General features: G+C 38.3%; 2 protein-coding genes across 2 annotated transcripts; both read left to right on the forward strand.

Moving 5' to 3' along the window:
• The first annotated feature begins 13695 nt into the window (after nucleotides 1-13695).
• On the forward strand, nucleotides 13696-18197 carry LOC110918354 (transcription factor TGA4). Its single transcript, XM_022162697.2, has 9 exons — nucleotides 13696-13849; nucleotides 14390-14567; nucleotides 16473-16544; nucleotides 16634-16693; nucleotides 16811-16888; nucleotides 16973-17033; nucleotides 17117-17388; nucleotides 17468-17695; nucleotides 17857-18197. The coding sequence occupies exons 2-9, from the start codon at nucleotides 14406-14408 to the stop codon at nucleotides 18010-18012; spliced, it is 1089 nt and encodes a 362-aa protein (XP_022018389.1). The 5' UTR covers nucleotides 13696-13849; nucleotides 14390-14405; the 3' UTR covers nucleotides 18013-18197.
• A 1596-nt stretch (nucleotides 18198-19793) lies between these two features.
• Nucleotides 19794-22381, forward strand: LOC110918343 (ATP synthase delta chain, chloroplastic). Its single transcript, XM_022162692.2, has one exon. It carries the CDS (start codon nucleotides 19987-19989, stop codon nucleotides 20740-20742), a length of 756 nt encoding a protein of 251 aa, XP_022018384.1. The 5' UTR covers nucleotides 19794-19986; the 3' UTR covers nucleotides 20743-22381.
• Nucleotides 22382-72089: the final 49708 nt, after the last annotated feature.

Here is a 72089-nt window from a genome sequence, read left to right on the forward strand (position 1 = left end):
CAAAGTTTGTGACATCATCACTTATTGGAACAGAATTGATCGGTTTCGGACATGGAATATTCAAATACTCTGAAGAAGTCACAAAACCTTTCAATTTCGTTTCAAGCTCGTTGATTTTCTTTCGAGCTTGTTCTCCTTCTTTTTCAAGTTGAATAATCTTTTGAAGATGAGAATTTATCATTTTTTGCTTTTCGATGTTGTTTTTGCTAAACACATCTCTCCCATCTTCAAGAATTTTTATTTGATTTTGAAATTCTTTTTCCATTTTTAATTTTTCATTTTCAAAAACTTTTTCTTTTTCTTTCAAAATTTTGTTTTCCAATGTCAAACTGTCCAAATCACTTAACAGTTTGACATTGTCTGATTCAAATTTGTCACATTTTGAGCACTTATCGGTCATCTTTACATCCTCAGCTTTCTTCTCAACCTTGATAGCTGAAATGTCTTTAACCTACTCTTCTTCCTGAACAATTTCCTTAGATTTGAATTTTGCTTCATCAGTTTCTGCATTACTAATCATTTGGAGTTCAAGTTCTCGCTCTTCAATCTTCTCGATAAACAAGCTCAAATTCAAGTTTAAATATATCTTCTTCAAATCTAACAAATACGTTCTCCACATATCACCCGGTAAAACATTTGCCAACTTGTCAACCCACTCCTCATTAGTCTTGGTTATTTTCAATCTCCCCATTTCCAAAACTAGATGGCAATATCGGTCAATCAATTCTTTTATAGACTCTCCCTTGATACCCGTAAAACGCTCAAATTTCTTCTGTGCATTATATGCTGGATTCTGAATACGATACGACTCACAATCCATGTTTAGTTATTCAAAGAATTTTCAACAATAGATTTTCGAATCACAAACTGAAATCAATTCAACCACTGTGTCAATCCACTGAATCAGATAGATATCCGATTTAGTGACAACAAATCGGTAACAATGGATCGCGTGAAGAATTCGTTCGTGCGTGTAACCGATGCTTGACAAATACCTCGGATCACTTGTTTTAATTTTTGATTGGGCCGTCACGTTATAGTGGGGCGGTGTATGATGATTGGGCCTCAAAAAGAAATGGCAGATAATTTCTTTTTCAAAAATGTACAACTTGTTTCACTTGAATTAATGGCCGACAATTGTGATGTTCAACTTTTTCTCATTGGGCCGCCTAACTTTATTTGAATTAATGATCTACTTTGATTGGGCCTCAAAATTCAGCACATGGATTGATCACTAGAGGCCGACAACTATCAATAGTGCACATGGCCTTCATCATGTTCAACTCAAATATCAACTTATTAATAGTGGCCAACAAGAATTTTTATTGAATCAAATGATTGGGTCGATAATGAATCACATGAATCTGATCATAGAGCCATTGATATGATTGGGCCATTGATTTTTAAATCACATGCAGTTGAAATCACTTCACCTATTTAATTCACGTGGCCGACAAACTTTATTTGACAGTTGAAGCGAAGCTATATGACCAAATAAGCGAACCTTACTGGATGTATTTATGAGCGAACCATAAAAGCGATACTACCTGACAAATGAGCGAACCATACTGACTAATAAGCGGACCTCACTGGATATGACATTATGAGCGAACCACACAAGTGAAACTACCTGACAAATGAGCGGAACTATGACATGACACTATAAGCGAACAACACATGTCACCAGAAGCGAACCATACAAGCGAAACTATCAAGGTTCATAAAAGCGAACCTGAATTTTGACGCAAAAACCGAACAGAAAAACTTTGATTACTCCTAAACGGCTAAGAATTTGGATCTGAAATTTGGTAGGATTGTAAATCAAAGATTTTCACACAACATATCAAAAATTCAGCCGATTTGGACCGTAAAATCCCGTTCAATTTGACGTTTTTCAGTAAAAAATGTGAAAAATAGGTAGAAGATGAAGAAATGATGAAATTCAGATCTGATTATGCTGAAATCTGGTACGAATCAATGCGTTTGATCGTGCAATCGAGCTCCTAGCTCTGATACCACTTGGAGGACCGGTTTTGAGACCGTTCGATTGCGTAACGAACGTTCGACGTGCGGAATCCGTGAACGTGCGTGACCGAACACACAATAACGTACTAGAACCGTGATTTTATTGATGAAGATGACGTGTACAAGCAAAAATCACGTGTAGAGAGACTTTCTCTCTCTAGACTTTCTCTCTCTGGACTTGAATGACCAAAATAACAAATGGAGCCAAAAGTCTTAAATGAGAACCCTAATGGTTCTATTTATAGGCCAAGGTTATAATGAGAAGTCTCATTATTTACACAATTGCCACCTTGCCTTTACTAACTAGTAACATCATCAAGTCTAGATTTCTACAGTTTCAACTACGGTTTTGATTGACGGAGGCGATAGACATTTAATGCACTAACAAATCTCATTATTTACAAAATAGCCACCTTGTCTTTCTAACTAGATATAACACTAAAAGCTTAGAATTCTTCGGTTTCTGCTACGGAATAGATTGACGGAGGCGATAGACAGATAATGCACTAACAGTTAGGACGGTTATGAAAAAGCGGAGCGTTACATACTCCCGCTCACTAGGTGCTCACTCTCTCACTTAGGTTTTATGCCTTTAGGCTCTAAGTGTTAACTATTACATTGAGGGTAAAGAACAATATATAGGAGAAGTGAACTTCTGTTGACATCACCATGAAAGCGACCCCTAATAACTCATTAGATGGTGTAATTTGTAACACAACGACCGCGTAAAATAACAAATCATGGCGGAAACGACAGGGAGTCATATCACAGAACTATTGTCTCACAACACATGGTATTTGAAGTTTCGTTTAATTAAATTAATATGTTACATTTTCTTGGAAATAGAAAAAAAAAACACTACAATTGTCTTTCATATTTTTAAGTCACTAAGGCCCGCGTCCAATCCTACGTGAAGCATGCATCATAATCATCAAACAACGGCTCCTGAAACATATGTGAAAAGAGAGTCAACATAAAAAGCTGGCGAGTACATAGGTTTTATGAGTGTGTCAAATTCATGGTTGTGATACATATTGCAATACCTCGTACGACTACTAGAGTCGATAAGTGAAAACCTTGTATCGAAAACGTTTGATATTGAAATATAATAACCAACTAAAACATGTTTGTTTAAGTTTGTGAAAACCTTGTAGCCATGAATCTTGACTACATAATTTCTTTTGTAAAATTGAGTAGTAAATCGATTTAAAAGAAAACTTTGTATGGATTATATCTGTAAGTGAAAATCGTTGCGTGACATCGTTCAAAAACATTTGTCCAAGTGATTTGGATAACCTACGATGTGTAATACGATAGAAGCACTTATATATAGGAAGTACCAGTGGCGTATCCACCATATTTTTATCATATTACACCCGTCTCGTTATCTAAATCACTTAACATAAACCAATCGTCCAATCGTCCGTGTTATAAACCATTTGTCCGTTTTATAAACCATTCGTTTGTGTTATAAACCAATCGTCCGTGTTTTTATTGTGAAAAATTTTTGTCGTTCTTTAATGAATACATTGAAACCTGTGTTGACTCGTCTAGACCACCAAAGGGTCTCTTTAAATCGACTAACAAACCACCAAAGGGTTTGTTAAGATAAACAGTTTCTGTCGTTCCCCAAACTATCCACCAAATCTAGTGGACAGTCTGGTAACGGGATTGTCAGTCCTATGGTACCATAACATACTATTGGTCGGCTCGGCCAAAGCTAATGAATGTCATTCGTGTCATGGATAACGCACCAACAAGTTTGTCACATTATTAAAAATCAAATTGTTTTACATAAACCATCGACTTTGTTTTTTTTTTTTTTTTTTGAAAACACAAAAAGAAGTTTGGCACATATTAGTCACCCAAAACATTTGAAAGCAGAAAATAGGGGAACTATGTACTCACTTAGGATTGCAAAGTGTCCTAGATCAATAACTATGTTAGCGTGTCGAGACTTTAATCGGCGGATCAGATAGAATTAAGTCTTATAAACTAAATGAGTGTCGGAACTCATATGATATAGTTTAACAAACTCAACATTCTGATTTGAAAGTGATCCTAAGTGCTTTTGACCCGTTATGACTCGTTAAAGTAGTTTACACAACTTTAACGGGTCATTTGCGTAAATATATGATCGGATGGTTAAATATGACCTATGATAAGTCTTATATGCCAAAACATGTTTGATTATGTTATAACAACAGTTTATATGTCAAAAATTAGGTTACATATGCTTAAAATGGTTTTATGCGCAAAAAGGGCATTTTGGTCATTTTTAAAGAACATTGAAGCGACTCATCATAACACTAACCAAACGACGTGACCATAAGGTATAAACTCACTAGGTTATTCCCTATACAACTATGGTCACAAATATGTGTTTGGTCGGATCCTAAGATCGACCAAACGGGTCGGATTCGAATGTCAAAGCGGTGACCGCTTGACTTACGACCCTAAATAAGCACTAAACTTGAATTGATAAGTTAGACATGTCAAAACATGTGTAACTAAGTTATAAAAACTGATTTGGTATCAAAACTTGGTGTTTTGGTACCCGAAAATAGTTTCATCGTAAAATGCACATTATGTGCATCTTTGACCGAAATTTTGACTCGTCACTTTGACTAGTAAACGTGGTAATCAGAAGGTGCAATCGCAAGCGATTATAACCTTCGTGATTACCACGTTGCATAGTTCAATTGAACTTTGACTTGACCAATTAAGGTTAGAATCAAAAGCCAAACAGAAAGTCAAATGTTTGACTTTTAGCTCAAAACAAGCTAAAATAAGGAACAAGACTAAGGAAGAACACTTACTTGTGTTCTAAGAAGATAAGAAACTGAGTAGGAGGCCTCTAAAGAGAAGCAAACTCCAATTTTGAGCAGTAGAAGAAGAAGAGATGAACGAGCAAAGAAATTGGTGAGTTTAGCTTGCTATTTATAGTAGTTTGAAGTGATTAAGATCATTCCAAGTGTCCAAGGAGGTGGCAATCATCAGGGATGACTTAGACACATGTCACTTACACGTAGAAACCAAGATAATTCGAGTTCTTGGGCTCCAAGCATACCAAAACAGTTGGCTACCAAAATTGATGCTACTGCGCACTCTCTAAGGACCGTAGAGGGTCCCAGCATGCGGTCCGTATATGGGTGGCAGGGGCAGAAGTTTCCAAAGTTGGCAAGTTTGGCCCCTAGACTTGTTTCGTCGTGTTTTGTCACTTTTAGCACCTTTTAACCTTATTTTTAGGCTCTATAAAGGTGTTAAGGCATATTTAACTTGTATCTTGCCCGAAAATGTCATGGATGTCGGTCCGTTCGGTTGTAGGGTTACGTTTTTCGCTTAATTACGTGAAACGCTATAACGAACACGAAAATGACCGAAATTTCGCAACGATTGATATTTTTGCATTCTTATAAATATAATACAAGATTTTAATGATTAAAAATTTTTTTGGATGTGTGTACATGGTTCGTATTCAAAAATACGAGAATTGGCAGACTTTCGAAGTTTGTCGCAAATAGTCCCTTGACTCGAATAAGCATGTTTTTGCCATACCGAACTCTTCAAAACTTATTTCTAAGTTGTATAAAAGGTATTTAGGGTATGTGTAGCTTATGTCCTTGTTCCAGGGTGTACATCGCGATAAACTAATTATGTTTGTGTAATAGTTTACGAATTACTTCCAGAAAAGCTTTGAGAGTTCGAAATTGTACAAGGACTAAAAATGTGAAATTGTCACATGCATTTATACAATCCTGGAAATAAAACACAAGTTTTCATTGAATACGAAATTGTACAATGATTAAAAAGGCACAAATGTCACAGTCTCCCCTACTTTAGAAAATTTCGTCTAGAAATTTAATTAGAGGAAACTTGTGAAAACAGATGTCGGTATTTCGCCTTCATTTGATCCGCTCGTTCCCAAGTAAATTTTGGGCCACGTTTGAATTACCAGTGAACTTTAACTATCGGTATTTGTTTGTGCTTGAGTTTCTTGACTTCACGGTCTAATATCTCCACAGGCTTCTTAACAAAGTGCATAGTGTCATCAACGTGAATTTCGTCAATGGGGATGTGGAGGTTTGTATAGGCTAAACACTTTTTCAAATTGGACATGTGGAATGTTGGGTGAATATTCCTAAGTTCAGGAGGTAGCTCAAGTCGGTAGGCCACCTTTCTGATCCTCTCAACAATCTTGAATGGTCCAACATATCATGGTGCAAGTTTTCTTTTCTTTCCAAATCTAACCACGCCTTTCCAAGGGGCTACCTTGAGAAGGACAAGATCTCCGACTTGGAATTCCAAGGGCTTGCGTCGGTTGTCCGCATAACTCTTTTGACGGCTTCTAGCTGTCAGAAGGTTATCGCGAATTTTCTTGACTTTGTCTGTTGTTTCCAGAATGAGTTCAGGTCCAGTGAGGTGAGCTTCACCGACCTCATTCCAGCAGACAGGTGAATGGCATTTTCGACCGTATAGAGCTTCGAAAGGCTCCATGTTCATGCTGGCGTGATAACAACATGTTGTAGGAGAATTCAATCAACAGTGGATGTGAATCCCATCTACCACTAAAATCAATCACACAAGCTCTAAGCATATCCTCTGGTGTCTGAATTGTTCTTTTAGATTGTCCATCTGTTTAAGGATGATAAGCTGTGCTCAAATTGAGTTTGGTTCCCATGGCAGATTGCATGGTCTTCCAAAAGTGAGATGAGAATCGAGCATCACGATCTGATCTGGTGTTCAAAGGAACACCATGACGAGATACAATCTCATCAACGTAGGCCTTAGCGAGTTTGTCAGCAGATAGATCCTCATGAATCGGCAAAAAGTGTGCTGACTTTGTTAGACAATCAATGACTACCCAAATGGCATCATGACCTCTTGATGTGTGCGGTAGTTTAGTGATGATATCCATCGCAATGTTCTCCTATTTCCATACCAGTATTTCTGGTTATTCAAGCAAACCAGATGGGCGTTGATGTTCAGCCTTGAATTTAAGACAAGTTAGGCATTTGGACAGATATAAGGTAACGTCCTTTTTCATACCCGGCCCCCAATACTGGGTACGAAGATCCTTGTACATTTTGTCTGCACCAGGATGTATTCAATAACGAGCTTTATGAGCCTCGTCCATCAAAAAGGTGCGACGATTCTCTAGAATTGGAATCCATAATCGGTTCATATAGTAGAGCAATTCGGTGTCTTTTGTTTCGAGTTAAAGCTCGAGATTTTGTGGCAACTCATTTTCCAACAAGCTTTGTGTTACACATGTACGTTGCGCTTGTAAGATACGTGTCTGAATATCAAATTGAACTCGAACACAATGAAGGTTGACACGTTCCTTACGACTAAGTGCATCGGCTATGACATTCTCCTTACCAAGATGGTAGCGAATTTCGCAGTCGTAGTCGTTCAAGAGTTCCACCCAGCGTTGTTGTCTCATGTTTAGTGTCTCTAAATTTGGAGACTTTTGTGGTCCGTGAAAACCATACACTTTGTACCATAGAGGTAGTGTCTCCAAATTTTAAGAGCGAAAACTACAACACCTAACTCAAGATCATGAGTCGTGTAGTTCTTCTCGTGGATTTTCAATTGTCTTGATGCATAGGCTATGACTTTATCTCGTTGCATGAAAACACAACCAAGGCCTAGATTTGATGCGTCACAATAGACTACAAAATCGTCATTACCATCGGGTAAAGATAAAACAGGATCATCACAGAGTTTTTGTTTTAGTGTTTGAAAGGCTTCCTCTTATTTGGGTCCCCACTCAAAATGCTTATTCTTCTGAGTCAAAGCAGTGAGGGGAACCGAGATCTTTGAGAAGTTTGTGATGAATCGATGATAATATCCAGCAAGACCGAGGAATGAGCGAACTTCTGTGTGAGTTGTGGGTGTATTCCAATCCTTAATCGCAGTGATTTTGGAAGGATCCATATGTATACCTTGCTCGTTGACAATATGACCCAAAAACTGAACTTCCTTAAGCCAAAATTCACACTTGGAGAACTTGGCAAAGAGTTGTTCCTTCTTGAGGAGTTCCATTGTCAGACGAAGTTGTTGTTCGGGATCGGCTCAAGACTTTGAATAAATAAGGATGTCGTCGATGAAAACAATGATGAACTTGTCTAAATAAGGTTTACAAACCCTATTAGTTAAGTCCATGAAGACGACTGGAGCATTCGTCAACCCAAAATCCATGATAGTGAACTCGTAGTGGCCATATCGTGTGCGGAATGCAGTCTTGGGAATATCTTCTTCGAGTACACGAAGCTGATGATACCCAGAATGCAGGTCAATCTTCGAGAAGCAAGTTGCACCTTGTAACTGATCGAAGAGATCATCAATGCATGGTAGGGGATATCGATTCTTGATCGTGAGTTTGTTGAGCTCATGATAATCGATACACATCCGAAAAGATACATCCTTCTTTTCACGAATAGAACAGGAGCGCCCCAAGGTGAAAAGCTTGAACGGATGAATCCTTTGTCAGATAACTCCTGAAGTTGTTTCGACAACTCTTGCATCTTAGACGGTGCAAGACGGTAAGGTGATTTAGCAATCGGGTTGGCACCAGGTACAAGATCAATACGAAACTCGACTTGATGTGTTGGGGGCAAACCAGGCAGTTCTTCAGGAAACACGTCAGGATAATCTCGAACAATAGGGATATCTTGAATATTCTTATTCTTGTCTTTCTCCTCTACGACATGTGCCAAGAAGGCTACATAATTCTTTCGTAGGTATTTTTAGGCTTGAGTATGTGTCATGAGTTTAAGGCCACTAGAGGGTTTCTCTCCACGAACCTCTAAGACTTCACCAGACGAAAGAGGTGTACAAACAACCTTGTCGAAACCGATCACCTCAGCATGGTGCTTTGTTAACCAATCCATTCTTATGATGATATCGAAACATCCAAGTTGCATTGGCGTGAGGTCAATGGGAAAAAGGTGGTTATCAAGGTTTAATTGGCAATCACGAATGGCAGAGTCGAGTACAAGGGGTTCACCACTAGTTATTTCCACCATTAAGGGCTTTCCTAGTTTAGTTCTAGGCATCGAAAGCAAAGGTTCATAGGCTAGTGATACAAAGCTTCTATCGGCACCCGAATCAAAAAGAATTGAAGCAGGATGATTGTTAACAAGGAACGTACCGTTAATAACTTCGTTGTTAGCACAAGCCTCGATGGCGTTGATGTTTAATGCGCGTCCACGAGCTGGATTTGCATTTGCGTTCACAAGTTTTGGGCAGTTGTTTCTAAAGTGACCCATCTCGTCATAGTTGTAGCAAGAACCAGGAGGGAATGGGGGTCTAGCAGGTTTCCTTAAGGTAGAACGAGGTTCTGAACAGCTTGGTTTGGAGCAGATTGATAAATATTGGCTACGTGGCCGAGTTTTCTGCACGAAGTGCATTGACGACATGGTAGCTAAGCTTGATGTTGACCATTGCACCGGTTGCACAACGGTGTAGTACACACATAGGGTTTCCTCGCAGGAGGTTGTGCTTGTTGGTTTTGTGCATTATGATTGGGTGGAGCAACATCCGCAAAGTTCTGGGAAGCCTTGCGCTCCCTCGACTTCTTGGAAGGCTCAGCTTTGTTCTCCTTTGTCTTCCCTTGAGTGATCTTGGCTGTTTGTTTCTTATCGCCCTTGCAAAACAGTTTCCCTTTTATGACCTGAGACTTAGTCAGGGTAGCAGCCAATTCGATAACCTTTCGAACGGTGGTAGGGTTGCCACCAGTAACAATGTCCTAAACGGGATCAAAGCCATCAATGTACCTCTCGATTGCTTTATCCAACCTGGTGACCATGGTGGGACACAACATGCTCAATTCTTCGTATCGGTCAGTGTAGGCATGATGCTCTCCACTATCTTGCTTAAGATCGTGGAATTCATTTTCCAGTGCCCATTGTTCATGACAAGGGTAGAATTCCTTCATCATTAGAGCTTGAAGCTCTTCCCATGTTTGAGCCATTGCCACATCGGCACCCCTATCTCTCATTACACCATTCCACCATGTAAGTGCTCTTTTCTGGAATACACTCGATGCAAACTCAACCTTTCGCTAATTCGGGCATGACGAAATGTGCTTTCGAGACTCTCAAACCACTGTAGGACCCCAGTAGCTCCTTCAGACCCAGTAAACTTGAGTGGTTTAGCCGAATTGAATTGTTTATAGTTGCACGAAACGGGTGAATTGTTGTTGCTTTTTGCTTGGTTTAACTGGGTTAGTAGGTTCGGGAGTACAGTAGCAATTTGTTGAGCGATCATGGCTGCCATATAGGCATCTTGAGTTGCATCATGTCGAGGAGGCATTCTAAAAGAGGAGGAAACATGAGAGAAAATGTGTGAGATTGACATTGGATAATCAAAAGAGATGTTAAAAATATCGACGAAATATGAGGATGGTGGTCATTCGTTCGTTACTTAAAACAAACAAACGACACACAGTGACTAATCAAAGTAAATGGGTCTTTATAATGTATCGCAAAGACATGCTTTAGCCTATAAGTGGACACTCACCCCAAGAGTTCCCAAGTAAGAGTGACTAGTTCGATAATGCGGATTTGTACGAATACTCTAGCCTTAGACAGAAAACTCAGGGTACAGGCACCCACCCTTCCAGATTGCACATGTTCACGTTAATAAGACCCAAATTTTGACGAGATTTTGAAAATTTTGAAGGCTTAAAGCCTTAAAACAAATCATCTAAGAATAGATGATTGATTTTCAAAACGGATTTGAAAGTTGTGTACTTGTTTTGGTAGTCACCTAAGGATAGGTGACAATATTGTTTTAAGATCTAAACACATGATAACTTGTTTTAGGGTCCTAAAAGGTTATAGTCTAGGTCCAAGTATTACTAATAACCTAATTCCCTATAACCATGGCTCTGATACCAATCTTTCTGTAACACCCCGACCACGTAAAACAACAAATCGTGGCGGAAACGTCGAGGAGTCATGTCACAGAACTATTGTTCCACAACATGGTATTTGAAGTTTCATTTTATTGAATTAATATGTTACATTGTCTTGGAAATATAAACAAATAAACACTAAAATTGTCTTTCATATTTTAAAGTTACTAAGGCCTGCGTCCAATCCTACGTGAAGCATGCATCATAATCATCAAACAACGGCTCCTGAAACATATGTGAAAAGAGAGTTAGCATAAAAAGCTGGCGAGTACATAGGTTTTGTGAGTGTGTCAAATTCATGGTTGTGATACATATTGCAATACCTCGTACGACTACTAGAGTCGATAAGTGAAAACCTTGTATCAAAAGTGTTTGATATTGCAATATAATTAACCAACTAAAACATGTTGGTTTAAGTTTGTGAAAACCTTGTAGCCATGAATCTTGACTAAAAAATTTCTTTTGTAAAACCGAGTAGTAAATTGATTTAAAAGAAAACTTTTTATGGTTTATATCTTTAAGTGAAAATCGTGACGTGACATCGTTCAAAAACATTTGTCCAAGTGATTTGGATACCGCCACGATGTGTAATACGATAGAAGCACTTATATATAGGAACTACCAGCTGCGTATCCACCATGCTTTTATCATATTACACTTGTCTCGTTATCTAAACCACTTACCACAAACCAATCGTCCAATCGTCTGTGTTATGGTTGTGGATGGTGGTTATGCATAACTAACACCGACAACATTACCGGTTATAGATTCTCATGATTCAGAACGGTGATGGTTATGATGATGTTAAGGATGATAATGTGGTGGAGGGTGGCGGTACGCGGAGGTGGCAAGATGGTGGAGTTGTTTACCGGTGGTTGGTGGTTGTCGGGTGGTGATGAAGTCGGAAGGCGTAGGAGATTGGTGGTGGACCGGTGGTGATCGAATGGAGGTGGTGGTGAAGAGAGGGAGTTGCAGAGAAAGGTAGAGGGAGATGGAGGTTTATTATTTCAAAAAGTGATAAAGAAAATAAAAAAATAAAATAAAGAGTAAATTACAAGTTTTGTCCTTTCTGTTTGTACCAAATTGCAGACGGTGTCCTTTGCCTTTAAATTTGACGAGTTTTGTCCTTAGCGTTTCAAAATGCTGCACGTTACGTCCTTTAGCCCTAACTGAGTCAGATTTGTTTGTTAAATATGGTCATGTGACTTGCACATGAGGGCATTCTTGTCATTTTACTCTCTATGGACTATTGAGTAAATAGTTCATATCAAGGACTAAATGTGTAAAAAGATTAAACCTCTCTCTCTCTCTCTCTCTCTCTCTCTGTGTATGTCCTTCTTCAACTAGCCACCGCCACAACCAACCACACTCACCTGCCACCAATCTCCACCACCGTCAACAATAACAGAAACAAGCACCCTAACAAGTCAAGTGACCCTGTATCTTAGCAAATATAACTTAAAATGACTAAAAGCCAGTTCAGAGCCTAACAGTCTAAGAGAAAGACACTATTTATCCTAATTAAGCTTCATTGGTGGCTTGTAATTTAGAATCTCCTTCATCGCTTCAATTTCAGTTCAAATAACCATGCTAACTAGGTCAAAGCCTTATGAGCAAAATCTGAAGCAAACAATGAAATTAGGGTTCGGTCCAACACATTTTATGGTAAAATTGAAGCAAAAACTCGCATGAAAGAACTCCAACTGGTCCTCCAGGTACTCGAGAGAGGTCCGAATGGAATTCAAACTCTTGGCCTCGTGAATAGCGGAGTCGTCGTCCTCTTCAATGGGGAAGCCTTTGACGTAAACAAAGCCACCTTTGAAGTCAGCATCGGAGAGTTTCTTGTTGGGTCCGAATACTTCGATGGAAGTGCGTAGGGACTTGACGGAATGGATAAAGTGGTGGATAGTGTCACTAAGCTTGTCGTGTAAGTCCCAAATCTTCTCGAGAACGGCCTCCACCTCTTCAATCTCCATGTTCATCTCCCATTTCATGAGTGAACAAGGAAAGAATTTAACAGAGTGATTCGAAGCAAGAAGAGGATTGCTTGCGCTAGGGTTCAGGTGGTCCCGTATGTGTCTCTTCCTTTTCTTTTTACACATTTAGTCCCTTGATATAAGTTATTTACTCAATAGTCCCTGTAGAGTAAAATGACAAGAATACCCTCATGTGCAAGGCACATGACCATATTTAACAAAAAAAATCTGACTGAGTTAAGACTAAAGGACATAACGTGAAGGATTTGAAACGTTAAGAACAAAACTCGTCAAATTTAAAGGCAAAGGACACTGTCTGCAATTTGGTACAAACATAAAGGACAAAACTTGTAACTTACTCTAAAATAAAAATATAGAATGACAATTTTACCCCCTATCTGATTTAACTTTTGTTAACGGGGGTTAACTTTTTGGACTGAAATGGCACGTTTCTAGAACGTCCGGGAGGAAAATGGTGCAATTTTAAAATTTGACCTAAAATAGCGAAAGTAAACAAACCACAAGAACGTAAATCGCACTTAACTCTTTGATATATGTAAAGCTATCGTAATATTATAATTGTAACATGATGTTAATTGGTTTGTATTTTTTTCATTCCACAATCCTTAAACTTTAATTTATCACAATGTAAACACAATTATTTTGATTATAAGTTGAGTGCTTAATTTGTCAATTCATTTAGGTTGTCTGTTTCTTGGCCAATTGGTATTTCTCTTGCTTTTAAACCCATGATGGTCTTCCTTTTTCTCCAAAAATCATATGATTTGATACCTTTTACCCAAACAAGCTTTAATCATATATCTCCACTTTAATGGGTTAAATTTCTTGTTTATAAAACCCTCAAAAAATTGCATCTTTTTGGTTTTTGAACATCTCTCTTAACCATTCAGCTGTTCATGAACAGGTTAGCCTTCTCTCCCCCTCTCTCTCTCTCTCTCTCTCTCTCTCTCTCTCTGTGTGTGTATATATATATATAAGGTTTCTGCTGACTTGTTACAACCTACGTGTGTTTTCTGTATAGTTTTCATAGGGTTTTGAACTGTGTGTTATCTTCTTTGATATATCGTGTGTTTACACTCATGATGTATATTCTTCTCTATGTGGGTGTAAACTGAGTGTGTTTGTGTGTGTATTAGGGTTTTGAGTTCTATATGATCACTATGTTCTTCTTAATGGGCGCTAGACTTTAACTTTTTGACTTTTACAGTCAAGCAAGTAATCATTTAAACTTCAAACTAACAAAATATCGTTTTCCTTCAACGGAGAAAAAATTGCTTTTAATTTATTATGCAGAAAAAAGTTAAACATAAAAGGTTAAAAATAGATTATAATTTGGACTTTGAAGAAAACAAGGTTTGAACTTTAATAGTCAAATGATATAAATGGGATGAAGTGTTTGTTTTCTATGTTTGTTTTGAGACTCATGAATTGACATGCTTAACAGGTTTAAGTGAGTCTAAATGGCATCTACGTCAACACAATTTGTGACTTCTAGAAGGATGGGCATGTACGATCCACTCCACCATATTAACATGTGGGATGACGCTTTCGGATGCGATATTAGCCCCAACACGGGTCCTTCTTCGATCACCCAAGTAACTGATACAAGGCAAACTAACAAGGTAAGATTTATCATTCATGATCCTTCATCTTGCTTCACTTGTAGAATTTTATGTGATAACTTATATTTAAAAAAGACACAAATCAAGATAACAAATGTAAGATATATCAAAAAAGACACAAATCAAGATAACAAAGGTAAGATGTAACAAAAAAGACACAAATCAAGATAACAAAGGTAAGATATATCATTCATGACAAGTGCAGTGGATCCTTCATCTTGCTATATATGTAGTATTTTATATAATAAATATATTTAAAAAAAGACACGTCCATTTGTCCAGAGATCTATTTGTGAATCAACTTGTCATATAGCTCATATACTTTATTTCATTTAGATATATAGTACTAAAGTGTGTGTATATTCATTTACAAATGATCTGCCTTTTTAACACTAAAGTTAAAGTAATAGTTATATGTGTTAGTTATTATACTAAAATTTGTTTCTATATACATAATCCTTAAAAAAATTATATATAATATTATCAGATTTAACGTGAGTGTATATAAAAAATCCCCGCGAAAAAAGGCATGTCCACAGGACCACAACCACATAAGGCCTGTTAAACAGGCGAACATGGGTTCGTATTCTATTGTGGATTGGATCAACTTATATGCTTGTTTATGTATGCATGTGGCCGGTGGCCCAATAACATACAAACAATTTGACAAAAGTTATATATGTATTCTCACCGGTTACAGGCGGTAGGCCGAATATTTCTCAACCAATTAAAAAAATACAATCATAGTTTTGTTAGAAAAAAAAACTAAAATGATGGCAAGACCGTAATTTTGAGCTCGGGGTAAAACTTTAATTTGTCATGACTAATGAGTGAGTGTTAGCCAGCTGTTTGACACGTAAAAAAATCAAGTCAACCAATTAAACAAAACACTTCTATAGTTTTGCTAAAAAAAAACTAAAACGATGGCAATACTGTAATTTTGAACTGGGAGTAAAATTGTAATTTTTGGCTGGGGTAAAATCGTAATTTGTCAAAAGCTAAAGCAATAGCAATACTATAATTTTTAACGGCCAAATTCGTAATTTTTAACTCGGGGTAAAATCGTATCATACTCGGGCCAAAGGGGGAGTGCCAGACAATAGCCTGACACTATCCCCCCACACACCTTTTAAAAAAAACTAAAACGATAGCAATACTGTAACTTTTAACTAGGGGTAAAATGGTAATTTTGGATTAGGGTAAAATTGTAATTTGCTAAAAACTAAAGCGATGACAGTATTGTAATTTTTTACAAGGGGCAAAATCGTAACTTTGAATACGGAACAAATTCGTAATTTTAAACTGGAGGGTAATATCGTAATATATATCCGGACCAATGGGGGAGTGTCAGGCAGCAGTGTGACACTATTCCCCCACATTGGTTTTGTAGTATATATAAATATAAATATAAATATAAATATAAATATAAATATAAATAAATAAATATAAATGTGAAAATTATATTAAAAATAAAAATAAAAAAATTATATTCTAAAAGTTTAAATGAAAATGAGGCGAACCAAGTATTTATATTGGTAATTTTGTTAGAGATTATTAACTTAAATTCTAAAGGATATACTGGAGAGGCAATTTTTGGCTAAAAGATCATTATGAAAATTAAATTCAAAAATAGAAATACGTCCATTTTGGCCCTTAACCGACGCAGTCGAATAACAAACACCTTACACCATGACATAACTATATGTTTCCATGAGCAACTCAAGGGGGCACTCGACATACATATACATATACACACACATATAGAGGACTTATCTACTAATAAAATATTTAAGCATTATTCATTTGGTGTGAGATCTCATACAATATATGTATATATTTCTTGTAACATAGATAGTGTTTTATGCAATATTTACTCTCTAACATATAAATTTTTGGACTTACCAGACGGAATACAATTCTCAAGAATCATTAGGACCTTCAGTGGACAATCAAGAAGCAAAAACCATGTCTGATAAGGTGATACATTCCTTCATTAGATTTTGTTGATCTTATATGCATAAGTGTAATTAACCTACTTTTGTGTATATTCACCTGTCTACATATAGTTGCAAAGAAGATTAGCACAAAACCGAGAAGCTGCGCGTAAGAGTCGTTTGAGAAAAAAGGTACGCCAATAACATTTGTTTAGATCTTCCACCTCAACAAACATACATATGTGAGAGGAGATCCTCTCTACTATCATTTGTGTGCACAAATATATCATTCTACATTTCACATTGTAGGCATATGTTCAACAATTGGAAACAGGTCGTTTGAAGTTGGCACAATTGGAGCAGGAACTTGAGAGAGCAAGACAACAGGTAAACCGCGCAAAGTTTCACTTATGAAACATTTTCAACTGTATCTTAATCAAATTTTGTACGATGGTTGTTGATTGATTGTAGCGTGTGTACAATGGTTTACTTAACACAAGCAATGGTGTATTATCTACTAATGTCAACTCCGGTAAGTTCAATATAATGTTATACATTACCATAAATGTTTATTACGAATAAAAATTGTTGATCTAGACTACTACTTATTTGTAGGTATCGTTGCCTTTGAGATGGCATATGATTTGTGGGTTGCCACACAACGAAAGAAGGACAATGAACTTAAGGAGGTGTTGCAAAGTCAAGTAAGCGAACTTGAGCTTAGGATGTTTGTCGATAGTGGCTTGAACCACTACTATGAACTTTTCCAACTGAAAGTTAACGTTGCGAAAGCCGATGTGTTCTATTTGATGAATGGGATGTGGAGATCACCTATTGAAAGGTTCTTCCAGTGGCTTGGAGGACCAAGGCCATCAGAGCTTCTATATGTAAGTATTGACTATGGAACACTTTAAAAGGGGTATAATGGTCATATAACATAATGTTTTTATTCCTTTTCATGGGTAGATGCTAATGCCACAACTTGAGCCATTAACGGATGCACAACTTGTGAGCGTTTCAACTCTGAAACACTCTTGTCGACAAGCCGAGGATGCACTCAGTATAGGAATGGAAAAGCTTCAACAAACTCTCGCTCAAGGCATCACTATTGACATAACCGGAGTTGGAAGTTATAAGTCACAAATGACCTTGGCAATGGAAAGACTTGAAGGAATAGAAAATTTCTTGAATCAGGTAAATGAATACTTCTAAATGATCTAACGTTACAACTTTCATTTGTAACGAACGTGTGATAACGATGCATCTAGTATATTTTACAAAATTTGGTATAAAGCTACATAGTTTTAGTTACAATATAGCCTTTTTCACCATCTCACATTAAAATAAACTTACAGGCAGATCACCTACGACAACAAGTGTTGCAACAGATGTCTCGAATCTTAACCCCACATCAAGCTGCAAGAGGGTTGCTCGCATTAGGAGAGTACTTTCAACGTCTTCGGGCACTAAATTCACTTTGGTCGGCTCGATTTCGTGAACCCATAAGTTAGAACTAAGTTCACATATGTGAGCCTAAAAGTTACAACCACAACCAAATTCTTCTTGGTCATGTGAATCTATGAGAGATATGTAACACTACTGATCTATAATGTCCAAAGCATAGAAGTTATTATGTTTGCCTAAATATGTAAATATAAATTCGATCTATATGAGAGTGGTTGTCGATCATAGTAAATAATAACCACAACTTTATAACTTCTTTTAGATAATAATAATAATAATAATAATAATAATAATAATAATAATAATAATAATAATAATAATAATAATAATAATAATAATAATAATAATAATAATAATAATAATAATAATAATAATAATAATAATAATAATAATAATAATTCACTTTTACTTGCTAATTTACCACTTTGCTCTTGTGTTATTAAAACTTGATTATCATATTATCACAAGTGTACTGTAAAGTTAAGTTCAAAACCTTTAGGCTATCAATTATGTGTATAAATGCTACCTTAGTAAAATTTTATCAGTTTTAAAACCACGACCATATCATTAGGGCTGTAAACGAACTAAACGTTCAGCGAACCGTTCGTGAACCGTTCGGCGGGAAGTTCGTTTATGTTCGTTCGTTTAATAAACGAACGAACATGAACAAGCAATTTCGTTCGATTAGTTAAATGAACGAACATGAACAGGGGTCTCATTCGTTCGATTGTGTTCGTGAACGTTCGGTAAGGTGTTCGTGAACATTCGTTGATTTGTGTTCGTTTATGTTCGTATGTTTGTGTTTTAATTGAAGATCTTTGTACTTTCTTATATTTTATTTGTACTTTTTATATTATAAAACTTTTACTTATTTTATTACCCTAATAATTAAACTAGGAAACCCACTTTCACCATGTTTATGCATTATTTCCCTTTCATTTCTCATTATTTACATCGCGAATACAATCGACCTCCATTCCACAATAAGAGATTCAAGTTCGAGTGCTACTCTCTGGCCATCTATCTTTATCCTTTGTCGCGTTCGCCAAATTTATCTGTGTTCATTTGTGTTTGTGAACTGTTCGCGAACACGCTCATTTCCTTAATGAACGAACACGAACATAAAATCTCGTTCGGCAAGTGTTCGTGAACCGTTCGTGAACACATTTATTTCCTTAGCGAACGAACACGAACAAGGCCTTGTTCGTATTCGTTCGGTTCGTTTATAGCCCTACATATCATTGTTGCTCAGAAGGATGGGCGATTGGCTAACCCAAACCAACCGAGTTCAAACCTCCCAACCCCTGCCCGTAGATACCACTTAATTTACACCTGATGTAAACTCACACTTACAATTTTTTTTACAGCTAAAGTCACTTGAAAAAATAAATATGTATAGAAAAAACTATTTTAAACTTAAAAAATGTATGTTATCTGAGTGAAAAGCAATTAAACTATTCTAAACATAAAAGTTATTTTATCTTAGTGAAAATTTTAAACTTAAAAAATGTATGTTCATCTCATGTCTTTGTTTATACTTTAACTCATCTTAACTTCACTTAATTGTCATATCAATCTTTCTTCTTATTTTATTTTTACCTCACTTAAAAGGAAATGGTTTAATTCTTTTAACTTTTTTCTTAAAGTTAATTCTTTTAACTTTATCTAACCCTATTTTTTAATGGTTTTTTATTTAAAAAATTAAAAAAATAATTAATTTAGTCTCTTAACATTGGTTAATATGTTAACATAAAATCATTCAATGACCCTTAACACAACAAAGTAATGGTTTGCAATCTTAATTAATATGCCATTTCACGCTTAACACCCTGAATGTTACCATACACCCGTGGCCCCTAGGTCAAAAGTAATTATCTTCTCCTGGTCCTGGTCCTGGTCCTGGTCATAGCCTCATCTTTATCGTCCTTCACGAACATTTTAAACCTCATTTTCATCCGTTGATCACTCTCTTCTTTTCAATCTGCACCGTCCACCACCATAACAAACCCTTGCCGGTAAACATGGCCGCCGCCGTCGTAGCTGCTACCACTACTCTCCAAAAATCTCCAGCCACATTTCACTCTCGTTCTCCTCAAACACACTCCACCAATCCACCAAACCTCTCCTTCTCCGGCCTAAAACTCCCAAACCTAACAATCAAACTCAAAACCAGATCTCGCCGCTCCGGCAGTTGTTCCGGCGCTAAAATGACCGACTCCGCCGCCGGAAGATACGCCACAGCCCTCGCAGACCTCGCAAACTCAAACGGAACCCTAGACGCAACCGCAACCGACCTCGAGAAGCTCAACAAACTCTTCTCCGACGAATCCGTACTAAACTTCTTCATCAGCCCGATCGTAAGCCTCGAGAACAAACGCGAACTGATCGACGATATTACGTCATCAGGAGTCCTGCAACTACACGTGTGCAACTTCCTCAACATCTTGATTGAAAGCAAACGGGTCAATTTGATTAAGGAGATTGTGCAGGAGTTTGAGATTGTTTACAATAGATTAACGGAGACTGAAATGGCGATCGTGACGTCGGTTGTTAAGTTGGAGAAGCAACATTTGGCGCAGATCGCGAAGCAGGTGCAGAGGCTTACTGGTGCCAGGAATGTTAGGATTAAAACGGCGATCGATGAGTCGTTGGTGGCTGGGTTTACGATTAGGTATGGGAATGGTTTGTCCAAGTTGATTGATATGAGTGTGAAGAAGCAGTTGGATGATATTGCTGCTGAGTTTGAGATTGGAGATATTGTGATTCCTGTATCATGATTGATTGTGGTTTTCATTGGAAGGAGGTGTATTTTTTTGTGAGATTAATGGGAATTGAGATGTTACTGGTCTGAAACTTGTTTTTGGTGGTGTTCATTGCATCAGTAAAGGGTTTAAGATGCTTTTACGGTTAGACTACTCGTAGTGGAGCAGTATTTGGGCGTGGATTGCCTCAAAAACTCCCCAAAACGTCCTCGCACCGCCCCGAGGCGTGTTTCTTCAAAACAAGGGTTGGGGCGTGCAAAATTAAACGACGGATGAAGATTTTGTTGGCCAATCACATGTATCCTTCTTTTTATTTGTCCAATACCTTTTTTTATGGTTTTTTTATTTATTTAATTTTTTACACCTCTTTTAACATAATGCACCACAATGCCCAAATCCCACTACACCCATTTTAGAAAAACGCCACATAATGCCTCATTGCTGACTGGACCACCACATGGCAAAAATGCCCAAGGGTGTTTCTTTACCACTACACATGGTCTTACTAATCCGAAACTACGTCTATTAACCACCTATATATGATTCGAACCTCCATCTTTTGAATAGAGGGACACACGTTGCCACCGTGATGAGACGTTCAAGATGCTGAGATGTCTTGTCAGTTGTGAAGAATTGCTCCGCTTCATGTGTTTTGAGTTTTGATTGGCAATTTGGCACTCAAGAGCTTAAATCCTTTAACCGGTTCCTCCAGAACAGAAATTCCCAAAATGATTGATTGTTTGTTGCTTGATTGTCTGCAATGGCCTTTCTGCTGCTTTCTCTGGCATTAAGAAAGACTTGGCAATCATATGTGAAAACAATACAACTTATATAGTTGGGACTATCTCATGGATGGGGATTAACCTCTTGTCTTGTTTTTACGATTATTTGGAATCATATTAGTGGTTGGTGTGGCATCCCCCAAATCTTCGCCTTCTCTTTCAAAGATTTATCGGACATTTACAAGTCTCTAAGGGTAAGTCATTCGTATAAGAAGGTTGTCCATGGTATAATTATCATAGCATATTGGTGCAAGTGGAAAGCTAGAAACGCCAAGTAGTTCACTAACAAGACGATTAAAATGGAGAAGATTGTGGTTTCTTTTGGCTCAAAATAGGTCTAAGACCACCCGTAGTAGCGAGGTTTTTTTGGCGTTTTTCCCTTAAAAAAGGCCCCGTCCACGCCCCGGTTCCGCCCCTTTGGGCTTTTTTTTTTCAAAAAAAAATGCACAAGGGTTTTAAATGAAACGCTGGATTTGTTGCGCTTTTCGAGATTCGACCGTTTTAACAACGGTAATAAGAAAAAATATATATTTTTTTTTTAATTTTTATTCCAAATTTTTACCTATAAAAAACCCCCACTATCCACTCCATTTTTTATAAACTCTACCCTCTTCTCTTCAATACTTCTTTATATTTTATAAAATATTTATATCATGAATCCCTTCCGACCCCCTTTCGGTGTTCTGTCTAGACCTGGCAACCAAACTTCATATCGCCCGAACACTACTCAACCGCAACCGTCCTTCAATTTCCAAGAGATGGACCCAAGTATGATGGCGTACGCGCAAGTATTAAGCATGTCTCCGCAATTTTTTCACGGTCCACACAGCTTTGCATTCATGGGCGGTTCGCATGCGTCTCAAGAAGAAACCGAGCCCGACATTGAAACGGTGCTGGAGACACAACCCGAGCCCATACCCGAGGCATCTCAACGTGGTATTTTTTAGAGGGTTTGTGAGAGTGTATTTGAGAGAGTGGGTTGAATATATTGAATTTTTGTGTATTTATATGTAGTAGTATTTTTTTAAATGCTCTTTTAAGATTATAGCCATTCGTCAATAGTCATATACTATAGGGGCCACAAAAAAACTTCCGGGATTAACCGCTATTGCAATCGCGAGGCCACAATAGCGCCCCCTCAATAGCGCTCAAGTAATGGTGTGGAGGGCACTTTTGAGTGAAAAATTGTTGAGGTGGAGTGGCTTTAGCACCCACACTATGCAACCTTAATATGATTTTATAATGAGACGCCATAGCTGATCCATTAACATCGTACTCTTAATTTTATGTAATTTTTTATCTAAGACCCGAAGTATCGATTTGACATAATCTGAGCATAAACAGCTAAATATAAGAATGTGTCTTAAATAGGATGTCTTTAATTTAAATCTGCATAAAGTAAGTAGTTTATAATATATAAAATTAGGATAAATCAACTAAATATGATATTTTGTTATATAGAAGGTATATAATATATAATTATAAATACGTATAAATAAGATAACTAAATCTATAATATAGAATTAAAAAAATCAATATGTGACACATAAATACATATAAATAAGATAACTAAATCTATATCTATTCTATATAATCAAAAATATCAATATATAACACATATCATCAATTGAAGACATCTACGTTTTTATTTTCTCATCCCTTTTTTCTACTTATTCTATATTAAATAAACAAATAAATAATAAACTAATATTAAGTCTTATTCTACATTGAATTTCGAATAGAATCCCTCTATTTTTTTTTTTTTTTGTGAAATATTATCCTCAAATTTAAATTATTAATTTAAAATATTTTTAAATAAAAAAAATTATTTATCACGAAAACCAACCTTTGTATTAATATATTATTTATTTTTATTTTCATTATTAAAAAATATTAAATCGATTTTATTACATAATTTATAAATCAAATTCTTGGAACTAGTACTAACATTTTATCACTGAAAGGCTGCTGATTTACTTCTTAAATAACGTATCTTCTTTTCTAGAACCACCTCCGCAATCATCCTATCCATCGCGTACGAGTATATCCGTTAGTATTTTTAAAATATAACTTTTATTATTATTTAGTATATAAAATTAGATTTATTCAACACGCGTAATACACGTGGTTTTTTAAATATATAAATATGTAAGTTTAATTTATTATTTACGATACAAAATTACATTTATTCACCCTATGTAATACACAAGTTTAAAGATATAAGTTTTTTTTTATTTTTAGGTATACAAAATTTTATTCAACTCATAAAATACATAAAGATATACTTTTTTTATTATTTAGTATACAAAATAACATTTATTCAACCCATGTTAGGATTTTTAAATATATAACATTTTTTTTGGTATATAAAATTATATTTATTAAACCCATACAATACACAAGATTCTTAAAGATATAACTTTTTATTATCTAATATATATAATTACATTTATTCAACCCTTGTAATAAGCGAAGTTTTTAAATATATATTGTTTTATTATTTAGTATATAAAATTATATTTATTTAACTATATTCTGGTTTCTAATCTTGTATATTTAATAAAGAGTTAAATGCCATTTTAGTCCCTGTGGTTTGGGTCATTTTGTCGGTTTAGTCCAAATGTTTCATTTTTCGCATGTGGGTCCAAAAATGTTACACCCATTTTAGTCCACTGGGTTAACTTCATCCATTTTTTCTGTTGACGAGAGGGGCAATTCGGTCATTTTATATGGCCGAATTGCCCTTCTAGTTAACATAATTACATATAAAATGACCGAATTACCTTCTCGTTAACATAAAAAATGGATGAAGTTAACCCAGTGGACTAAAATGGCAACGGTGAAACCTTTTTGGACCCAAAGACGAAAAATGAAACATTTAGACTAAACTAGAAAAATGGCGCAAATCACAAGTATTAAAATGACATTTAACTCTTTAATAAATACGGGAAATGGATTTTATCACCCCAAGCTAATCGACTTTGGTCGCTGACACTCCCAACTTTCACTTTGGCTCCCACCACTCTCAACTTAACACTTCGTGTGTTATGTCACCCTATCGTTAACTAGGCACTAACCCAGTTAGTGTTTTTTGCTGACGTGGCCAATTTATCCAATGTGGCATGCTGACGTGGCAAGGTGATATGTGAGATAAAAAGTTTAAGCTTCATATTGAATCAACCACTAAACTATAGAGGCCTGTTTTACAAAATCATCAAAATCAAAAGTTGAATAAACCCTAAACCATTCTTAGCCGCCATGTACATCTCTTTCTCTAGATGAAAATCCCCTTTTTCTATTTCCCCTCCACTTCTGCCGCCACCACCCTCACCTCCACTTACGCCGCCGCCGCCCTCACCTCCCCTCACGTAGCCATGAGATGATGCGGATCTTCCTACTCTCCTTTTTTTGCTTCAACCCGATGTAGTTCATTTATACGCAACGCCAATGAGATAGACTTTGATAAATATATAACGGCCATGAGAGGGGAGGACGGGCTTCATCCTGGTCAACTCTACTTTCAGCTACTGGAAAGTTGGTTAAAGCTGTCACACCCCAACCGATGGCGGAATCACTGGGGCGTGGCACTGAGCGAAACAGATTGTTCAAGAGAATCCACAACAACTATTAAGTTACCAAATCCTTAACGTTAATATCCCATACTACTAATAGATAAAGTAAAAATAATTATTACAGATAATCGTCTCAAAAACAAGCAAACTGTTCCGACAACTCATAAATTGTTCATCGGTTTCTAGACCACCTAAACGTGATTTCATCACAGCAAGCAAGCATCCTAAACACCTGTCATATACGTTAAAATAGGTCAATACACATAGTGTAAGGGTGAGCATACAAGTTTAATAGCATATAGTAGTGAAACTGATTTACGCATAACCAGCATGTAACATGTAGAAATGTGAAGCATGTAAACTATCGACAATGAAATATGCACAGACATGACTGCGGGTTGTAGAATGCGCAACACATATCACCACTATGACATGTAGAGAAATACCCTTAACAACCCATGTCCACGACAGGTGCTGAATCCAAACTATAGTACTATCGTTGCTAAGGTGTCAGGCAACAAACACTGTGTAAACATAACATACAAGCATTCATCGAATAACACGTATAACATGCAGAGCGGTTAGCGTATAAAAAGTGTTTGCGTTGTGTGTCGATGTGATTTGATATAGGTAACGTATGTAACACCCAAAAGTGCGTTAAGCAAAAAGGGATCGAGTATACTCACAGTTCGTGTTTAGTAAATAAACACAAGCTTGGATTGAAGGGAGCGCTGGAGAGTTAGCCTGGTCACAGTACGACAGTATAAGCGTTGAACAGTGCGTAAAACAGCGTGCCGGTGTGATGAGTGAGCGAATGGTGGTCCAATCGGATGGCCATCCGGACAAATGGTCCTCCGGACGGAGGATCGTTCGGTCGGATGGTCATTCGACTGAGGAAGGTGTGTTTATAAAATGTTAAACTTTTGAAGTTTTCGTTGTAGTATAAGTAAAGTCATTCGATCGGATGGTCATCCGGACGGATGGTCGTTCGATTGCATGGCTGTTCGATTGAAACTGGTGATCTTTGAAAATTTTACAAAACTTTAAGTGTTTAACTTATAAAATCAAGTCACCTGGTCGAATAGTCGTTCGATCGGATAGTCATCCGATCGGACGGCTATTCGTTTGAGTGACCAGTTTGTTTGAAAACTTGTAGAATCAGTTAAGTTTAGAAAGTTTGCGGTTTGACGGGGACGGTATGACGGCGTGTTAAACAATGGAAATCACATCAAGTCCAACTCGTCCGAACGGATGGGAATCTCCCCGTTCGATCAAAACCAGCTGTTCTTGACGGAATTTCATATTCAACCCGTGGATCGGTCGTCTCTTTGATAGAAATCCATTCTCAGATCGGTTCTCCACTAGAGAATGAGTAGAGAACCTGAATGAGTCCAGATTCTAAAGGTTTTGAGTAAAAAGTGAAAGATTGTTGAAGAAAAGTTTGAAACTGTTGTGAAATGTTTAGATTTAGTTGAAATCAGTGTAAAACGTGTAGAAATCCATCAGATCCGAACCATTCTTGATGAGATGCGGTCACACTTCAATGTTCATAAGAACTCCATGATTACATCACCCTAGAACAGCCCAAATCATGATGATTTCACAGTGGAAATGCAAGATTTGTTGGTGAAATTGATGAGAAAGTGTGTGCTGATTGTGAAAGCACAAGATTTAGGGTGAAAACTTACAAGAATCATGAGGAATCGAGAGAAAAGAGCTTGGGAGTGCACTGGTCGAAGGGAGCTCTCACATCAATGAACAGTTGATATGACAGGTGAGGTATTTATAGGTGAAGAGGTGAAAGGCGGTGTGGAGTTGTGCGTGTCGGACGGCTGTTCAATCGGATGGTCATCCGGTCGGATGTCCATTCGATCGAATGGTCATTCGGTCGGATGGTGCGTGTGGGTTAGTTTTCCAACTTCTGTTTCGTGCGTTGAGCGTCGCGTTGCGTTTAAGCGAGTTGCAAGTAAGCGATGCGATAGTTTTAAACAATAGTTACACAAATAATATAACTAACACATAACAACATAAAAGTAAGTAAACTTGCGTTTTACGGTGGCGATGAGATTGCTTGCGATAGAATTGCGACTGCGTTTGTGAAATAACACCTTAAACAATATAATCATGCACAAGTAAACACATAATAACACACACACATAAAGAAAAATATCAATAACTGTGATTCGAGTTGCGATGCGATAGCGATGGGATAGCGTTAAGTAGATTAGTGTTTAATTGCGTTTATCGCATTGTTACTTCACATATTACAAATCGTAAACGAAAATAGCGTCAACTACAATATCGATTATCGAGGTTGGAGAGTACAAGCAATAATTAAGTCAGAAATGACAGATCGGTACGTTGACATTTCATGACTTTGACTTTGTCTTTGACTTCAAAAGTCGGGTTGTTACATCCTCCCCTACTTTAGGGAGTTTCGTCCTGAAATTAAGGCGCAGGCATAACGAATAGTTATGGATACTTAGCCTTCATATCACTCTCGAGTTCCCAAGTGAACTCGGCGCCGCGTTTGCCTTCCCAACGAACCTTCACTATAGGAATGCGTGAGCGTCAGAGCTTCTTGGTTTCTCGGTCCATGATCTCGACTGGCTTTTCCACGAAGTGCAATGTTTCGTCCACTTGTAGATTCTCAAGATGTACATGTAAATTCTGCTCGGCTAAACACTTTTTGAGGTTCGAGACATGGAAAGTTGGATGTACGTTGCTGAGTTCCTCCGGTAATTCGAGTCTGTAGGCCACCTTGGCAATTCTTTCCAGAATCTTAAAGGGTCCAATGTATCGAGGCGCGAGCTTTCCTTTCTTGCTGAATCGGATCACCCCCTTCCAAGGTGAAACCTTTAGGAGTACGTGATCGCCAGCATCAAATTCAAGGGGCTTGCGGCGTTTATCGGCGTAACTCTTTTGATGACTCCGAGCTTTCAATAGATTGTCTCATATCTGGAGGATCTTGTCAGTCGTTTCTTGCAATAACTCAGGACTGGTAATTTGCGCATCTCCGATCTCGTGCCATACAATAGGCGATCGACATTTTCTTCCATATAGTGCCTCAAATGGTGCCATTTGAATGCTAGAATGATAATTATTGTATGAGAATTTGACTAAAGGTATATGCGAATCCCAATTACCACTAAAATCTATCACACACGAGCGAAGCATGCCTTCAAGGGTGCGAATCGTGCGTTCAGTCTGACTGTCGGTTTTGGGATGGAAAGCGGTACTTAGATTAAAAGTAGTACCTAGAGCAGATTGAAACGTTTCCCAAAGACGCGAGGTAAACCGACCATCGCGGTCAGAGATGATATCACGAGGTGTCCCATGTCGACAAATGACTTTGTCGGTGTAGATTCGTGCTAATGGTTCCACCTTAAAGTCTTCTCGTATCGGCAGAAAATGAGCAGATTTAGTAAGACGACGATCAACGATAACCCAGATGCTATCGTGACCTGATGGCGTGCGTGGAAGTTTCATTATGAAGTCCATAGCTATACTCTCCCATTTCCACATAGGGATCTCGGGTTGTACGAGTAAGCCAGTGGGTCTTTGTTGCTCAGCCTTGACTTTCGAACAAGTCAGGCACTTCGAAACATAGATAGCGATATCTTTCTTCATTCCAGGCCACCAATACCGAAGACGAAGGTCATGGTACATCTTGTCGGCACCGGGATGAATGGAATATTGGGACTTGTGAGCTTCAGTCAACAATATCTCCCGAAGGTTATTGCGACTTGGAATCCAGATACGAACGAGATAGTAATAGATACCGTTCGATTTTGTGATGAGTTGGGTTTCAGCACCATACTTCTTCATTTCCTCTTTCAAGGTGTTTTCAATGAAGCAGGCGTGATGAGCGTCACGAATTAGAGCTTCGAGGTCGTGCTGGGCTTGAGTATTACAAACGCTATGCAAATAGCTTTGTCGGCTGAGAGCATCGGCAACGAAATTTGCTTTGCCAGGGTGGTAACGAATCTCACAGTCGTAATCGTTGAGTAGTTCAACCCATCGGCGTTGGCGCATATTCAGTTCCTTCTGGTTCAAGATATGTTGTAGGCTCTTATGGTCGGTGAAGACCGTACACTTTGTACCATAAAGGTAGTGTCCCCAAATCTTCAATGCAAAAACAACTGCACCAAGCTCGAGATAGTGGGTTGTATAGTTCTTCTCGTGGATTTTGAGCTGACGGGAGCGTACGCGATAAACTTGTCCCGTTGCATAAGAACACAACCGAGACCGAGGTTAGAGGCATCGCAGTAGACTACAAAGTCATCGTTTCCGTCGGGTAAAGCGTGGATAGGAGCATTGCAGAGCATATGCTTTAGAGTCTGAAAGGCTTGCTCTTGTTCAGTTCCCCAAACAAAAGGCTTGTCTTTATACGTCAGAGAGGTAAGCGGAACGACGATTTTAGAGAAATCAGCGATGAATCGACGGTAATAGCCCGCCAATCCGAGGAACGAACGAACTTCAGACGAGGATTTTGGTGTAATCCAACTCTTAATTACTTCAATCTTCGCGGGATCGACGTGTATACCTCGATTATTGGCGATGTGACCGAGGAATTGAACCTCATCTAGCCAAAATTCACACTTGGAGAACTTGGCATAGAGTCGATTCCCTTGGAGTAATTCGAGAACCAAACGTAGATGTTGCGCATGTTCGGCTTTTGATTTCAAATAGATAAGGATATCATCGATAAACACAATGACGAAGCGGTCGAGAAAGGGTTTACACACGCGATTCATCAAATCTATGAAAACTGCGGGTGCGTTGGTTAGACCAAAGGGCATGGCGATGAATTCATAGTGGTCGTATCGGGTTCGGAAAGCGGTTTTAGGGATATCTTCCTCCTGAATTCGTAACTGGTGATAACCTGAGCGTAAATCGATCTTCGAGAAACACGTAGCGCCTTGCAACTGATCGAACAAATCATTGATTTGGGGTAAGGGATAGAGATTCTTGATAGTAAGCTTATTAAGTTCCCTGTAATCGATGCACATCCAGAACGATCCATCCTTCTTTTTGACGAAAAGGACAAGTGCGCCCCAAGGAGATGTGCTAGGGCGAATGAAGCCTTTATCAAGCAATTCCGGGAGATGACTTGAGAGTTCGCGCATTTCAGAAGGAGCGAGGCGATAGCGAGCTTTAGCAACAGGGTTAGCTCCAGGAATGAGGTCGATACGGAAATCAATATCATGACTCGGGGACAAACCAGGTAAATCATCAGGAAAGACAGTAGGAAAATCACGAACCACATGCACCTTTTCCATTGCCTTCTTTTCCTTTTCCTCCACTACTACGATGTGCGCCAAGAAAGCTTTGTATTCCATTCGGAGATACTTGCTCGCTTGTATGCACGACATGAGTTGGAGATCCTTCGAAGATACTTCGCCATACACGCAGAGAAAAGGGGCACATCAAAACCAATTGCCCCAAGAATGCTACGAAGCCCGAGGAGGCGAAGAAAAACAATGCGAGAGTTTTTCAAATGAATGCTAGGGAAGCGGTGAACGACGAGAATGTCATAACAGGTACCTTCCTCATCAATAATAACTATGATAGAGTCTTATTTGATTCTGGTGCTGATAAGTCTTTTGTAGACCATAAGTTATGTAAGTTATTGAATTTGCCTATCAAGACTCTAGACATAAAATATGAGGTAGAGCTTGCCGATGGTACCTTAGAAACAGCTTCCACTCTTCTTGATGGATGTTTTATATCCAATAAGAATCATTCTATCCCGCTATCCCTCTTGTCAATGAAATTGGCTGGGTTTGATGTAGTTTTAGGCATGGATTGGTTGTCGCATAACCAAGCCCAAATTGCCTGTGATAAAAAGCTAGTTATTATCAAAACCCCTACTGGTGAATCAATCACTATTCAAGGGGATACGCAATATGGATTGCCCAGCAACGTGTCTATTCTCAGGGTATCGCATTGTTTGGAGAGCGGATGTGTCATTTACATGGCACAAGTGACTGTGAATGATCTGAAGCCTAAGACTAAAGACATTCCGATCATCTCTGAATATCCTGATGTTGGTGCACTACATCTGTCGACTTCGTCTTGGATCGAGTCTTAGATTGCATTGTATAGATTAGGGCGCGTTTTACGAGAAAATAGGAGAATGTATGTGTCTTAGGTCATGGTTTCGCTCATAGGGTCATAAACAGATGATTTCGCTCATTTGGACAAGTTGATTTCGCTTTTATGGACTCTGTGTCCCTTAGAGCGAAATCTCATCAGTATATATATGTGTGATGAGCGAAATCAGATAGAACTTTTCTTGATTTCCATACCGAGGTGTTGCCGGTGTGAGATTTGGCTGTAATCTGTCAGATATCAATACAAAAAGGTGTTAAAAGTGAGTTGCTAGCTGTTTCTAAATCTGATACTTGTTTTCCGCACCTGTATCTGATCAAAACTCCTCTGAACGACTCGTTCGGTTCGGAACACGATCCTACAAGTGGTATCAGAGCTTCAGGAGGAGGAGTTCTACAGAGATTTGCTGGATTTCATCATAATTTCTTACTTCTACACCTTCTTTCTTCATCAGAACGAGATTTTACGGTCGAAACTTGCTCAATTTTTCACAGATTGTAGGAAATTGATCATAGATAAACCCCTGAAAGTTTCATACCTAAACTCGGACTAAAAATGGACCAAAATGCCTTCCGACTTGATTTCGCTTTTGTGTACACCTAAACCCTAATTTCGCTTTTAAGGCCACCCAACAACCTAATTTCACTTTTAAGGTCACCCAACAACCTAATTTCGCTTTTAAGGTCACCCAACAACCTAATTTCGCTTTTGTGTACACTCAGAATCCCTGATTTCGCTTTTGAGTACACATAAATCTCTGATTTCGCTTTTAAGGACATCCAAGAGTCCTGATTTCACTCCAAGGTCCACTCATAACCCTGATTTCGCTCAAAAGGACAGTTGCGTAAATTTTTAAAATCTGAAAAATGGACGAGGAATTTTATAACGCATTCGCTACTCCGGTTACCCCAATCACTATTGCCCAGAACACAATGCTCGAAAACGAAAAGGGAACAATGCAAAAACCACCCAAACTCTTGAACATTGAAGAATATAAGGGCTGGGAAGGTCGTTTCGAGAACTGGGTACAAGCTAACTACCTAGATGCATGGGAGTGTGTTGAAACGAAATATGTGAGACCGTTAAATGATGATGAAGAGGAAGTTGCGATCAAAGATATGAGTGCCGATGACAAGAAAAAATACAAAAATGAGAAAATGATGCTAAGTTTGCTACAACAAGCTGTGAAGGAAGATATTATGGTTTTGCTGCAACACAACGGGAGTTCATATTCAATTTGGAAAGCATTGCGTTCAAAGTTTGTTGGTAGTCAGGAGATGGTGAAGAATAAGAAGTCACTTCTGAAAAAGGAGTTTGATTTGTTTAGAGGACTAAAGAACGAGAGTACAAAGCAGATCATTGAAAGATATTGCAACTTGTTGGTGAACATGAAGAGGTTAAGCATCAACAAAGACAATGAAGAGTTAATTGAAAAGGTTGCTGATGCGTTACCACATGAAACTTGGGGAACATATCTGATGATGCTCAGGAACAAAAAGGGTTTTAGCACGTTAACTTTGAGCAAATTCATTGAGAAGTTGGAAGCTCAGGAAATGGAGCAAAGAAAGATTGTTCGAATGAAAGATTTCGATGGTGAACAGGATATTGGGTTGTATTACAAAGCAGGGGTGAAGGAGAAATCTACAAATCTATCTCCAAAAATAGAGACTGCTTACAATGCCAAGAATTCTTCTGGAAGTTCATCATCAGGATCAAACAGCAAAACAAGTTTTACATCATTTCCGTCTTTTGATCCAAACATTTCAGCAACAAAAAATGGGAGAAAACTTCAATGCAATATTGTTTTAAATCTTGAAAATGATCAAGATTATTCTGAGGAAGTTGCTAAAAACCACATGTCTTTATTGGGAATGGTTTTAGAATCTTATAGTTGTTTTGTTGCAGGTCGTATCGGGAATCCAATGCTAACCAAGGAAGATTACGACCAGATAGATGCTGAAGAGACGGAACTGATGGACATAAAATGGTGTTTGGCAAGTGTGTTAAGGAGAGCTGAGAAATTCAAGCAGATAACGGGGAGAGATGATCTTCGTGAGGCTAATGTTTCTACTTTAGGTTTTGACAAATCTAAAGTCACCTGTTTTCGTTGCAGGAGAAAGGTCACATTAAGAGGGAGTGCACCAACCGTGAAGCAAGTGGAGCTCAGAATCCTTTCAACAACAACAATGATTACTATCGAAAAGCCATCTACCATCAGGTTGCTTAACAATCATCTCAACAGCATCAACATCAAGCACAAACTTCACATGGAAGAAGCATAATTGAAGATTCTGGAAAGAGAGCATGTGTGGTTAATCAGGATGAAAAGAAGCCATTCAACTGGGATAAATATGTCTCAGCTAATGGAAAAGCTTGTTTGATCGATCAAGATGATGGAAAGCTACCCGAGGGTTTTAGCTGGGAGAATTTCACTTGGGATAACTGTATTCCTGATCAAGCTACAACTTACACAACTTTTGTTACCAGAGTTGAAGAAGATAGTGATGATGACGGTACTGAATATTATGCTAAACAGATGGCAAAACATTTGAAGATGATGGCAGAAAGCGATAGTGAGGTTGAGAAGGTAAAGAAGAAAAAGAAAAAGGTAAAGACACCGGTTAGTAGTGACGATGAAACAGTATCGGTGGTGAGAAGAAAAGTGAAAGAAGTTCCAAAGTTCGAGATTAATGAAGAAGCAATTGCGAAAAAGAGTCCAATAACTTGTGAAAATTGTGAAGCTGTAAAGAAACAGAACAGTTCATTGATCCACAACATGAACAGATTGAAAGAATCATATGATGTGTTGAACAGGGCAATGAGTATGTACAATGACACAAGTGAAGAGCAGGCTACAGCAATGAAAACACTTCAGGGAGCATTCATGGTTAAGCAAAAAGTTGTGAACAATTATATCGAGAAGTGTGCTGCTCTTGAACAAAAACTGGAACTTCAGAGGATTGAAACTGAAAGAGTAAATCGTTTGTTGAAGAGTTACTCATGTTCGTCTTATGTTATTGACAAGATTTATCCGACAGCTGAAAGCTTAAAGGCATTTGAGGACAATGATGTAACTGAAGAAAAGAAAGTCTCAGAAGAAAAGATTGAAGAAAAGACTCCAGTGAAAAAGACTAAAAAGAAGAAAGGCACTGTAGAGACGACATCTGGTAAGAAACAAGGTGTCAGTTACAACAAGTGTGTCCACCCCCTTTGGAAAATGGATATTTGGCTAGAAATCCAAATGATGAAAGAGTCAAAAAGGCAACAAACTTACAATGGGAGTCGGAGTCGTCAGTCAATCTACCAGAAAGTATTGATGTCGTTTATACATCGTCTGACACTGATCAACAGTCTCAATTGATGAAAAAAGTCGTGGATCATGTGTTAGATAACGATGAGATAGAGGAGTCAAAGTCGGAGTCCGCGTCAGAGTCAAAGTCTGAGTCAAGCACTCCGGGTCAAACAGAAAAACAGGATAAAATAGTGTATGATAGAAAATTCCTGTTATCAAAATCTAATTTGGTTGATGAACCGTTTAATGTTGCTTACACTTTGAATGATTCTGACAAATTATATTCTGATGAGGAATTTCCAATAAGAGGTGTCAAAACTGAACTGATAAACAAGGTTTTCAAACTCACAGAAATTAATATTTCTGAAATAAAAGATTTACATCTTATTGAAAAACCTAAAAAATACACCTCAAGAGTACAACAAAGATTAAACAAGAAAAAGGGTTACAGTTCTGGTTCAGGTTTTCAAAAGAAATCTAACCATAATGGTAATTTCAAAAAGAAAGGTCTTGGTTTTACTCCAACAGAAAAATAGAAAAGTGAAAAATATGTTCGTGATTTTAAATCCAAAATGACATTTGTTTCAGGAACGTCAGCAGATGAAGAAGAAAAGAAGATTTCTGGAGGCAGTCAAACAATGAGTTCCTTGCAAAGAAGCAAGATGAAATGAAGAAGATGGCTGAGCAGAAGAAAGATACGAGAACCTGTTTCCAATGCAACACTGTTGGACATATTGCCAGAGATTGTTCTAAGGCAATACAATCAAAGCAGGGAGTATCTCGTAAACTCAAAGAGCAAGTGGTTGAGTTTGAACCACCAATCGATAGAACCAAATTGTTTAAAAATTCTACATTTGAAATTGGTGAATGTTCAAACAAGTTTTACAAGAAGAGAGCTAAATATGACAACCAGAAATGGGTTGTTAAGAAAGCTGCTGAAAGTTCTAGCGATGATTCTGATAGGTCAAAATCAGAGGAGCTATTTTCTGGCGATGAATCTGACTCCACAAAGTCAGATGAACCACAGGTTGTTTCGAAAAGTGAAGCTATTTTAAAAGATGAAAAATCAGTTCCGACTGTGAATGATGAGGATTTTCCATCACTTCGGGCTGAAAATTATAAGAAGAAAATTGGTAAAGTTGAAATTTCTAACCAATTTTATAATGACAAACAGAATTTTGATGCTGAGAAGGTATTTAACCCCAAAGTAAAACATATCTTTGGTAAGATGATTGATCGAAAAGTCAAAGGGGTTAAAGAATTTTATGAGAAGAAGAGAGGAGGTAAGAAACCGAGTGATGGTGACTTGGTGACACCCAAGGCTGGTCAGGCTTGGGTGGATATTTTCTTCAACTAAAAACCTGACTTGCCGGAGTTCCCAGGTTGGTAAGCGTGGAGCATGAATCGGCATTTTTCTTGAGGAATTTACTACGGTAATGTCAATCATACAAACGGTAAAAAGGTTTGTTTGTGTTTTACTTACAAGTGGTAAGAAGTTTTAATTGTGCATACTTGCATAGGGTAAATCAAGGACATTAATTTGTACCTGCATTTTCCTACAAGTGGTTGAAAGACAATATGATGAACCACATCCCCGAACCTATTATTGATATACCTACAAGTGGTAAAATCATCCAAACTTATTTTCCGGAAAAACCATTTTGATTAAAACAAACTTAAGTGTTTTGAAATCTAAATGGGAAAATAGTTTGTTGATAGGGGGAGTTCTAATTGTTTATGCCAAGTGAATGGCGAATTGATGCGATTTGATATAGGTTGTTATGTTTCTGTACAGTTTATTTTCATATTTTTGTTAATGTGTTTGCATTTTAGGGGGAGTAGAAAATTTTCCAGAAAATCCAAAAACATTAAAAAATTTGAAAAAGCCAAAACATGATAAAATCAAAAATGAGTTTTGTTGTGAAAAGAGGAAATGATAGTACATCAGTGGATTGTCACAACATGCTAAAGAAATGTAAAGATAAAATGTGATAAACAATCTCGCTGCGGATGTGTCGGTAGGTTTTTACACATTTAGTAGATTGTGATGAGATATAAACCTAAGCAAGTTTGAATGAAGCTTATTCTGTGAGTTAACAAAACTGCTTGGATATATAGGTAACCCCTGAAATCTTGTTTGAAAGGTCCCTTATTCTGAGATACTAGGTCTTTATGCTCAGTGATATCTGAGGTATTATCCCAGGACTTCTGCTGTATGGAAGTACTGACCTAGTCTCCGGATAATGCTTTCCGCAAATGCTTGAAACAATAACATCGCCCTCAGCAAGCTGATGAAACAATAAAATTGATAGTCGCTGCTGTTGAAATCAAAAGATCCTCTAAAGGGGACACACCGAAAAGTCGAAGCCGTCATCTCTTTGCGTATACGAAAGTATCGACCTGAGCTCTCACGGCCCTCGCACCTAACCCCTGAACAGATATCATTTGTGGTATACTCACCTGTAAGACTGAATATTGGGATCTGGATACGAGAGTATATTCAAGTAGTGGGACACACGGATAAGTTCAAGAGCTTAAAACATTAACATCGTATCTCGGAACAATTGAACTTTGTGTGAAAATTTAAGTGGATCAGTATACTGACAATCTAGGTGAATCGTTTAGAACTTAAAATGAAATGAAGCTTAACGGTGTTAGTGATATGTCTCAAAAACTGATATGATCCTCTTACGCAAACTCACAAAGATATTGTCTGTAAATATTTCTTTACTGTATTTCATTTTGGTTATTTCACAAAATTCCAAAAAGATTTTCGATGTGTTTTAGCATAAATTTTGAAAAATTCAAAAAGATTTTCGACGACTGATATTGAAAAGTTGATTTTCTAAAATTCCAAGTGCTAAACATGATGAACAGATGGTTTGGGAGAGTGTTTTGTTTTGATAAGAAAAACGATATAGTTGCAAGTGGTTCATCAGAAACAAATTGATATACTTGTTTGTGATAGTTACGAATGATGTCTATATGCTTAAATGTTTATCATAAAACTTATGTTTGTGGTAGAGTTTTATGCAGGATAAGTCAACACTTGAGGGGGGTGCATGTTGATGATGATGAATTTAAAAATGTCAACATCCGTGGAAAGAAGATTGAGGATGTTTACAGCATCAGATTTTTAAAAGAAAAGCTCAAAGACTGATCAAGACTGAAGATGCAAAGTCACAACATTGTCAAAGACTCGATGGACGACTCGTCAACATCTGAGGGGGAGTCTGTTGGTGCACTACATCTGTCGATTTCGTCTTGGATCGAGTCTTAGATAGCATTGTATAGATTAGGGCGCGTTTTATGAGAAAATAGGAGAATGTATGTGTCTTAGGTCATGGTTTCGCTCATAAGGTCATAAACAGATGATTTCGCTCATTTGGACAAGTTGATTTCGCTTTTATGGACTTTGTGTCCCTTAGAGCGAAATCTCATCAGTATATATATGTGTAATGAGCGAAATCAGATAGAACTTTTCTTGATTTCCATACCGAGGTGCTGCCGGTGTGAGATTTGGCTATAATCTGTCAGATATCAATACAAAAAGGTGTTAAAAGTGAGTTGCTAGCTGTTTCTAAATCAGATACTTGTTTTCCGCACCTGTATCTGATCAAAACTCCTCTGAACGACTCGTTCGGGGCGGAACACGATCCTACACCTGATGTCTTTCCTGACGAGTTACCTGGATTACCTCCTGAGAGGCAAGTAGAGTTCAGGATAGACATTCTACCAGGATCTGCACCTATTGCTCGAGCTCCTTATCGTCTAGCACCTACGGAAATGAAAGAGCTCATGACTCAACTCGCGACTTACTGGAGAAAGGTTTTATTCAACCCAGCTCTTTGCCTTGGGGAGCTCCAATACTGTTTGTGAAAAAGAAGGACGGATCAATGCGCTTATGCATTGATTACCGTGAATTGAATAAGGTAACGATCAAGAATCGTTATCCTTTGCCCAGGATCGATGATTTATTCGATCAACTCCAAGGGGCGAGCTATTTCTCAAAGATTGATCTGAGATCTGGATATCATCAACTCAAGGTCCGAACTGAAGATGTGCCTAAGACAACATTCAGGACGAGGTATGGACATTTTGAGTTTTTAGTGATGCCTTTCGGGCTCACTAATGCGCCTGCAGCATTCATGGACCTCATGAATAAAGTCTGCAAACCATAAAGTTTGTCATTGTCTTTATAGACGACATACTTATTTACTCTCGTAGCTAAGTTGATCACGAGAAGCACCTTCGGTGTATCTTAGGATTGCTTCGACAGGAGAAATTGTATGCTAAATTCTCCAAGTGCGAGTTCTGGCTTTGTGAAGTCCAATTCCTTGGACATGTTGTTAGTGAGCGTGGCATTCGAGTCGATCCCGCCAAGATAGAAACCATTATGAATTGGGAAGCACCGAAGATGCCTACAGAAATTCGCAGCTTTCTGGGTTTAGCTGGATATTATAGAAGATTCATTGAAAACTTCTCAAGAATAGTTGCACCATTAACTTCTTTGACCCGTAAGAATGTGAAATTTGACTGGGGTCCAAAGCAACAAGAATCCTTTAAGATTCTTAAGCAAAAGTTGAGCAATGCTCCGGTATTATCTTTACCTGAAGGAATAGAAGAGTTTGTCGTATACTGTGATGCTTCACTTACCGGTATGGGATGTGTACTTATGCAGCAAGGCAAGGTGATCGCCTATGCAACACGACAACTAAAAGTGCATGAAAAGAATTACACCACCCACGATTTAGAATTGGGTGCCATTGTATTCGCACTAAAGTTATGGAGACATTATTTGTATGGAACTAAATGTGTGATCTATTCGGATCACAAGAGTCTCCAACACTTATTCAATCAAAAAGAGCTCAATATGAGACAACGCCGCTGGATGGAAACTTTAAATGATTATGACTGCGAAATTCGCTACCATCCAGGTAAAGCGAATGTGGTTGCAGATGCTCTAAGCCGAAAGGAAAGAGTCAAACCAATCAGGATCAATGCCAAGAGCATTGAGCTGAAGAATAGCCTGAATGAAAGGCTATTAGCTGCACAGAAAGATGTTGCTTTGGAAGTTAACCTTCCAAATGAAAAGTTAGGTGTAACTGTTGAACAATTAGCACCTGGTAAGGATGGAATCCTCAGACTGAATAGAAGAATTTGGGTTTTATTCATGGAGGACTGCGAGATGTAATCCTCCAAGAAGCACACAACTCCAAATACTCAGTTCACCCTGGAGGGGACAAAATGTATCAGGATTTGAAGGCTAATTATAGGTGGATAGGTTTGAAGAAATCTATTGCCACACGTGTAGCTAAGTGTCTGACATGTGCTTAGATCAAAGCTGAACATCAAAAGCCATTAGGTCTGCTTCAACAGCGTGAACTACCCACATGGAAGTGGGAGATGGTAACTATGGACTTTGTAACCAAGTTACCTAAAACAAAGCATGGAAATGATACCATATGGGTTATAGTTGATAGACTGACTAAGTCAGCACATTTCTTACCCATCAAGGAGACTCATAGCTCCGACAAGTAAGCCCAGTTGTACGTAGATAAGATTGTATCTCTTCATGGCGTATTGGTGTCTATTATCTCTGATAGAGATACTAGATACACCTCACACTTTTGGAAAAGTGTCCAACAATCTGTGGGCACACATTTGAATTTTAGTACTGCTTACCATCCTCAGACAGATGGACAGAGTGAGCGTACTATTCAAACGTTGGAAGACATGCTTTGTGCATGTGTTATTGATTTAGGAGGTAGTTGGGATGATCACCTACCTTTGATCGAGTTCTCCTATAATAATAGCTACCATACAAGCATTCAGGCTGCGACTTTTGAGGCATTATATGGTAGAAAATGCAGAACGCCTGTTTGTTGGGCAGAAGTAGGAGAAGCTCAGTTATCAGGACCTGATATAGTCCTTGAAACGAAGGACAAGATTGTCCAGATTCACGATCACCTGAAAGCTGCCAGGGATAGGCAGAAAAGTTATGCTGACAAGAGGCGAAAACCTCTAAAGTTTGAGGTTGGCGATAAAGTCTTACTGAAAGTATCACCCTTGAAGGGTGTGATGCGTTTTGGTAAGAAGGGCAAGTTAAGCCCTAGATATATTGGACCACTCGAGATCATCGAATGTGTCGGCAGTGTAGCTTATAAGCTAAACTTTCCTAAGGAGCTCAGTGGAATTCATAATGTGTTCCATATCTGTAATCTCAAGAAGTGTCTAGCTGATGAATCGCTAGCTATGTCTCACAAAGACGTACAGATTGATGAAAGCCTGAGGTTTGTTGAAAGACCTATATCGATCGAGGATCGTCAGGTTAAAAAGCTTCGAAGAAAGTGTTAGTGCATGCCTCTGTCGACTTCTTCTTGTATCAAGTCTTGTACATAGAATGTTAGAACAGGGCATGTAGTTCGAGATTTTAGGTAATTCCGCTTGAATGGGCTAATTCCGTTTGAAATGTGATGTGTGTAATTCCGCGCGGAATTAGATTTCGCTTGGAATCTAATTTCGCTTGGAACTTATTCAAACGGAATTAAGGGCCTATGTAAACCCTTCAAGCGAAATCATTTGCAACTTTCCGGTTTGTGCAACGAAGTGCTGCCGAAGTGTCGTCTCGCTGTAAATTGTCATCAAATCAATAAAATCGTCAGTTAAAGTGATATTCTAGCTGAATTGACCTCAATACGACTGTTTTCGCCTTTCGTATTGAGCATAAACTCTTCTGAACGACTCATTTGGGTCCGTATTCCATACCTACAAGTGGTATCAGAGCTCAGGAGGAAGAGTTCATACCAATTCAGCTGCAAATTCTGATTTCTACACCTTCTTTTTCAAATTAAACAAATTTTTATGGTCAAAATGCTTTGAATTTCACACATCATATGCGCTTTACTATTTTAACAAACCCTTGAAAGTTTCAAAACTAAAATCGGCCTATATCTTGATCACTTTGACAATTTTCACATCGAGATGATGACATCAGCTTAATTCCGCACGAAATTAGGGGTAATCTCGTTTGAAAAAGTTAATTCCGTTTGAGTGTTCATACGGAATTAGCTAATTTCGTTTCTGATTGGTAATTCCGGTTGAGTGATTCCACGCGGAATTAGTATTTCCGTTTGAAAGATCCTATTCCGTTTGGTAATCCCGCACGGAATTATAATTCCGTGTGAAAGTGTGTTACCTCGAACGAAATTAGGGTAATTTCATTTTAGTTAATCTCGTTTGAACTGGTATTCCGTTTAAAATTTGTAATTCCGCACTAAGGAATTCCATTTGAGAGTAATTCTGTTTGAACTAGACAGTTTTGTGAAATTTGAAAAACTGAAAAATGGAAGAGGAATTTTACAACGCCTTTGCTACCCCGATCACAGTTACTCAGTAGACAATGTTGGAAAATGAAACGGGGACTATGGAAAACCCGCCTAAGCTCATGAACATTGAGGAGTATAAAAGTTGCAAAGGACGTTTTGAAAACTGGGTTCAAGCAAATTATTTGGATGCTTGGGAATGTGTTGAAACGAAATATGTTAGACCGACGAATGACGATGAAGAGGAGATTGCAATTAAAGATATGAGTGCTGATGATAAAAAGAAATACAAAAATGAAAAAATGATGTTAAGTCTTCTACAACAAGCTGTGAAAGAAGACATCTTGGTCTTATTGCAACATAATGGAAGTGCTTATTCGATTTGGAAAGCTTTAAGATCAAAGTTTGTTGGTAGTCAAGAGATGATAAAGAACAAAAAATTGCTTCTGAAGAAAGAGTTTGATCTATTTCGAGGTTTGAAAACTGAAAGCACAAAACAGATAATTGAAAGGTACTGTAATTTGTTGGTAAACATGAGAAGGGTGAGCATCAATAAGGACAATGAGGAGTTAATAGAGAAATTAGCAGATGCGTTGCCACATGAAACTTAGGGCACATACCTCATGATGCTAAGGAACAAGAAAGGGTTTAGCAATCTGACATTGAGCAAGTTCATTGAAAAGATTGAGGCTCAAGAGATGGAATAGAGAAAGATATCAAGAATGAAAGATTTTGATGGTGAACAAGATATTGGGCTTTATTACAAAGCTGGGTTGAATGATAAAGCCATCAACATGTCACTAAAAGTTGAAACTGCTTTCAATGCAAAGAGTTCATCTGGAAATTCATCCAAAGGATCAATCAGCAACACAAGTTTTTCATCATATCCTTCATTTGATCCGAACATTTCAGCAACCAAGAATGGCAAGAAACTACAATGCAACATTGTTTTGAATCTTGAAAATGATCAGGAATATTATGAAGAACTTGCCAAAAGCCATATGTCTTTGTTGGGACTATATTAGAGTCTTACGGAAGTTTTGTGGCAGGTTGGATCGGAAATCCAATGTTGACAAAAGAGGATTATGATCAAATAGATGCTGAAGAAATGGAGTTAATGGATATAAAATGGTGTTTGGCGAGTGTGTTGAGACGAGCTAAGAAATTTAAGCAGATCACAGGAAGAGATGATTTACGTGACACTAATGTTTCTACTTTAGGCTTTGATAAATCTAAAGTCACTTGTTTTCGTTGCAGGGAAAAAGGACACTTCAAGAGGGAGTGCACTAATCGCGAAGCAAGTGGAGCTCAAAATCCGTTCAACAACAATGATTACTACCGGAAGGCCATTTATCATCAAGTTACTCAGCAACAACAAGAACCACAAGTGGCACATGGTAGAAAAGTAATAGAGGAATCATCAAAGAGAGCTTGTCTGGTGAATCAAGATGATCAAAAAGCTTCAACAGGCTTCAATTGGGACAAATATGTTTCAGGTGATGGTAAAGCATGTTTGATAGATCAAGATGATGAAAAATTACCAGAAGGGTTTAGCTGGGAGAACTTCAATTGGGATAACTATGATACTAACAAAACTTCAAGTCAAAAAGCTTTTATTGCTCGAATTGAAGAAGACAGTGATGATGATACTGAGTATTATGCAAAAAGAATGGCTATGCATTTGAAAATGATGGCAGAAAGTGATAGTGAAGATGAAAAAGCTAAAAAGAAAAAGAAAAAGGTCAAAACACCGGCCAGCAGTGATGATGAAGATGTTCCGGTGATCAGAAGAAAAGTGAAAGAAGTTTCAGCTTTCAAAATTGATGAAGAAGCTGATGCAAAGAAGAGTCCAGTGATTTGTGAAAACTGTGAAGCAATAAAGAAACAAAACAGTACTTTGATTCAGAATATGAACAGGTTGAAAGAATCTTATGATGTGCTAAACATAGCCATGAATATGTACAATGAAATGAGTGAAGAATAGGCAACAGCAATGAAGACACTTCAAGGAGCGTTCATGATAAAGTAGAAAGTTGTGAACAACTACATCGAGAAGTGTGCTGCTCTAGAACAGAAACTGGATACTCAAAGAATTGAAACAGAAAGAGTAAATTGTTTGTTAAAAAGTTACTCATGTACTTCTTATGACATTGACATGATTTATCCAACTGTTGAAGGCATGAAGGCATTTGAAGATGATGAAGTAACCGAAGAACAGAAGGTTTCTGAAGAAAAGACTCCTGAAAAGAAGAAGGATACTAAAGTAAAGACATCTGGTAAGAAACAAGGTGTCAGTTACAACAAGTGTCCACCCCCGCTTGAAAATGGATATTCTCCGAGAAATCCAAATTCAGAAAGAGTAAAAAAGGCAACAAACTTACAGTGGGAGTCGGAGTCAACAGTTAATCTGCCAGAAAATATAGATGCCACGTTCACATCGTCCGACACTGATCAACAATCTCAATTGATGAAGAAAGTGGTGGATCATGTGTTAGATAATGATGAAACTGAGGAGTCAAAGTGGGAGTCTATATCAGAATCAAAGTCTGAGTCAAGCACTCTGAGTCAAACCGAAAAACAGGGCAAAAGAGTTTATAATAAAGAATTCCTGTTATCAAAATCTAATTTGGATGACAAAACGTTTAAAGTTGCATATACTTTGAATGATTCTGACAAATTATATTCTGATGAGGAATTTCCAATAAGAGGTGTCAAAACTGAGATGATAAAAAAGGTTTTCAAACTAACATAAATTAATATTTCTGAAATAAAAGATGTAAATCTTTCTGATAAACCTAAAAAATACACCTCAAGAGTTCAACAAAGAGAAAACAAGAAAAGGGTTACAGTTCTGGTTCTGGTTATCGAAAGAAACCAAACCATAACGGTAATTTCAAAAAGAAAGGTCTTGGTTTTATTCCACCAGAAAATCATAAAAATGAAAAATATGTTCGAGATTTTAAATCAAAAATGGTATTTGTTTCAGGTACATCTTCTGAAGAAGAAAAAGAAAATTTGTTCAGAAAACAGTCGAACAGAGAATTCCTTGCAAAGAAGCAAGAAGAGATGAAGAAGGAAGCTGTTCAAAAGAAAGAAACGAGAACCTGTTTTCAATGCAACACAGCTGGTCATATTGCCAAAGATTGTTCAAAGGCAATACAATCAAAACAGGGAGTTTCTAAACTGAAAGAAAAAGTGATTGGCATTGAACCACCAATTGAGAGAACTAAACTTTTCAAAAATTCAAAATTTGAAATTGGTGAATGTTCGAACAGGTTTTATAATAGAAGAGCAAATTCTGACAACCAGAAATGGGTTGTTAAGAAATCTGGTGATAGTTCTAGCAATGATTCTGATTCGTCAAAATCAGAGGAGCTATCTTCTGGCGATGAATCTGATTCCACAAAGTCAGATGAGCCACAGATTGAGGACAAAGGTGAAAAATCAGTGCTGACTGTGGATGATGTGAATTTTCCACCACTTCGGGCTGAAAATTTTAAGAAGAAAATTGGTAAAGTTGAAATTTCAAACCAATTTTATTCTGATAAGAAGGTTTTTGATGTTGAAAAGGCCTTTAACCCCAAAGTGAAACACATATTTGGAAAAATGATCGATAGAAAAGTCAAAGGGGTTAAAGAGTTCTATGAGAAGAAGATGGTAGGTAAGAAACCGAGTGTTGGTAGCTCGGTATCACCCAAGGCTGGTCAGGCTTGGGTGGATATATTCTTTGACTAAAAACCTGACTTGCCGGAGCTCCCAGGTTGGTAAGAGTGGAGCAGGAATCGGCATCATTTTTTATATCAGGTTTGATTGTGCATACATATAAGTGGTATTTGGTTTGATCTTCAAGTGGTAAATCAGGGACATTAAGTTGTACTTGATTTTCTACAAATGGTATGTTTGGTTTGAGAACGTACAAGTGGTTGAAAACAATGTGATGAAATGAACCCCATCCTACAAGTGGTAAAATCAACGAAACTAATTTTCCGGAAAAACCATTTTGATTAAAACAAACTTAAGTGTTTTGAAATCATAATGGGAAAATAGTTTGTTGAGAGGGGGAGTTCTGATTGTTTATGCCAAGTGGATGGCAAATTGAAGCAATTCACAATAGTTGTCATTTTATTTGTATAGCTTGTTTTCAAGTTTCTTCAAAGTTTTTGAATTTTAGGGGGAGTAAGAAAAATTCAGAAAATCCAAAAACATTAGAAAATTGAAAAAGCCAAAAACATGTTAAAACAAAAACGAGTTTTGTTGTAAAAAGAGGAAATGATAGTACATCAGTGGACTATCACAACATGCTAAAGAATTGGAAAGTCAAAATGTGATAAACAATCTCACTGCGGATGTGCCAGTAGGTTTTTGCACATTTAGTAGATTGTGTTCGAGATATAAACCTAAATTTCAAACTTGCTTATCTAGTGGGTAACATTTCTTGGATATATGGGTAACCCCCGAAATCTTGTTTGAAGGATCCATCTTTCTGAGATACTAGGTCTTTATACTCAGTGATATCTTGGCTATTATCCCGGGACTTCTGAGTTTGCAGAAGCAATGACCTAGTCCCCGTATAATACTTTGCATACGCTTGAAATATAGCGCTGCCCTCAGTATAAAAAAATGATGAAACATTGAAAAATGCTAATCATGTGATGTTGAAGAAAAGATTCTCTAAAGGGAACACAACAAAAGACGAACCGTCATCTCTCTGCTGAACAGAAGTTCTGACCTGAGCTCTCACGGTTTCGCATTTAACCCTTTAACAGATATCATCTAGGTATACTCACCTGTAAGACTGAATATTGGGATCTGGATACGGGAGTATATTCAAATAGTGGGACACGCGAGTTTAAGTTCATTAAAACTCTAATCTCGTATCTCGGATAAATTGAACTTTGTGTAGAAATTTAAGTGGATCAGTATACTGACAATCTAGGTGAATTGTTTAGAACGTAAAATGTTTAAAGCTTAACGGTGTTAGTGATTTGTCTCAAAAACTGATATGATCCTCTTACACAAACTCACAAAAATATTGTCTGTAAATATTTTTTTTTTACTGCATTTCATTTATTTCAAAAATCCCAAAAGAGTTTAAGTGTGTTTTAGCATAAATTTTTGAAAAATCCAAAAAGATTTTTGAAAATTGGTGTTGAAAAGCTGATTTTCAAAATCCCAAGTGCTAAAAATCCAAAAAGATTTTTTGAAAACTGGTGTTGAATCTTTGGTCTACAAGTGGTCATCAGAAGTTTTGCAAATGTAAAATTATTCTTTGATTGATTTTGTTTCTACAAGTGGTAAACAGAAATTGTAAATTTGTCAAATTATAAATTTGTGAAACTTATTGTGTGGTAGAGACTGTGCAGGTATGAAATCTGAGAAAGGCCAGGATCTGATTCCTGAGGATTCTATATTTAGAGAAAGCCAGATTTCAATCCTGTGCAGAAAAGTGTGTCAGGTGACGATCTTGAACCTGTGAAAGCCAGACTGCGATCCCAGTTTATAGATAGGGGGAGTCTGTAGATGAAAAGAGTCCGGTTACGATTCTGGAAGATAAAGTTCATGCAAGCTGATGATGCTGATGAGCTTAAAGAATCAAGAGATTTGATCAAGAGAATTAGAGAGAAGCAAGAGCCAAGTTCAGACTCTGGTAAAGGAGTTCATGGGGAGTCTGTTGGTGTTGATAAGTAGAGAGAGATTTAAGGATGCTTTACAGTGTAAGATACTTTGAAGAGAAGCCTGAAGACTGATAAAGACAGAAGATGTTGAAGACTCGACACTTAAGACTCGTCAACATTCGAGGGGGAGTCTGTTAGTGCATGCGTCTGTCGACTTCGTCCTGTATCGAGTCTTGTACATAGAATGTTAGAACAGGGCACGTAGTTCGAGATTGTAGGTAATTCCGCTCGAATGGGCTAATTCCGTTTGAAATGTGATGTGTGTAATTCCACGCGAAATTAGATTCCGCTTGGAATCTAATTTCGCTTGGAACTTATTCAAACGGAATTAGGGGCCTATATAAACCCTTCAAGCGAAATCATTTGCAACTTTCTGGTTTCTGTAACGAAGTGCTGCCGAAGTGTTGTCTCGCTGTAAATTGTCATCAAATCAATAAAATCGTTAGTTAAAGTGATATTCTAGCTGAATTGACCTCAATACGACTGTTTCCACCTTTCGTATTGCGCATAAACTCTTCTGAACGACTCGTTTGGGTCCATATTCGATCCCACAGAAAGCATGTGCCTATAGTAAAGGTCAAATGGGATGCCCGTAGAGGTCCCGAATATACGTGGGATGTTGAGTCCGCTATGCGACAGAAGTACCCTAACTTATTCCAGTAAATCTCGGGGTCGAGATTTCTTTTAAGGGGGTGAGGATGTAACACCACGTAAAAACGTGTCCAATTATGTATAGACACGTGTCCTAAACTCTAATTATGTGGAAGGGACTAAAATTGTCCACATGGCAAACTTGAGCCTCTGAATGACAGTACGCGGAAAATATATTCTTGATCGAATGATTAATTGAATATAAGAAGCCGTTTGTGTATATAAACGAAAGATTATAAAGCTATAGGGATTAAACGTGTCAACATGTTAATTATACCTCTGAGTGACCTTTTAACGTTCCCAAAGCTTTGTAAAATATAAAATACACCCTTATGAATATCTAATAAAGAATTTATAAACTTTTGACTGAATTTGTAATAATTCATTCAACCTTCAAGAAATGAGATTTGCATGTACCAAAAACCGACAACTCTTCATTATGGCCACTTTCTAAAAACTCCAAGGGAACACTAGTGCATGGCAAGGAGATCTGAACAATGCAGGTCTGACCATATGGACTATTCTGCTGAAATATTGCTAAAGATTCGAGTTTGAAAATGCATGATCAAGTATATGAAAGTCCTAAAATTTTTGTCTTCTGGTCATCGGATACGGACCGTATGGTCCTAGGCTTACGGTCCGCAAGGCTATAACTGGGCGATGCAGTTCAGGCTCGGTTACGGACTGCATCCATTTGGATTTACGGTCCGTAAGAGGTGGATACGGACCGCAAAGGTTTTTGCTTACGGTCCGTAAGCTCGTCGCTGGGCAAAAGTTTTGGACAGATGTATGTTTCAGCTGTGTAACCGACTTTGGCTCAATATATTTGAAACCAGGGATTGTCGGACTATTTTAATAAACCACTAGGACACCTGGGGTGATCCTAGGGACTCCCATAACAGCTGTGAATGATCCTATAGCTTGCAACTTAGTATATAAAGGACTTAGTTCATAGTTCATGAACTCACTTTTGCAACATCACTCAAGAACACTCACTTCTGGAGCTTGCATCAGTAGGAGAAGATTACCAAGTGTAGAAAGATAGCAAGGACCCTAACTAAGAGTCTTAATCCCTGCTTAGTCGTTTTAATTAGCTTTAAAACCGAATAGTCAAACATATCGTAATTAAAGTTTGACTTTCGGTTTAATCACTAATGGTCCAGCCACTGACCGAAATGAAAGTGGTTATGGAACCATCTTAGTATAGGTGATTAACCCTTAAAAGGGAACCTCATAATTTTCACGTTTGACTAGTTAATTGTCGGGTCAAACTAGTTTGACAAAAAGTCAAACTGGACGGAAATTTAAAAATGAATTAAACTAATATAACAGAGGTTCTAAATTATATTTTAACATTCTAATGACTTGGTAATTAATATTAGAACATGTTTTATCAGTCATAACCCGACAATTATCAGTCTAAGGTCAGTTTATAACCGAAAGTCGCAAAAGCTTGACTTTTGCTTTGACTTTCAGTTCTGACCCGTTTAAGCTTAATCCTCCCATGTTTTGAGCTTCCATTAGGACCATATTATTCAGTAGTATAACCCCCTGAAGTTATATTGCATGGTTCTAAGTGGTTTGAATTATATGCTCTTGATCGTTAATATGCTTAAAAATGCCATAAATGCCCTTTTGACACACAAATGAGATTTTTAGTAATGTGAGTGTACAAAAACCTTTGCTACTGATTTTTAGACTTGTCCCGAAAATTTGACATCAGTTCTTGGTCCCAAATAGAAGTTATGCTATATATCGTAATTAGAAGCTTTTTATAAACAAATTTGCGATATCTTGCATAATGCATATTTAAACTTAGATTTTGAACAAAACTCATTACCTACTGTTAAGATATTATTTTTAAAGAATTTTAAGATTTTTGGTCAGATTATAATCTGTTTAAAACATAGAGTTCTTGTGTAATTCGGCTAATGACGATAATACCCTTTTTAGGCATAAATGAGATTAACAAATGATTTAAATGCCAAACTTTTTCCTACTGATTCCATACAATAAATAAATTATTTTGAGCATTTAAAACGGATCAAAACCTCAAAATTTCATAAACATCTTGATTATCATCAATTAGCGAGTTTTACACTAATTAGGTGCATAATATGGTTTAAAACCATATTTAACACCTAAGACTTGTTACCTATTGACTTTTTAAACAAATTTAAATATTTTTACAGTAGGTATAGTTATGAACTCAGGTTTCCAAAAATACCCTTAAAAGCCTATGTGAAATGACCAAAATGCCCTTTCGGGACATAGTTTGGTCATAAATAGTAAATTTCACATATGTATAATATCTTACTGATGTAATGAGGTAAATTAAATATTTTTACTGATTTCAAAAGACCAGAACTTCAGTTTGTTATAAAATCTCTTTTATAAGTATTAAAATTACCAAAATGCCCTTATGGGACTTAACTTGGTTTAAATTACTTTTTGGGCATATATGTTAACATCCTACTGATGTATTAATATATTTTAAGCATAATAACAAATAAGACCTGTATATAACTCATTTGGTTACCCGTTACGCGTTTATGCGTTCGGATCAGTTTATGTGACTAGTTTACGTAAAATAGCTGAAACGGACTTAACCTTATCATTAAATCCTCAAATTCCAGAATGTGTTTAGTTTACCCATATTATACAAGTATCCAAGCTTGTCGGGTCTAAACCACATTCTATTCCGTTCTCCGCTTAATCTAGCGTTTAGAACCGTAAGGTTTCTTTCTAGCTAGCCGGACTAAGTCTTTGATTTAACTAAAGCCCGTTAGCATCCTAATAGGTTATTAAACCTTCTATACAGATTAAATAGCATCCAGTAGAAGGTACCATCAAAAAGCTTTAGGATTATACTGCTGAGTTACCTTTCACATTAGCTCAGGTAAATACTTTTAACTTATTTTCCCTTATACGGGCTTGGGATATGGTATTATAATAATACCACTTGGTCGGGTATGAAATCATTTGATCGGATTGTGATTAATAAATTTACATAACCTGTTTTAATCTGTCTTGTTTGATAACATAAACATTGGGGGTTAATTCGATCGTGTCCTGGATATCCTCGGCTCATTTCATTTGAAAATGGCCACGACCTATGCATGGGGTGTAGGCATACACCTGACAGATGCAAATGCTAAATAATATATAAACCCACATGTTGGGGATAACTCCTTTGTGGGTTCTATAAGTGGTGAGTCGGTTAATCACGACCGACTTCCAACCGGCCCCAGTTGTATGACAAACATGTAAATCTGTATACAAGATTATCTTTAAATAATTGTCCCAAGTTATAAATGATTTGTGCCATGTGAACTTAAATAAATTCTCATAAATGTTTTCAAAAGAGTCAGTTAATTGTATTTACCAGTGTAAACTGACGTATTTTCTTAAAGACTGATTGACAGGTACCTCTCGTAATAGGCTGGAGCTATTAGGTGTCATAAGAGGATCTTGCAAATCCATAGATACCTGAAGTCTGTTATTTTTGTTTCTTTGTACTTTTGTGATCCACCTGTGGATCTTATTACATTCCAGTCTGTATATTCTTTCACTCGAGCACTCAGACATTATGGTTTGTAATAGTTTATTTACCAAGCCTTCCGTTGTGCTATTATATTGTGTGTATTGACAATGATGATATCAACTACGTCACGATACTCCCCGCCGGGCCCACCGGTAATATGTGGAAATATCAGGGGGTGACATGAATCTCTAGCAATGTCCCATAAAGACGTACAGATTGACGAAAGCCTGAAGTTTGTTGAAAGACCTATATCAATCTAGGATTGTCAGCTTAAAAAGCTCCGAAGGAAGCACGTGCCTATAGTGAAGGTTAAATGGGATGCCCGTAGAGGCCCTGAATATACGTGGGAAGTTGAGTCCACTATGCGACAGAAATACCCTCACTTATTCCAGTAAATCTCGGGGTCGAGATTTCTTTTAAGGGGGTGAGGATGTAACACCACGTAAAAATGTGTCCAATTATATAAAGACACGTGTCCTAAACTCTAAATATGTGAAAGATTGATTTTAAAGGACTACAGTTGACAAACGATGAAAATATGTATGCAAAGGACTAAAAGTGTCAACATGCCAAACTTGTGCCTCGAATGACCACACACAAAGAATATATTCTTAAATGAGTGATTAATTGGATATAAGAAGCCGTTTATGAAAATAATCAAAAGATTATAAACTACAGGGGTTAAACGTGTTAACATGTTAATTCTTACCTCTGAGTGACCTTTTAACGAACCCGAGGCTTCGAAATATTCAAATATACTCTCAAGAATAAGTGATATAAATTTCACAAGGTTTTGAGATTGTTATACGTTGTTTACGCAAATTCCCAAGAATTAGGGTTTAAAGCATCAACGAGGCAAAACTTATGTTTTCGGTGATCAATTAACGAAAACGGGCCTAACGGAGTTTGGTTATACTCCCTAGATCTTATACAAACTAATTACAAGGGTCAAAGGTGTTTAAAATGAAAGATATAAGGCTTGAAAGGTGCAGGGACTGAACTTGTCATAAATGAAACTTGTTTGGCTGGTTAACTAGGTGGTCGTGTGGCGCGACCTTGAAGTCTCTTGTTAGGATCTGAGGCTCTCATGATTGTGTTTGTTTGTAATAGATGGACAATGAATAGCCATGATTCAATGATTTATGCAGCGGAAATGAACACAAACTTTGTAAATACAATCAAAGAGGAAAATAGTTTTGATAAACACATGCTTTCCATTAGTCAAAAGATTACATATCAAATCAAAAGGTTACAAAGCATGCTTACAAACTAAACTCCCCCTCATCCTGATGCTCCATGGTTGATTGCATAAGATGAAAGGATTGGAGGAGAAGAACTCACTCAGTCAATCGAATGTAACAGTACAGGGTACTGTTCCATTTATAGGCAAATCAAACCACTGAAGCATCTAAGCTAACGTCACCATGAAAGTGACATCTAACAACCTGTAACCACTGATACATATAACTACTGCTAGCTAAGCACTGATACTATGACAATAGACAAAGTAAACAATTGTTTCTTCATTCCACTACTTCAATCCAAGCAGGGCTTTGGTCTTTGGCAGCACTTGACTTAGGACAATAGATTAAAGAGCAGTACTTTTGTCTTCAGCAGTTGTTGTACACAAGCAGTACTTAGTGGACAGCAGTTGTAGTATACTAATAGTGGATGAGGGACATCAGATGTTATAATCACTTTCAAGGGGAAAGTTTAATGCAAACAGCTACTTATGATGAATCCACTGTTGTGATCCGGTTTTGGCGCTCATTATCTGTTCCTCTGATAGGGTTCAATCCCAACAATCTCCCCTGGAACAGATAATGCCAAAACCCTTCATTATTCTGGATTTTTATTGTCTCATGAGAAGTTCCCTAACTTGTCCTTTAAATTGTAGTTCAAAATCCATGGAACTTGTGTCAGCCTCATCCCTACACAGTGTAAGCTCAAGGAGATCTTGTAGATCTTCAACACCCAGGCCCAGTGCTTGTTCCCTTGAAATGTGCTTAACTTCTCCATTGGATCTGATCAGTGTCAATACATGGGTCTTTTGATCAGACATCCATTTTAGTATTTTTGAACCCAATGGGTTTCTTGGGAGAGGTTTATTTACTGATGAGTTTGGAGATTTTGGCCTTGTAAAGATTTGTGAAACAGTATCCTGAGCTTTTGCTAGTTCAGAATTTTCAGACATTTGTTTGAAAGCCATTTTTATGACATCATTTGCTGCAGCTATATCTTCTGCAGTTTCTTTTTCAATCTGCTCTTGTCTCTTTCTTTGATCTAACTCAATGGATGAAATATCTGCTGATGTGTTTGGTGATGATGGTTTGTTCAATACCTTTTTGGCAAGGTTTTGAAGTTTTGCTCAGCTATCTTCATCTAAAGCCATTTTCTTGATGGTTTCTCTGAAGTACTCAGCTTATTTTTCTTTTTCTTCTGCATTAGTCAGTTGTTTCCTCTTTTCTTGGTTTATCATAATGACAGAGGTATCTGCTGAAGTAAACAGTGGTTCAGAAGTATGAGCCTGCTTCTTTGACTTGTCGATACTTTTGTTTTCAGGCTTCTTTTGTAAGTTGGGATCTGTCAATCTCTTTCTTTTTAGCCTTTCATAAGCCTCATCTGTATACTGCTTTGTCCATTTTGCTATGGCTTTGGCAGTTCCCACCATTGCATCAACCAATTCCTGCTTCTTTCTTTTGTATTCTGAAGTAAGCTTATCAATGGCCTGTTTGTATTTGCTCCAATTTGGAGTTGTCCTTTTCTTACTTGGATCATTTTTGATTCTCTTGATTCTGTTCACCTCATGCTTTAGTGCAATGAGTGGCCATTCACTGAATTGTTCTTCTTTGGCTGGATAAAACTTTTCTTTCATGATGAATTCAAGATACTCCTTTCTCATTACCTTTTGTAGGGCAGCATCAGGTGGCATATTTGACATATCTTTGCTCAGGTCTTTTGCATAATCTTCCATTTGTTTGACCTTAGTGAGTAAAAATTCCATTCTCTCAGAAATAGCTTTATCACCTTGATCTTTGCATTCAATTCTAGCTCTTATATCCGCTTTCCTGGCTTTGAGTTTTAGATACTCATTTATGTTTACTGGATTCCTGAACCCAATGAGAGAAGGAAATCTTCTTTTCCAAGGATCATCTTCCGTATAGAATTGTTTTATCTCATCCTTTATAGCCTCCAATTCCAGTGGATAACTTTCAGCAACAGATACAATGTTTGCAGGGTTTACTGGTTTGGCCAGAGTTGGTGGAGTGGATGGTTGTGGCTTGTAAGGTGTGGAGGGTAATGGAGTAGGTGCTGGTATATCATCATTATTCTTCTGAATTTTCCTTTTTCTTGTGTAAAGCTTTTTGGGTGAAGGAGGTTTTGGTCGTGATGTGACACTGGGTTGTATGGTGATTGTAGAAATGGTGAGAGCAGTAGTGGATGGCTGGCAAACAGCTGTTGAAACAACTGGTGTTTCAACCTCTGTTGTCATTAAAACTACTGATGTGTCAGTAGATGTCTTCTGCTTTTGAGCAGGTGGTGATTTGATGGGTGGTGATGTGGTTGAAGAGATGGCTTTTGGTGGTGAGGTGATTTTAGGTGGAGGTAGGGCAATGGTTGTAGTGTGTGTTGGAGTGATGGTTTTAACAATTGCTGAAACTACAGATGTACCAACAGTTGTTGAGACAGCAGGAGTTACATCAGCTGTTTGGGTAGAGGTTTGGTGCTTGGAGTCTTTGGGAGATGGTTTAGAAGCATGCTTTTCTTTTTCTGGTTCAACATAAAGGCCATCATCTATTCCCTTTTTCTTCCATTTCTTAATTTTCTCCCCCTTTTTGGCATTATCTGGGGTAATTGATCAATGAAAAGAACATTGGAAGGAGCAGTGCCAGTGGTATTCAAAATGTGGGCTTTTATAGCCTTGATGTCTGCTTGGGTGTTTCTAAACCTTGACTCCATCATGTTTCTCAGTTCTTGCACATATATTGCGTGTTGCTGATCTGCCATTTGTCTTTGTTTTTCGAGCAGGGGTTGAAATAAATTCCATAGCTCATTTGCAGCAGGTGTAGGTTGTGCAGGTGCTTGAGCTGGAACAGCAGTGGGTTGTGCATTTTGAGCTTTTAATAGTTGTTGCATCATATCCTTTATTTCAGCAACAGATGTTTCAAGGTTGTCAATTCTCCCCGCCAATTCCTGATATTGTAAATCATCACCCAATTTAATGGGATCATCTGATTCCCCACCAGCAGTGGTTGTATCAATGTGTGACTTAATAACTGAGTCCCAAAAATCATTCATTGATGCCCCTTGTTCTTGGTACTGGAGTCTTCTTCCTTCAGCACTTGATAGCCTTTTGAAGGTACCAGTGGTCATAACAAACTCACTGGTGGTTCTCAGAGGTGCTATAGAAGGAATTGCCTCCAACGAAGTCTTATTGATGTATCCACTGTCCAAATGCAAACCAGTAGGTTCAACACTTGTAGTGGCTGCTTCACTTGGACTACCACCAAGAGTTACTTGTAACTCAAGGGGTGTAACCTCCTCAATTGTTGCTGGGATAGCAGAGGTACAAGTATCAGACCCAGTCACTTGTGGGAGTATACTCTTAGTAGTAGGTGTTTGAGAGGAACTGGTTTGTAACTGAACTATATCAACTGCATGCAACAAGGGTATTATGGATTGTGGTAATGAAAGGGGTGAAGATATGGGTGTTGAAAGAGACATGTCCTTGGGATCAGGACTGAGGAAGATGGATCCAATTGGATCCAGAGCTTCATAATGTGGGGTCCCTGTGTTTACAACCCGATCCTTTTGTGAGGATGCAGGAGGAGTTTGAGGCTATGAGGAAATAGCAGCAGTGGTTGTTGGTGACATTTGTGTTGTCACTGGCAGTGGCTCTGGGATCTCATCTTCCAGAGTTTCCTTTGATTTGGGTTTGGGGGCTTTTTGGATGTTTTCTTTTTGGTCTTTTTGGTAATGGCAGGTGTGGGTTTCAAAGCAGTGGTTGTGCTGCTATGATCACCTGGAGCAGTGGGCTCAGCAGTAGATACCTGAGGAGCAGTGGTAGCTCAGGCACCTCTGCTTTTGTTTTTGTAGGTGTTAACATTCTAGTGAATGTTTCGGGTGTTAAACCATTTATTTGAAAATAAACACCTTGTTTGAGCAAATTTTCATTTTCCTTTCCAAATTTTTGTTTAAAATAGTAGCTTAGAAACCTTGGAAAAAGTAAAAATGATTTGCTATCAACATTTTTTACCAAGTCATCAAAGATCTCCTGGGAATAGTTATAATTTTCATTATGTAAAATAGCATAACCCAGACATTGGATCTTTAATGGTATTTCGTTAAAAGCAGTTGTTTTATTTGAAACACACATCAAAAGTGTATGGAATAAAAACCTAGGTGCAGAAGGGAAGAAACCTTTTTGTAAGGTATCTCTTTTTGTTTGTTCTGCATACCCCCTTTCTAGAAAATCAGTTTTCAACTCGTTTTTAGGAAAAGAAGTTTTACCTTGCTGATCATCGAGTTTAAAGACTTCTGAGATGGATTGTGGAGTCATTTGAATCGTTTTACCCTGTATGGAAGAGTTGATGGCTATGACATTCTCGCCTTGTTTGTCAAGGATAGCATTTTTCCAAAACTCTCTCTGGTTTGTTGGTAAATTGGAGCATCTGCTGTTAGCAAAGTTTTGTACTTTGATACAGACATGATGTCGATGATGGAATCAAAGGTGTGGGTGGTAGTGGGTTTTGTGAGTAAACCCAAATAATTGTGAGGGGATTTGTATGGGATTTCAATGGGTTCAGCGGCCATTTGAGTGACCTCTTCGAAAGATGATGATGATTTTGATTTTGATTTTGTCATTTTGATGAAGAAGAACAAAGAATGATCTGAGATGGAAAGTTTGAAACTGCTATGAGAAGAGAATTTTGGAATTCAATTCGACAGTGTAAAACCCTGTTTGGGGTTTTGGTCAGGGTTTTATTTAGGGAAAAAGTGAATGCTGAAGTGGCAGCGGTTACAAAGATCTGATGGCTAGAAACTGACCACGTGCCAACCTTTGATGAGAAGATGAATAAAGGAGGACAGTTGTTTTGGGAACCACTGATGGAAGAAGATCAGTGGTTACAACGGTAACAATATGAAAGCAGTGGGTGATTTTTACTATCAATGGATAGTACATCAGTGGATAAAACACTGATTTTGAACAATAGTGGTTATCAAGAACATGAGAGAACAGAGAACAGATGTTTAAGCACAACAGTAGTTAGAGGTAAAGAAATGGTAAGGATTTGAACAACTATTACATCAACACCTGTTAGTGCAACAGTGAAAAAAGCTTTTGAAAAAAGTTTTGAGCATCTGCTTGTTTAGATGAGGGAAATGATTTTGTCTTGTGTAACCACAATATCATGTCCAACATCTCTTGATGGTGATTTATGAAATATCTGCAAGAATGCTATCTTCAACAAAATACATTTTAGATGCATATTGTCTAGATTTGTATGTCAGCAGTTTTTACAGGAATATGTATTCAAGGTTTTGCCACATGTCAATTACAAGTTTTGAAGCTTTTATAAATTCCTGACAGTGGTTTAGTCCCTCAGATGATGAAAACTCTTTTACAATGGCTACTCATTTTGAGTCATAATTTTTAATTATGACATGAGTATCCAAGTATTTTGAAGTCTGTTAGCAATCAGTCTTTGATCTGTGTTAAAACAAACTTGAGTTTGACATGACCTTGACACTTGTACCATTTCTTTTTGATCTATTTTCAAGGATAGTATTACAAAAAAAAAAAAATAAGGGTTATACATCCTGACAGGAGATTGAAACTTTTACTATCTAAAACAGGTAAAAGTACAAAATATATTATTCCAAAAAAAAAATGAATAATATATCCTGTTTTATTGAGAAAAACCTTTTCAAGGAAAATAATTAAAGATTATTCTGAAAACAACATCAAAAAGGATCTCGTATATTTTCCAATTAAATCTGTAACACCCCGTGTCAACCGATCGACCAGGTCAGCCGATCGGCTAACACATGGCCCCACACTTTAACAATTTGATGAAGTCTAGTGTTGAACGAAGTGCCGTTCGATCGAACTACGGTTTGATTTGAATTACTCTTCGGATCATGAGATACTATGCTTCAACACTTAATCGATTTTCAACTCGTTCGACGTATTGGAGTGCCACCCGATCGAACATGCCGTCCGATCAGGTGACATCCTGCTGAGGACTTATTACTGAGGTACCTAACCGATCGGTTAAGCCGGCTGATCGAATGGCCCGTTCGATCGATCGACCTGAAAATTAAGGACACTTCAATGTTCTCAAATACTACAACGAAAACTTCAAAAGGACAAGCAATCATACACAAACACATCCTACTCAAAGGAAGAAACAATCCACTCGAACAGCCCAACCGATCGAGCCTACTGGCCGACCGAACAGGCTGTCCGAACGGGCTGTCAAACCGAACGAACAGAACGAACAACCCGTCCGATCGAACCTACCGTTCGATCAACCAGGCTGTTCGATCCATCACCACTTGTATTCATCTTACGCATTGCTTATCGTTATGCTATCGGAATATTCAGGCTAACCCTACTCTCAAGCGCTCCCTTCAATCCATCCATCGCTGTGAGTATACTCGAACCCTTTTTTTTTGCTTAGCACTTTTGGGTGTTACATACGTTACTTATCTAAATCACAATCAAACACACTACTCAATTACTTTAAACGCTAACCGTTCTGCATGTATTACGTGACTAAATGAATGCTTGTTGTTATGTTGCACGTGTGCTTGTTGTTATGTTTACACGTGGAATGCTGTCTACCTGCCTTAACGACGATAGTACTATAGTTTGGACTCAGCACCCGTTCACACGGGGGTTGTTAAGGACAATTACTTGCATGGATTACGGTGGTAATCATGTATTGCGAACTGCCTCGGGCAGTCAACCCGCAGTCATTGGTATCGATAGATCCATGTCGATAATTAACATGCTTCGTTTTCCTTTGTGTACGTGCTGGTTATGCGTAAACTATTTCGAACTCTATTATGCTATTATCAAACTTGTATGCTCACCTTTACATTTTATATATTGACTTTATTTTAACGTATGTGACAGGCAATTAGGATGCTTATCTGCTAGGAAGGCGAGCTTAGAATAAGCGTCTAGAGCATAGTTGTCTGTAGATCTTGCAGATCGAGTCTCTAGAGGCATTTGAACAATTTTTATATTTAAAATTTGAGTTGTCTTAACAGAATATTTGACTTGATGTTATCTGTAATAATTTGTTTACTATTTAAGGTACGGTATGGGACGTATTATATAAATTGAATAGTGATAATAATTGTTATGGAAACTTCTGGACAATCTGTTTCGCTCAGTGCCATGCCCCAATGATTCCGCCATCGGTTGGGGTGTGCCAGATTGGTATCAGAGCCATAGCTATAGGGAATTAGGCTAGACACGACCTAGTCCGGGTCGCTGTCTTAGAGACCTAGACTATAGTTAGGAACCAACAGACCAAGCTTATGTGCTAAATCCTGCTAATCTTCGCTATCACTGCACTCGAGTTTTCAAGTAGAGCCAAGAAATTTAGTCGGGATTAGGTGTGAAAACCGCAAACTCTCGACTAAATTGCTTGGTCAATGCCGATTTTATCAATTTATCAATGATTTCCTCATTATTTTCAATAACGAACGAGGAGAATTATACCAAATCAGGAGTGAAATCCATATTTTGATGAATAATCTCCTCAATTTTGCTATAGTAAGGAAGAAGTTGCTAAGCTAGGGGTGAAACCCTAACCTTGACAACTTGCTCCGAATTTTTATTTTATCTCACCAAGGCCTCGACGGACTCCAACGACCTGAAGTCACGAGTATGACCTAGGGAATGCGTACTGAATGCCCAAGAAACGAGGCAGAGACACGATCCCGTAAGTCGAAATGTGACAAGTCTATTGTGAATAGTCAAATCGCTTTGGATAGTCAACGTCTAATAGCCGCAGACAATCTATTTCTCGATTTTTACGTGTTTCGATTCTGAGCCCGCAACTGCTGACTCTGATGACTCGTTTATGTCTTTATATGAGTTTGACTGTTTAATTTTGATATTTACTCGATTTTGCTCTCACTTCGATCGACACACACGACTCGTATTTGCTCTTCTATCTCAATACGCTAACAAGTTGCTGCGATCTGGACGACATTATGCTATACACTATACTATACTATATTACTCGATGTATTATACGCGATCGCTATATTCGAATACTCGCAAACTTTGAGGCAGTCAGGATATTGTATGTGCTTCTGTGTGTTGATAGGAGGATTACGTGATAGTATCTGCCTCTGTGATTAAATGTGTATGTGCCTAAGTGCTTCTGTGACTTCGTGCTCTATGTGCTTCTGTGATTATGTGATTTTGGTGCTTATGTGTTCATGTGATTCATGCTCTATCGTGATCCTGAGTTTTCTTAAGTAGTAGACGTGTGAGGTGAGATTCAATTTGTTGTGTCTAAGACCTACGACAATGTCTGTTGCAGACCATGTCATCATCTGGACACCGAACCCCTCTTACCCGCCAAGAAAAGAGAGACCGTCATCTTGCTGCCATCATCGCCAAGCAAGTGGCAAAAGCTGTGAGCAATGTGTATGAAAACGTCAGCAAATCTTCTGAGGAGTCGAGAACCGAAGCTCCTAAAGATGCTAACAAGACTGTTTTCAGTTTCAAACAGTTCAAGGCATGCGGACCAAAAGAATTCACCGGGGAAGATGACCCTACCGCTATATTCCAATGGTTCGATTCTATCGAAGTCACTCTGCGCCAAAGCGGCTGTCCTGCAAATCTCCGTACCCTAAATGCAACTGGCGTCTTCCAGTCCTGAGCTCTAGACTGGTGGACAGCCGAACGAAACAAACGAGGGAATGATGCAGCTTATGAGCTGACTTGGGAAGAGCTGAAAGCCACCATGATGGACGAATTCTGCCCTCCCCATGAACGCCAAAAGCTGGAGGACGAGATTTGGAACATCAAGCAGAAGGACAGAGACAACGCCGCCTTGACCGCTCGTTTCAAGCAGCTTAGCATAATCTGTCCCGACCAAGTCAAGACGTCAGACATGGCCATCAAGAAGTACATTCGAGCTCTACCCGATTGTGTTGCCGATTTTGTTCACGCCACGAAAACCTCATCAATTGAGGAGACTTACTTGCTTGCCGCCGAGATCAATGACAAGCGAGTAAAAGCTGGTTTCTGGGATAAGCCCTCCAAGTCTCTTCATCAAGCCACCACTGCATCGACCACCGACACCACCACTGCTCAACCATCCAAGTCATCACGCCGCAAGAGGAAGCACAACAACAGCAGCTCCAGCAGCAAGAACTATGCGATCGCTACCACTGCTGCTCCTCTGCAAAGCCGTACCGGCTCAGCAGCAGTCTCATCCTCAACCAGCACCAGTTACTCAAGCGCCGCCCGCAAAGCGTGCTTACACAGGTCCCCACCCGCTCTGCCCGACATGTTCATATCATCATCCGGTGGGACTCGCCTGTCGTTTCTGTGCTCATTGCAACCTTTATGGTCATTTCACTGCGAATTGTCGCTATGGTCCCTGAAACACCACAGCTCTTGCCAATGCTCATTAAGCTCTACTCCCAGCCCCGCAAGGCCAACACGCAGCTCAAGCACCCGCGATCAACGTTCGAGTCTGCTTTGCATGTGGTGACCCTAACCACTTTGCAAACATGTGCCCGAATAGGGTCGTGAAGCAAGAACCCCAACAACAGCAGCAGTCTCAATAGCAGCAACAAGTAGCCCGCGCCAGAACCCTCAACATCAATGCTCGTCAAGCCCAGGCTGACAACAACGTGGTTAATGGTATGTTCCTTGTGAATGGTATATATGCATCATGTTTGTTTGATACTGGAGCCGATAACAGCTTTGTGTCATTTGAACTCGAGAAGCTCCTGAGTCGCAAGCGTTCTTATCTCCCCTCGTCATTCGAAGTTGAAGTCGCTACTAGAAGAACTGTCGCCGTTAATTCTGTTCTTCGTGATTGTACTCTCGAGCTCAACAATCATATATTTCCAATTGACCTTATTTCGATGCAGCTCGGAAGTTTTGACATCACAGTAGGCATGGACTTTCTATGTGAAAACCATGCTGAAGTTGTGTGCTTCGATAAAATGATTCGATTCTCGCTCGCAAATGGTGATTTATTATGTGTCTATGGTGAAACTGCTTCGAAAGGTCTCAAGCTCATGTCGTGTGTCCAAGCTAGCAAGTATCTCCGCAAGGAATACAGAGCTTTCTTGGCTAACATCGTAGTAGCGGAGAAGGAAAAGAAAAAGAAGGCCGAAGTCAAGGATGTCCCAGTGGTCCGTGAATTTCCTCAGGTGTTCCCTGATGATCTTCCTGGACTACCGCCAAGTCGTGATATCGACTTTCGCATTGACCTCATTCCCGGAGCTAACCCTGTTGCCAAAGCCCCTTATCGACTCGCGCCATCTGAAATGCGGGAACTTTCGAACCAACTCCAGGAATTGCTTGAAAAAGGCTTTATTTGCCCGAGCACCTCTCCGTGGGGCGCGCCAGTCCTCTTCGTCAAAAAGAAGGATGGTTCGTTCAGGATGTGCATCGACTATCGGGAATTGAATAAGCTAACCATCAAGAACCGTTACCCTCTGCCTCGAATCGATGACCTATTTGATCAGCTACAAGGTGCTAAGTGTTTCTCGAAGATTGATCTACATTCAGGTTATCATCAATTGTGCATTCAAGAGGAAGACATCCCCAAAACCGCTTTTCGCACTCGTTACGGCCACTATGAGTTCGTTGTTATGCCTTTTGGTTTAACCAACGCACCCGCGGTTTTCATGGATCTGATGAATCGCGTGTGTAAGCCATTTCTAGACCGTTTCGTCATCGTGTTCATCGACGATGTCTTGATTTATTCCAAGTCGAAATCCGAACATGCGCAACATCTATGTTTGGTTCTCGAGCTACTCCAGGGGAATCAACTCTATGCCAAGTTCTCCAAGTGCAAATTCTGGCTGGAGGAGGTCCAGTTTCTGGGTCACATCGTTAATAGTCAAGGTATTCATGTCGATCCCGTGAAGATTGAAGCAGTTAAGAGCTGGATTACGCCTAAGAAACCGTCTGAAGTCCGTTCTTTTCTCGGACTAGCGGGCTATTATCGACGATTTATCGAAGGATTCTCTAAGATCGTTGTGCCGCTTACCGTTCTTACGCATAAAGACATGTCTTTTGTTTGGGGAACCGAACAAGAGTCTTCTTTCCAAACCCTCAAGCATAAGCTTTGCAATGCTCCTATTCTCTCATTGCCCGATGCGAATGACGATTTCATTATCTACTGTGATGCTTCCAACCTTGGTCTTGGTTGTGTTCTCATGCAGTGGGACAAGGTTATAGCTTACGCATCTCGTCAGCTCAAAATCCACGAGAAGAACTATACAACCCATGATCTCGAGCTAGGCGCAGTTGTTTTTGCATTGAAGATTTGGCGACACTACCTGTATGGTACCAAGTGTACGATCTTCACCGATCACAGGAGTTTACAACACATCTTTAATCAGAGGGAACTTAATATGTGTCAACGCTGATGGGTAGAACTCTTCAACGATTATGACTGCGAGATTCGTTATCACCCAGGCAAGGTAAATGTCGTTGCCGACGCGCTTAGCAGACGGAGTTATTTGCTCTGCATTCGTAATACTCAAGCCCAGCATGACCTCGAAACCCTCATCCGCGAAGCCCAACATGCTTGCTTTAATGAACGCACCTTGAAGGAAGAGAGGATTTATCACGATGGAGCTCAGCTTGTAAGCAAATCAAATGGGATCTTCTACTATCTAGATCGAATTTGGGTCCTTAAGCGGACCGATTTGCGAAAGATTCTAATGGATGAAGCCCACAAATCCCGATATTCTATTCATCCCGGTGCCGATAAAATGTACCAGGACCTTCGCTACAAGCACTGGTGGCCGGGCATGAAAGGGATATCGCTCTCTATGTTGGAAGTTGCCTGACTTGTGCGAGAGTTAAGGCTGAACATCAACGACCTTCTGGCTTACTCGAATAACCGCCAATTCCGATATGGAAGTGGGAGAGTATAGCTATGGATTTCATAACCAAAATTCCACCCACGCCATCAGGTCACGACAGTATTTGGGTTATAGTTGATCGTTTGACCAAATCAGCCCACTTTTTGCCAATACGGGAAGACTACAAGGTAGAATGATTAGCCCGAATCTACACCGACGAGATCATTTGTAATCATGGTACGCCTCGTGACATCATCTCTGACCGTGATGCTCGATTTATGTCACGATTGTGGGAAACGTTTCAAGCAGCGCTCGGTACGTCGCTTAACCTAAGTACCACATTCCATCCCCAAACCGACGGATAGACTGAAAGAACGATCCGTACTCTTGAAGACATGCTCCGTGCGTGTGTCATAGACTTCGGGGGTAGTTGGAACAAATACCTGGCGCTAGTCGAATTCTCGTACAACAACAGCTATCATGCCAGCATACAAATGGCACCACTCGAAGCCCTATATGGAAGAAGATGTCGATCGCCTATTGTATGGCACGAGATCGGTCACTCGCAATTAATCGGTCCTGAGCTTTTACAAGAAACGTCTGACAAAATCCTTCAGATTCGAGACAACTTGGTGAAAGCTCGAGATAGACAGAAAAGTTACGCCGATAGAAGACGCAAGCCCCTTGAATTTGACGTTGGCGACTACGTACTCCTAAAGGTATCACCTAGGAAGGGTGTAGTCAGATTCGGCAAGAAAGGGAAACTAGCGCCTCAATATGTTGGACCTTTTAAGATTCTGGAAAGGATCGGAAAAGTCGCCTACAGACTCGAACTACCGGAGGAACTTAGTAACGTCCACCTGACTTTCCATGTGTCGAACCTCCGAAAGTGTCTAGCTGACCACGATCTGATCGTACCTCTCGATGACCTTCAAGTCAACGAAACGCTACACTTCGTGGAGAAGCCTGTCGAAATCATGGACCGCCAAACCAAGCAACTCAGGCGCTCGCGCATACCTATCGTCAAAGTCTGATGGGAAGGCAAAGGAGGCGCATAGTTCACTTTGGAAATCGAAAGCGACATGTAGGCAAAGTATCCGCAGTTGTTCAAGTGAGAGCCTAGATGTCACACCCCCAAAATGCACACGCGGAGTACCACTGCTTGGGGGCGTGACTGACCAGGATCAAGCCACCAATCATATTGAACATGTAAGTAATAAGTAAAAGTAAATGTAATTCAACCAAACCAATTTGAAAGGTGTTCAAAACATAAGTATAATATCAATGTTTAGCGGAAGCAAAAATATAAATCCAACATAAGTATGAGTATGAAATGTCATAATGTTTAATCAAAGCGTCCACGATCCTTGTCCACAACGACCGCGCCTCCCAGTGCAAGCTCCATGTATCCTAACGACCTGCAAGGCATGTAACAGAGAGTCAACAACTAGTTGAGCGAGTTCACAGTGGATTGTTTAGTAATAGTGTTCATTTCGTAAAACATTTGTTTGTTTAGAAATCCATGTATCGTATATAATTACATCACGGCCCTCCAGGCATGTTTGCGAAGATTGGTGGGGGTTTCCCATGTATTGTAGACTAGTATTATTTGTATCGCAGCCCTCCAGGCATGTGTGCGAAGTTTAGTATCAGTATCGCGGCCATTCCAGGCATGTGTGCGAAGATCAGTATCAGTATCGCGGCCATTACAGGCATGTGTGCGAATAGTAGTGGGGGCTTCCCCATATATCACTAGTCTAGCAGTATCTATAAGTGACCTTTCCCAACCGAGGTCAGTAAATCATAATTCGCAATAACAACGTAAGTACAGATAATCATCCATTCCCATTCCCTACCCCGGGAATCCCATGCCTTGGTAAAAGTTTGAACTCACCTTGGTTTGCTCGGTTTGTTAGTGTGCTTCTAGTGTTAATTAATGGTTAGGTCCGTTACACGCGACCTAAGGTACATTGCACATAAACTCAATGTAAGTGTTTACGTTCAAATAAGGTTTATAATTCCTTGGTGTCCAAACAACTGTGTTCCGTGTGATAACTGTTTATAGATTGACCTGACATAGACTGCACATACATACAGTAACACATGGTGGCATGCAAGGTGTTCTTCATACAACACTAAAAAGGTTTTGAACTTAGCATTATAAGTAAACTCGGATCCCTAGTGTTAACATTAAGCTCTAATACTAGTGTTTACAATAAACTCGGGCACTTATACTTGCATCAAACTCGGACCATACATCATCAATAAAACTCGGACCAAACATCAAACAAAAACTCGGACCAACATCACACAAAAACTCGGACCAAACATCATCACTAAAACTCGGACCATGTGTTTCTTTAATAAAACTCAGACTTGTGTTTCTTTAATAAAACTCGGACTTGTGACTTCACAAAGCCCTGACACTTAACTCCGAGTTAACAACATGCGTGATTTCCAAAACTAATTTACAGTTTTCAATGGAACAGTAACATTGCAGGTTACGATCAAAAACCCTAATTTTCATACATTGGCAATGCTGTAATCTAATCAACAATCAAACACCTCTAACATATCAGGCATCTTAATGTCAGGCAAGTGATTACACAACTATTCACAAACCATTTCACAATAATCAGGATGATCAATAACCACAGAACCATTGTTTGGAGAACTAGGGTTTGCATGAATCAAATAACCAATGATTAACAACAAATAATCATTAAACGTTTACCTTAGATTGATTCTAGATGGATTGGGAAATCAAGATTGATGCGAGAGAACTTGTGTAGCCAAGAATGATGAGAGAAATGGTTGTCTAGAGAATGATTTGAACTGCCGTAGAATGATTTGTGAGGAAGGTTTTAGGGTTAGGAGTTATTAAGGTTTCACTAACTACTCTACTCACCCCTAAGTATCATCTTTTACATAAAACACACACACCACATATAATTTACAGTCAAGGCACATGTTAGTGCATTAATGTCTATCGCCTTCGTCAATTCGAGCCGTAGCGAGAAACCAAAGAAATCAAGCTTTTATTGTAATATTTAGATAGTTTTAGCAAGGTGGCATTTTGGTAATTAATGAGAAATCTCATTAATTCCAAGGGCTATAAATAGGAGCTTTAGGTTTAAAGTTAAATACTTTTGCTCATTTTGGAGATTTGGAGATTCAAGTCTAGAGAGAGAAAGTCTAGAGAGAGAAAGTTCTCTCCACATAATTTTTGTATCGTACACGTCATATTCTTCAATAAAATCACGGTTCTAGTACGTTATTGTGTGTTCGCACGTTCACGGATTCCGCACGTCGAACGTTCGTTACGCAATCGAACGGTGTCAAAACCGGTCCTACAATTGGTATCAGAGCTAGGAGCTCGATTGCACTGATCAAACACATTGATTCGTACCAGATTTCAGCGATTTCAGATCCGAATTTCATCATTTCTTCATCTTCTACTCATTTTATCACGTTTTTAGCTGAAATTCGTCAAATTGAACGGGATTTTACGGACCGAATCGGCTGATTTTTTGATATGTTGTGCGAAAACACCTGATCTATAACCCTACCAAGTTTCAGATCCAAACTCCTAGCCGTTTAGGAGAAATCGAAGTTTTTTTGTTCCGAATTCACGTAATCAGCTAGGTTCGCTTATTTGGACATTCCAAACTTTGAGGTTCGCTCCAAAGGTCCGCTCATAGTGACATTATTTTGTGGTTCCGCTCATAGGTTTCACTCGTATAGGTCCGCTCATAGTGACATTAAGAGGTCCGCTCATTGTGCAATAGTTGAGGTCCGCTCATAGGTGTAACAGTAGGTTCGCTCATTTGGTCACTTCTTGGTTCCGCTGATCTGAACATCTTCTGATTCCGCTTGTGTGTACCAAGAACGGTCGGCCAAAGTTAAACCATAACTATTACAGAATCGGCCCAATCATAGTAATTGGTTGTCATTTGCGATTCAATCACAGTTTAGTGTTATCAAAACATGTTGTAAGACAATTACTTGTGATGACATCAGTTTGCATGTGAAGCGATAAATTGTTGACAGCCCATCTTATAATTCGGCACAATCATTCTTTGATTATGTGCAAGTGAATTGAAAGTCATCACAAAATTACAAAATCGAATCTGCGTAAAGGTATATATGTGAACGGTCCAATCAGATTTCTACTGATATAAGAGTTGTCGGCCACTTGATTGATTCACAAGATGAAGTCAAAGTATTGGTGAAATTGTTTGGTCCAGTCAGAAACAATTGACGGACGGTTCAATAGTTATTGTTTGTCGGTCATTTAAATGCTTTTGAAAGGAAATTGTAGTTGAATAGATAAGCCCACTATTAATACGTACAACTGTTATCGTTAGTCTTCACACCGGTGCATATCTTTTTGATCAGTTGTACTTGGAGCCCACTATTAAGAGTCAGAGATCACAGCCCACTATTAATATAATTGTTGTCGGACTTTAATATGAACGGCCCAATCACAAGTGTTTGTTGATATTGTGGCCCAATCAAGTAATTCAAAGTGATTTGTCGAGCATCGGATACACGCACGAGCGAATCTTCATCCGATCTGTTGTCACCGGTTTATCAGATATTCATCTGATTCATTTGTTTTGAAAAAAAGATTGAACGGATTTTAGAGTGTGTGAATTCTCGTATCATTCGAAAATCTGTTTTCGTGAGTCTTTTAATACCGAAGCATGAGTTCTGAATTTTATATTGCACAAGACAAGTTCGCTAGTTTTACGGGTATCAAGGGAGAATCTACTGAAGAGTTGATCGAAAGGTATGTCAAGTTATACTTAGAGATGAAGCGTTTGAACATTAGCAAAATGGATGAGACGTGGGTTGACAAATTGGCGAACGCTTTACCGCGTGATGAGTGGGGTACATATTTGTCGGCGTGGAAAAATAGTTTTGGATATTTTGGATTCAATTTGAGCACGTTCGTCGAGAAGATTCAAACTCAAGAATTTGAATTCCAAAAGATTAGAAAATTGAAGACTGATTCAGGAGAGAAGAATCATGAAGCAGCAACTGATGAAGTAAAAGTCAAATCTAAGGAAATTGTTCAAGAGGAAGAGGAGCAGGTTAAAGAAATTTCAGCTATTAAGGTGGAGAAGAAAGCTGAAGCTGAAAAGATGACCGAGAAGTGTTCAAATTGTGAAAATCTGAAATATGAAAATGCCAAACTCTTGAGGGATTTAGAGAGTTTGTCATTAGAAAATGAAAATCTTAAAAAATCAGAAAATGTTTTGAAAAATCAAAAACAAAATTTAGAAAATGAAAAAGTAAAAATTGAAAAAGATTTTCAAAATCAAATAAAGATTTTAGAAGATGAGAAAGATATTTTTGGTAAATATAATCTTGAAAAACAAATTGCAATAAATTCTCATCTTGCTAAAATCATTCAGCTTGAAAAAGAAGCTGAAAGTGATCGGAATAAAATTGCTGATTTAGAAAATAAATTGAAAGGTTTTCTGACTTCTGCACCATATGTGTGTCCAGAACCGATCAATTCTGTTCCAATAAGTGACAATGTCACAAATTTTGACAAAGTCAAAATTGAAGATTGTGATGAGAAATCTGATGATGAAAATGAAAAAATTGAAAAACAAAAATTGTTTTTGAAATTAAAAGAAAAATTTCAGAAAACTGTTCTGCAATTAACTGAAAAAGGTGAATGCTCTAAGCAAAAACCTTTGAAGAAGAAAGCGGAACAAAAACAAAAAATTAAAAAGGAGAAAATTGTTCAAAAAGAAAATAACAGCTCATCAGATCGATCATCCAATCAAAAACAAAAATTACACAAAGTAAAAAATGAAAACTCAAAAATTGTTGGTAATAAGTGGTGCAGGTCGGACCACAGTGCTCAAAAGTCAAATCTAGCAATCAAGAGGAGAAAGGAATGTCACCAAGCCAAACAGTGCTTTAATTTGAGCATTTGGACTGAAAATGGTGATTGGTATGATAACAGAGTGTGTTACCAATGCGGTTATCAAGGACACATTGCTGTTAACTGCCAGAGAAGGAATTTTGAGACGAGAAGATGCTTTAACTGTCAAATCAAAGGTCACATTGCCAGAGACTACCCAATGAGATCAAATGAAAGATCGAGGGTTGTATCTCAGAAAAGGGCGATGAAGTCAGTCAAAGTCAAAGAAAAGCCCAAGGAACTAAAAGTTTCAGAACAGAAAGTCAAAGAACAGAAAGTTCAAAAACAGAAAGTGAAGCTTTCTCAGGGGCAGAGAGACAGACTGCGAAAGAAGAGGAAGAAGGCGAGAGAGTATCTGGAAAAGATTTTGTCCTCGGGTTCATCTGTTGGTAAAATAAGAGTTCTGATGAATCAACTCCCTCGATTGCAAAGTCAAGCAAAACGAATTCATCAGATACAAATCTGAGGACAGAAGAGAAAGGAATTTTGAAAGACAAAGTTGTTAATCAGAAGATTAACAAAACAAAGAAAGTGAAATTTTCACTTCTTGGCGATGAATCTGTTTCTGTGAAAACAAAGGAGCCACATGTCGGCGATGAATCTGGCTCTTCAAAGTCAGACAAGCCACATTCAGGCAATGATTCTGGTATGGTAAAGCCAGAAGAGCCATGTATTGAGGTAAAAGTAGAGAATTCTGGTTTAACAATGGATGACGCAAATTTTCTACCATTGTTGAACGAGAATTCAAAAGCACCAAAGGACCGTCAGGCTTGGGTGAAACTGTTTAAATGAAAAACCTGACTTGCCGGAACTCCCAGGTTGGTAATTGGGGAGTAGGAATCGGCATCTTTCTTGAGAAATTCACTTCGGTGATATTTCGACTTTCAAAAGATAAATTAAGGACATTAAGTTGTACTTGATTCATCTTTCCTGCAAGTGGTAATTTGAAGAACAAGGTGATGAAACCCCGAGTTTATGAAACGACACACAAAACTAATTTTCCAGAAAAACCATTTTGATTAAAACAAACTTAAGTGTTTTGAAATCATAATGGGAAAATAGTTTGTTGTCAGGGGGAGTTCTGATTGTTTACGCCAAGTGGATGGAGAATTGATGTGATTCTCATCGAGTTGTCAAGTTTGTACAGTTTGTTTCAAATTTTCTCAGAAAATCAAAATTGAAACATATTTTGATTTTAGGGGGAGAAACATTTTTAAAAATTAGAAAATTTGAAAATGTCAAAAACATTGAAAATTTAAAATCGAGTTTTTGTTGCATAAAAGAGGAAATGATAGTACATCAGTGGTCTATCACAACACGCTAAAGATATGTAATGTTTAAAAGTGATAAACAATCTTACTACGGATGTGTCGGTAA

Source organism: Helianthus annuus, chromosome 2, assembly GCF_002127325.2.
Source record: "Helianthus annuus cultivar XRQ/B chromosome 2, HanXRQr2.0-SUNRISE, whole genome shotgun sequence".
Classification (NCBI taxonomy): Eukaryota; Viridiplantae; Streptophyta; class Magnoliopsida; order Asterales; family Asteraceae; genus Helianthus; species Helianthus annuus.

Excerpts from the sequence above, each read along its gene's own strand:
- LOC110918354 (XM_022162697.2), top strand. The coding sequence starts at position 14,406 with ATGGCATCTACGTCAACACAATTTGTGACTTCTAGAAGGATGGGCATG. Across the intron at positions 16,545-16,633 it reads CAAAAACCATGTCTGATAAG|TTGCAAAGAAGATTAGCACA; the intron begins GTGATACATTCC and ends GTCTACATATAG. Across the intron at positions 17,389-17,467 it reads GGCCATCAGAGCTTCTATAT|ATGCTAATGCCACAACTTGA; the intron begins GTAAGTATTGAC and ends TTTCATGGGTAG.
- LOC110918343 (XM_022162692.2), top strand. The coding sequence starts at position 19,987 with ATGGCCGCCGCCGTCGTAGCTGCTACCACTACTCTCCAAAAATCTCCA.